At 43.0% G+C, this 72,089-nt stretch overlaps 1 long non-coding RNA gene across 5 annotated transcripts; it reads left to right on the plus strand.

Moving 5' to 3' along the window:
- The first annotated feature begins 12,873 nt into the window (after positions 1-12,873).
- On the plus strand, positions 12,874-50,664 carry LOC129125633 (uncharacterized). 5 transcript variants are annotated; one of them, XR_013184301.1, is made up of 6 exons: positions 12,874-15,122; positions 27,778-27,878; positions 36,577-36,699; positions 42,751-42,846; positions 47,226-47,330; positions 49,185-50,664. It is a non-coding gene; the product is annotated as an uncharacterized LOC129125633 (long non-coding RNA). The 5 variants fall into 5 exon arrangements; XR_013184300.1 differs by lacking the exon at positions 12,874-15,122 and adding an exon at positions 26,463-26,869; XR_013184302.1 differs by lacking the exon at positions 27,778-27,878 and having other exon boundaries at positions 13,951-15,122.
- The last annotated feature ends 21,425 nt before the right edge of the window (positions 50,665-72,089 follow it).

Below are 72,089 nucleotides of genomic sequence, written 5' to 3' on the forward strand. Positions count from 1 at the left end.
GTCAACAGTAATAAATGATTATGTAAGGATTATTAAATCTTAATTTAGTATTCATACAGCCCACATTCACAAATTTTTTTTATCTAATTGGCCAGTGTTCTGTGACTGTGAGGCAAAAATGATGATCCAAACTCATAGCTGCTCTGATAAATGGAGATATCATTAGCAATATGAAGTAGGTGATCATGACTTCTCTCTTTTTCATAAATTACACTAAATAACCATAATGCTGCAATTTAGCGGTCCAAAGTTCATCCTATTCAGCAGGCCATCCATAGTCAACAGTTTAAAGAAAGGGGACCTGCTGAGAAAATGGTGGTCTAATCAGATGCCATAAAATCTGGCTGATCAGATGAGCCCCATTTTCTTTTTTTGTAAGGAGATCCTAATGAAGCAGAGCATTGAGGGGATTCACAACTTTTGTTCCTCCATTTGATTATTCAGGTTGGCTGCACCAAGTTCTAAACTAAGCAAGCGGGGTCTAATCCTCTGGGCTGTTTGCATACACGCTGTGTTTTACAGGAGACTTATTAAATCCCACTTTGCCAGCCCCCAAATTGTGTGGGACTTATCTCCAGTGCAAATGATCAAAACACCCAGAGATGCAGCAAATCAAACCCAGCAATCGAAGAGGAATCTGCTATTATTGTCTGCTCCCTGCCTGCTGGCTAATTTACCAAGCATGGCAAAAATGAAAAGTACTTCACACTGCACTTCATGAATATCTAAAGTGGTGCAGAGGAGAGGGGATGCTGGCTGCCTGCTCAGCCAGAGGTTAAACTTCTAAAGTTTGGGCCTGTCCTTGGTTATGACTAAACCCTGCAATGTCATTTGAAGGAATAAAAGTTCAGCAGTGCACCCCTTTCTGTCTCATTGTGGCAGCTTTGATTTGGCTGCCTAAAATACACTTTTTTTTTTAGAAAAATACGTGGTGCTTTCACTTTTACTTGCATTGAAATGGGGAAATCCCTTCATTTTTTCCTTCCCTTTGGATACTGTGTATTCTTGGTATCTTTGTGTGCTGCCCATGGCTGGGAACTGCTCCCTCACAGAAAATGTGGGGCAGGATGGCAGCACCTGATGGAGAGCTCAGTGCAGTCAATTTTTTGTTAAAGTCTGAGTCTGCCAGGCCTGATTTGAGAAGTGGTGAGTGAGCTCCTGCTCTCCCCAGTGATGGAACGAGCCACAGAGCCCCCATTTACTGTCACAGTGAGTCAGAAAATTGGAAAATTGCTGCAAGAAGCCTCCCAGATGTGGTTTCTCATCCTCTTTTCAGATCATTGCTGCAAGACTTACAGAGGACTGTTTGTCAGAAGAGCTAAACACAAACAAGCCCTGGTTTTGTTCTGTAAACAGGGCAAAGGAACCAAATATGCTCCTGGGAGGGATGGCCTCTGCTGAGGGGTTTTTTTTCTGATTACAGATGCAGCAGGTTCCCTTTGCAGCCTATGACAAGCAGGGAATTCCTGCAGCAATCACAACTCAGAGCTGTGCTAAACAAAAGGAGTGTGTGCTGCCTGCCATGCTGCTGCTCCAAATAAATCCCCACTGCTGATAACTGGCCAAGGAAAGCTCAAGCTGCTGTTTCAATTGGCACCACTTTTCCTGTGCCTTGGTTTGGTTTGTCCCATTGAGGAAGTTTGTTTCTATCAAATATCTCTCAAATCTATCAAATATCTGTTTATTGCTGCCTCCTGACACCTGTAAGCACTTTTGATATGAGCACATTAATTCACTCCGAGCTCTCTGCCAAACTGAGCTCGCTGCCTTGGATATTGCAAGCCCTTCAGAGTACTCATTGGCTTTTTGTTTTTTCACCTTCTTCAGCATTTCTTTCTGTTTCAGAGCCTTGGAGAGCAGTTTCTGTTCGTGCTTTCACCCTGTAGCAAGCCTTGCTTTAATTTTCTGCACTGGTTGTTGGGAAGTCAAAATTCTTGTCTCAGTTTTTTAACCATTATTTTATCAGAGCCTTTTCCAGATTCCTGGACATTCTCCCCTGTAAGCAGTTGTCCCCCTGCCTTTTCTCACCCCCTGCAAGCTCAGCTTGTCCCCAAGCTCTGCTGCTGTCTTTGACAGGACCTTGGGTGTGCAATGCCCTCCCCACAGCTGCAGAACCATCTCTGTGCTCACCTGTCCTGCCCTGATGGCTCCAAAACTGCCACAAGAAAATGGAGGGAAACAATGGGAATGGCTGATGTTTGCCTGCCTTGGTTTCCCACAGCCTCACCTGCAGGTATCTGAGTTTTACACCCACATCTCTCTGGCTTTTCTCAGGGTTCAGTGTCTCCAGTACAAGGTGCTCCCAGGCATTTAGGACTTTGCAGAGATCACCACTGTGGCATTCATGTTTTCTGGAAAAACTCCTTCACCCAGGATTTTTCTCCTGGGAAGCTGAGAAGCCTCAGAGAAAAGGGAAACAATAATTATTTGATTTGCTTCTCCTGTGTTGTGCTCATGTGGAATGTGTTTGGAGATTGTTTACCCACAGGTGATTGTTCCATTGGTTTCTGCTGTGAGTTGTTTTGAATCTTTGGCCAATCAGTGCCAAGCTGGGACTCTGGAGAGAGTCAGGAGTTTTCATTATTATGTTTTAAGCCTTCTGTAAGTATCCTTTCTGTATTCTTTAGTATAGTGTAATATTCTTTAATATAATATAGTATCATAAAATAATAAATTAGCCTTCTGAGAACATGGATGCATCATTCACATGCATCATTCCCTCCTTTGTTGGGACACCCCACAAATACAACACACCACTGCCCTGGCTCAGCAGCAGAGCTGCTCTCAGGAGTAACCCCAGGTTAGCTTCAGGTTAACCAAGCTGGGAGTGTTTAAACCCTTCCAGGGATCCTGGTTTGTTCTGGCTGGAGCATCTTTGGAGGCAAACGTGTGAGTGGTGCTGCTGGGGCTGAGGGGTGCTGACCTTTGGCAGATGGTGTTGCAGAGATGCTCGGGGGCAGGCTGATGAGCAGGAGCCTTTTCCATAAAATTGTCATGTAGAGCATGATTTTCTGCCTGGATATGTTTTCACCACAGAAAGAATATATATATTTTTTTTTAATTTTCCACTATAGTTTGCCACTGCTGCGTAAATGATTGTGTCCTCACCACAAAAATCAGTATAATTTGTATGGCAAAATTCTACTTTTAAAATTCCCTCTGCAAATGACAGCACAAATTGCCAGTCTCTTGAGGCAGAAGCTGTTTTCTACTTTACACACGCTGATTAGATCTGTAAACTTTCTGAGGGCTGTAGATATTGAGGTCATAAAAATAATTAATAATGTTGACTAATCTACTCTTTAGCTGTGCAGGAGAAGTAAATCCCCAACAAATAATATTCTTAACATCACCTAAGAGCCAGGCTGTGTGTATGTACAACAGAAAGAGAAACTGTTAATTCTCAGTAGTGTGATTTTTTTGTGGGGAAGGAGGGGAGCTAAATGAAAGCAAATGATCAACAGCTGTATTTGGAGGGCAGGAGATTGCTCTGATCTGTACTATTCATTTTCTGGAACTCTAGCATAGCAGGGATTTGTTGGCTCACACAGAATTTGGTTGGAAGATGCTCAGTACCTTGTATGTGCCTGATTGCCAAAGCCCTGAGATTGGTGGCTGCTAATCCCAATGACACCACCCCTACACCAGAGCCAAGTATTTTGGAATAAAGCACTTCCTTTGCCACCCTTTCTCATCCCAAAAATGGTGAAATGAACCATTTGTGAGCAGCTGAGTTGCTGCTCCTTCTCCTCTGTTGTACCCAAAGACAGAGCTCAGAGGAAATTCTCATCACATTTCTCTGCCATGGTTGTGGTCACTTGAAATAGTTTCAAGCACCAGGATATCACAGGTGATATTATCAGGGTCTCCAGGGCACTGAGATGTGTTCAGCCACCTGATTTATGTTGCTCAAACACAGCTGTTTAATGGTATTGAAATATTCCTAAATTTTATCAGGTCACATTACAGGTGCTGGGATAAAAAAGCTTGTATCATCCTCTGTTTGCTCAGCACCTCTCCCCTTGAATAAATGAAATATCCCAACGGTTCCCAGTGTCAAACCAATGGCTGATGAATGACTTCCAGGCTCTGGTTACATCAGGGAGTGCTGGATTGCCTGATCTCCCTCCCACTCCTGCTTTTTGCATGTTCTGCCCTTTAAAACGTGAATGTTCAATCTCTAATTTGAACAAACCAGAGCCAGAGCTGTGAGAGGGGGATCAGGGGCTCCCCAGCCTCATCCCTGAGCCCCTGGAAGCTCCAGATAAGGTGTCCTGAGCCTGTCCCAGGGGTCAGGGTTCCCCAGGCTCCCAATTGTCCTTTCCTCAGACCTGGAGTGTTCTAACCCGAGCAGCTGGGCTGGCCCCTGACTGCCTGCCTGCTCTACATCAAACTGAACTAAAGGATATCATGATTTTGAAACTTTTAAAAAATTTTCTTTGCAGGTCAGGTGCTGCTGTGCTGCTTGAGCATCCAGACCTAGCCAGGGAAATTTGTGAGGCTGCTTAAGAGACCTCTGCAGGAGATTCTGCTGTTGATAAGTTGGAAAGAACAGCCCAGGCATTAAGATCATACTTCCAAGGTAAAATATTTTCCTTCCTGTGATGTTACATACTCGGGGTTTTATTTTTATTTTTTTTTTCTCTTTTATAAAAAACAACCCAGCAACACAACACCACAAAAGCGACCCGCACACGCTCAGGCCTCCACAGGTTTAGACTGATGTTTTACTTGAAATAACACTTTATTGATGGTTGGGATCCCCCAATTTCCAAGAAGAAAAGCTGATTATCTTCAGAGGCAGCCTTAGAGAGAGGAGCAGACCCCCACCAGCCTTCCGCTCCAGCCTGGATCAATGCAGAGAAGTGCTCTTTGATGGACTTTCAGGCCCTGTGATCTCCCAGCCCTGGGGCTTTAAAGGATGAGCATATCAATCCAGGAGCACTGAACTGCATTTCCATTGCATCCCGGCTCCTCCTCCTGCCTTTGTCCCGACAAACTCGGCTCCTCCTACTTTTGTCACTATTCTTTCATGCTTTGTTTAGCAAACACAAAAAAAGCTTTGTTTGTTGCTGGGTCTTTTTTAAGCTTTGCATAAAACAGTTTAAAGTGCCGTAATGCTGTGTACCTGTGATCACCTTCAGGGTCAAAATCAGTTTACAACAGATTAACCTATTTCTCTTCCCCCCCACCTCACCCCTGGCTTATGATTTGCACAAATACAAATTGTTGTTGGGATGAGCACAGTCTTCCTACTTTGTTCTGAACTCTGACTTTGCAAGAATCCCTAACTCTGCGGATTTCCCTGGGAGCGGTTTTCTAGAAGGCAGCACATGTGTGCCTGCCTTTCTTTGCTGCCGTTGTCCTGCTGTGTTTCAGCATTCTGAGCAAGAAGAAAACTGGTCACATGGAATTTGTAGGAGTTTGGGTAGCACTGGTGCAATTATTTTGCTTGCCCTAATGGTTAGCATTAAAAATGTGTGTGCTTAATTTAATTTTTTTATTAGGTGAAAGGCTTACAAATACAGTGTTATAGATTCTATTTCTCTGTTATAGATTCCATTCTATTTCTATCTCCCTCTAAAACAAACCAAAAACCTTATTCTCTGTGATATTTCCCCATGTGCCCACTGCTTTGGGGTGGATCATACCTAAGTCTTGAAGTGAGAAATGCTCACTGAGCACTGCACTTCTTTAATAGTGAAGATCAATGAAATAACTCATTAGCAGAACAGATTCTGCATTACCTGCATTCTTTAAACTCACTGCCCGTGGAAAAGGTCACTGTCCATGGGAAAATAAACGTGTATTTATTAATGAATTATTATTTTATTAACCTGGAAGTAGCAGTGCAGGCAATGCAGTGCACACCCAGCCCCCCAGTGAGTGTGAGCACACATTTAACAAACCCAGGAGCTGGGTGTTTCCCCAAAACTGCTGAGGAGGTGTAGGGGAAAGACTGTCTGGTGCTGTCTGGTCACATCACACCCCAAGTCACCCGAGAAGCTCCTGAGAGTCCCATCAGGTGAAATTGTGGAGTAATGCATCACCTGGGAGAATTTGGTGTTTGGGCAGGTGATAACACTACAGGCTCCTTTCTAAACTATTTGTAGGTTTCCCATAAGAGAGTTTTCAAAATCCTAATTGAGCAGATCATACCTGGAATCCTCAGGTGCTGAACTCAAACCAGTTCTTTTCCAAAAAGAAAAAGTTGTCTCCTCTACTCCAGGAGCCCCTTATGAAATTCTTTTGCTAAAAAGGACAGAAGAGCCAGAGTCTTGTGCCAACCTTTTAGTATTTCTGGGCTGTTTTGCTGTAGGACACTGATCCCAAAGCACTGCAAGGTCCCAGGAGCACAGGCTGAGAACTGGTGCTGTGCAGAGCTTGGTGCCAAGAGCTGCCTTTTCTGAGCAGGCCAGGCAGGAGCTGGGGTGGTGCCACGGTCCCTCAGCCAAGCCCCAGGCTACTGCCAGCCCTGGAAAGAGCTCTTTGGGATGGGCTGATCCTAATGGACTCACTGGCTGTTATTGATCCCTGTCCTATTTCCCAGAGCTGCTGAGCCTAAGGGAAACTCCTGAAGTGGGTCAGGCCTCCTTTCTTAGGCTGACAGGGCGAGCCCTTCCCAGCTCTGGCTGATGCTCAGAGTTGAGCCTTTTCTGAGGGCACAGGCCCTGGATGTTGATTTTTATTCTGTGCCTGCAGCTCTGCAGTCCTGGCACTTACTGTCCCAAGGGGGCTGCCTTGGGTACAAAAGTGATGCACCAAAAGGCAGGGGGTGACTGAATTAACTGTGCTCTGAGCATGAGCATAATAACGAGCACAGACGATGGGGGCTGGCTGTGAGAGAGAACAGGAGCAGGGATTTTGGGAGATAGAACCAGCAGGTCTCAGATTGGCTCAGCCATCTTTGGCTGTCTTCTGCACAATCACATTTCTCTCAAGTGTGAAGAGAGTGGGAGAATTGGTGAAACAAATAAAGACAAAGAGCCAGCAGCTCAGAGCTCCATGAATTTACTGCCTCCCCTGTGTCACCCATTAGCAGCAGTATTCCTTGGCTGCCCCTATGCTAAATCCAGTTTGGCAGGGCTGAGGCTGGAGAAAGCTCAGCTGAAGACTTTAGGGAGGAAAATGTGAGGTTAAGGTGGGGAAGGTGTGTGAGAAATGATACTCACTTCCAAAAATTTAAAAGGTTTATTAAAACCTTATGAAAAATACAACAGAAGACTGAATAGAGAAAATATTATGGCACCACTGGGAGCAGAGGATTTTTCCTATCATGAGCTCATCCACACAGTGGAGGTTTTGCCTTTTAACCCTTTAGCTCCTCCAAAGTTCTGTCCATTGACTCCTCCTCCCTGTCCAGTGGTGGAGATCACTGCCTGACACCTTGATTGGAGCTCAGGTGCTGCCATAGTAATGTCCCAAATGTCTCCCAAATGTCCCAAACCCAGGCCACCCCATAATAACGACACAAGGAGGGTACAGCATAACTATAAACCTATAAAACTTCTCTTAACATATATTATACATGATATTTGCCTTTTAATTGTCAAAGTCAGCCATGGCATCCCTCATCTGTCACAGGTGGGACTGGGGCAGGGCACTGTGCTCTGTTTGAACCTCTGGCTGCTGCAGGTGCCCCCAGCCAGGCCAGTGAATTTCCCCCTGCTCCCAGAGGTGCCCATTCCCTCTGGAATGCCAGGGTGAGCTGTGCATTCCTGAGCTCCTGAGCATTCAGCAGGGCCACACAGCCCCAGACCTCCAGCACAAAGGCAGCAATCAGCTCCCCTGCTTAGCAACCATCAGCCCTTCAGCCTGGCCTCCTGCTCTGAGCTCAGAGCTCAGTTCAAGGTCTCTGCCTCACCTCCCCAAGCCCTTGGCTTGGTCGTTCCCCCAGGACAGCTCTGCTGATAAAATGGGATAAATGGTGATAAATACTGATTGGGAATCCTCTGTGGGAATTTCAGGGCTCTGGCAGCAAGGCAGGTTGGGCTCCTGTCTGTGCCATTCACATTCTCTGGAAAAATCCCTTCACCCAGGATTATTCTCCTGGGAAGCTGAGAAACCTCAGAGAAAAGGGAAACAATTCTGATCTCATTTGCTTCTCCTGTGTTGTGCTCACATGTGGAATGTGTTTGGAGATTGTTTACCCACAGGTGATTGTTCCATTGCATTCTGCTGGGAGTTGTTTTGATTCTTTGGCCAATCAGGGCCAAGCTGTGTCAGGACTCTGGAGAGAGCCACGAGTTTTCATTATTATCTTTGTAGCATTCAGTAAGTATCCTTTCTGTATTCTTTAGTATAGTATAGTATTCTTTAATATAAAATAATAAATTAGCCTTCTGAGAACATGGAGTCAGATTCATCATTCCTGCCTTCATCAGGGCACCCTGCAAATACAATACCTGTCCATGTGTAAATTGATTTTCTTGAGCATTTCTTCTTGGGCTCTGTCTTTTGCTCATATACATACAGACACGGTGAAAAAAAATTTAAAATCTGCCCCAGGTATTGCTAGTATTAAAGAAAAAATGGTGTTTTTGTTTCAGTTTGTAGGTGTTTCTAAAGTATTTTAGTGCAACTGGAATAGGGCAATAAAAGCACCCAAGGAGATCTCAAGAAGCCCAAAGTTTAAGGGCTGAATCTAAGTCTGGGAATGATCCATAAATCAAAATGCTCCAACCAGCCCCTTTGGAATAAAATCATCCTGTAAAGCAACATTCAAACCTGCAGACTGTGACAAAGAAATAAAAAAAATATCCAAAATGCCATGTGACTAAGCAAGAGATCATCTGAGACCAAAGCCTGACTTTCAACTGGTCTGAATCCAGTTTTTATTTGGGAATGAGTTCCTAGTTCAGACATTATTATTACCAGTCTTAGGAGGAAAAAAGAAATTTAATACCAAATTGTTCTAGGAGTTCTTGCAGAAGGAAAAGTAACATAACCACAGCAGTGAATTTTGCTGCTTGGTGTCATCTTCTAGAAAAAAAAAATTGGATCCTAGCATTACTGGCTTGAATTTTGTTGGATGAAATGGAAGAGGATATTTCTTAATGATCTAAAATTACCAAAGAGGATAAGATATCGATTAGAGAATTGCACTGGTAGTTTCTAGTTTATGGTAAAGGGCTACAATAATTAAGATATCAGGTGCCATTCACAGATACCATGTTTGAAGCCCTTCAGTCTCATGCTGGTGTCAGTTTTTAACTGTGGCCCACAGCTCAGTGGCTTTTTGCTCTTTGGAGAAGAAAAAGATGAGAGAAATTCACCATCATCTGTGATGAGCTGTGAGAACAGAGCTAAGTAAGTTTTTACAATTGAAATCAGAGGGAAATGTGGTAGAGAGTGACTCTCCTCTCTTTCTTTCAGAAATCTGGTGGAAAATATGATCAATCTCTGCAGCCTCAGAGGGAATCAATTTACCTTACATAATTTCACTGTATTTCACCATTTGTGGACCATGTCTGATGTAGAACTGTCACTAAGTTTTGGGGAATTCTCTGGCACTTTCACATATAATTTCTTCCTTAATATTGTGTTTCAGATTGACCAATTAAGGTCATCTAGAAAAGAAACAAGGTTATGCAGACATGGGTCAAAGAACTGCACTTTCCTCTTTCCAGGAAAAGGTTTGAAAGCCACATCATCCTCTCCCTGTGCTGCTGTCACAATTTTGGCAACTGTGAAGAGCTGCTCCATTATATTTGTGATATAATTTGTGATAGATTATAATTTTTGATAATTTGGGATATATTATATTTGCTCCATAATTTGTGATATAATTCTCTTTGAATAATTATCAGCAGCTTCCTCAAACACCTGACACTGGTGATTTGTAGGGCTCCAGGAATTTGTGTGTGCATTGTGAGCATGAGCTTTATTTTTATCTGGGATTTTGGGTAATTCAGGAAATTTGCCTGAACTGAAAAGCCAGATTTAATTTTTAACATCCATATAATGATTCTTGTTATGCTTTAGGCTGTAATAATGTTCTCAGGCTTTCATTTTGGTAGAAGCAAATACTTTATTCCTGAATTGGTGTGTGGGTCTCATTTATGTCCAGACTGTGATTTGATGACACAATTGGAACTGTGGATTAAGGCTTGCCATTAATTAGGATTCTTAAGGCTTGCCATTAATTAGGATTTTTCCCTACCCATTTTTGCATCGAGGGTGTCCTGAAGAGCTGTGTCCCCTCTTTGAGTACCATGAATTGTCCCCTGTTTATTTTTCATTCACACTCCTCTGTCCTGTGCTGGAAACCAGGAATGAAGTTCCTGCAGTGTGAACTTTTTACTCTGTGTTAGGAGCTTTGGGATTTGTCCAAAAAACTGTGACCAGCTGGCTGAGGGCAGCTTGCAGAGCACTGGATACTGCTGGTGGGAACACAGCAAGGATAAAATTCTGGGGACAGAGTGAATTTCCCCAAAGGGAAGGAAGCAGCAGCCAGCATTGCCATCATTATTAATGTTTCTGAAAACATTGAAAATGGTGAGTTTGACAGTCAAGGGCCCAGTTCAGCTCCTGCCATGCAGTGCCCCAAAATTCACCTTTTTTCCTTGGGTACCTCAGATGTGTTCATCAGAGCTCTGAAAGAGGATTTTCTAAAATCAAGGTGGCATTCTAAAAACTTCTTCTGCAGAAAGCAAATTTTCACATGGTTATTGCAGGTTGGGTTGGGGTTTTCTGCCCCACCACAAACTGCTGCTGGTTCAGTTTATTTCAAAAGTATTTCATTTCTGGCAAATTATTTGCAGAGAGCAGCTCATTGCTTCAGCTTTCTAAGTGGAATTTTTCATTCATTTTGTCTCACTCTCTTGAATTTACAGGAGGTTATATTGTTAAAATTATTTTCTCTTCTTAAGCCGTCATTGCCCCTTTCCTTCAAAGGTTTATCTTGTGAAATACAAGTTTCCATGGAGATTTTATTTAAATATCTCCTAGCTACTGTTTAGTTCATAAATCAGGAATGTATAAACTACACTTCTTTCTTCTTTAAATGTGCAAGGAAATATTTTTTTTGGAAGAGGATGCTGTTCATTGGCTTGTCAGTCAAATGTGTATTTGCAAACACTGGGGCTGGGGTCTGGCAGAGAACAAACTCCTGGTTTGAACAGATTTAGTTTATTCATCAAAAAAGTTGGAAGTTTCTGACTGACAACACCATCCTAAACAAAATATAGATCAGGTGATTTCAAACCACCAGAAATGCTTTTTTTTCCCTCCCAAAAAAGCTTTTCCATAGTTGGTTTGTGTGATATATCATGTTTTAAGAAGAAAATCTTCTATTTTAACCTAAATGAATGGAAGTCTCAGGCAGATTTGAAAAACATGAATGTAGCAAACAAAATAATCTCCTGCATATTTCTAATATGGTGAGAATATTTCTAATAATGGATAAGAATCAGCAGGAGAAACCTTTGCTTAATTAATGTCTCTATTAAACACAGGCACTGATAGAAGCCAATTTTATTAAATGATATTTGGCTATTTTATGGCATTTTGCCCCTAGTTTTAGGTCTCTCAGGGAGGAAAGGGAAGCAATGCTGTGTCCAGGTTTTTGACTCTTTGGATCAGCCCTTGCCAGCTCTCTGCCCCAGCTCATTCCACTTTTTCTGCAGTTTCCCAGACTGGCCAAATGTCTAAATTGACAAAACAGGACCAGATAATTTGTCCAAAGCACCCCAGGCTTCCAGTGCTTTCCCAGCAAAGAGGTGGGCAGGGAAGTGAAGGAATTTATGGCAGAAAGGAAAATCTGACCTTAGTGGGGCAGCAGAGGAGCCAGACCTGTGTAACACTCACACAGCGAGGCTTGGGCAAGAAATAAATAACATTTACTCGGGCAGTAAATAAAAAATCAGGTCCATTTTCAGCTGAAAGAAGGGAATAAAGACAAGCAGAGAGAGGATGATGAGGAATTGCTGTAATCTTGGGATCTTGGAGCACGGTGGCAGCACCACCAGGGAAAAGAGGGGAATGCCAGGGGTATTTCATACAGACAGCACAGGTTAGGGCTGGGTTTGGCAGCTCTTTGGGAAAATCCTGCCACTAAAATGATATTTCTGGGCAGCACTGTGCCTTTTGGAGAGAAACATCCTGTGTGAGCCTTGCTGGTGTGTGCTGAGCCACAAACTCCTCTTTGAGAGCATCCTAATCCTGGCTCATCAGAGTGTTCAATATCCTCCCCCAGCAGCACCACAACAAATCTCTGCACAGCTTTTCCCTCCATTTCTGCCATGGGATGAGAGAGGAGAATACAACTGTGTTTTAGCAGTGAGATATTATTGCAGAGGAGTGCTGGGGAGGTAGGAAATGCCAGCTCAGGGCAGGCATTTGCTCCATCAGTTGAACAGTTGTCCCAAATGATGGCTAATCAGAGATAAAGCAGGCACCAGCAGTGCAGTTTCAGTAGTGCAGCTCCAGCAGATTTGCAAGGGAAATTCAGGTCGACAGGTGGTCCTTACCTTTGGCAGAAGGTCAAAAGAACATCACAACTTTCTTATCTCCCTGTTTTATCTGCTGGAGGTGGGGGGAACTGGGGAAGATAGATATAGATAGAAGAGTTTTTCTAACCTTGTCCATTTAAATAGAGACACACCATTGCAAGGACTGAATGACGCTTTCAAGATTTTAAGGATGGCAAAATTAAACTTTTTTTTTTTCCCCACAGTACAGGGCTGCAGTTTAGAAGCTTGTTCTCTCCATGGAAAAGCTATGAATCCTGAGATTCAACTCCATGAATATCTGTTTATATCTGTTTAAAAGTTACTGTGGTATTATTTTTGACAGCTTTTTTTTTTTTTGCAGAAGGAAAAGGGGTTTTAAACTATAAATTTTATTGATTCTCCTCTTCTGTATGATTTTTCCTTTATTGAAACCCTACAAAAATCTTTGTTACATTGAATAACCTCAGTGGCTCAGGTGAGATAATGCTATAATGATTATATGAGATAATTATTGATCCCTCAATGCCAGGTCATTGCTGGATGCCAGGGTCAGGATTTCTCACCCTCCTGCTCCCCAGGGTGGAGATTTGGAGCACCAAAGCAGCCCCTCAGCAACATCCCTGATCACATCAGCTGCAGATTTCTCCATCTGAGCTGTATTTGGTGTATTGCAATATCCAGGTGTCATTCCTGGGGGATCTGTGAGGATGGGAGAAGTTTTGACCTGGTGCCAAAGTATTTGCAGGTATTTTTGCCATCAAACCACATCCACTCAGGTGGATTTCTGTGCTCTGGGGCAGGCTGGCAGTGGGCACAGAAATCTCCAGCTGTTTTTCTGCCACACAGCTGGAGCTGTGTGGGTAATAAAGTGGCTGCACAGCCTCTTAAAAATAATATTTTCAATGTAATTGAAGGGAAAATAATGAGAAAATTCTCAGCTGAAGAGCCAGAAATGAAAAATCATTTTTGTAGAAAAGGATTTGTTGTGTTCAGTGATGAGCCACATAACAGAGCTAAATAAAAATTATAAATGTTCCTTTTCTTTTTGCAAGAGTAAAAAGTTCTGGCTCATTCATAGCATTGTTGCACAGATGGACAAGGGGGACACAAATTCAAGGTGATTAATTAAAAGAAGAGGAAGAAATAGAGGGTCAGGAGAGGCAAATTGATGTGAAAGACAAGAAAATTTGTACTCTCTGTGCTGTGTAATTGTAATAAGTGTTCCAGCTGAATTTGTTATTTGAAATAAATGCCACAATTATTTATCCCATGGCACAGCCACCTTGGGCTGCCAGCTGAATTTCTGAATCTAAGATAAAAACTTGTGTTTGGTCTTCCTAAATGCTGAACATCCCCTGGTCCTGTGAGCTTCAGAGACCCAACAGCCTCATCACTGTCTGCTGCTTCTGCTGGCTGAGTTTAAAGTTGAATTTTCTCCCTCTGATGGTGTTGCTGTTTCTTCCTTGGGAAATTTTGGAATACCTTTAGGTATCTTTGGATCTGCTCCTATGGATAATTCTTTGAAGGCAAATATGGCTTTCAAACCATTGTTTAAAAGAACAGGAAGGTTCATTTTAAGTGTTTGATTTCCTAGTGAAGAGACTCAGCTTTGTTTTTAGAGCAGATCTATGGATCTGTGGGCAGACAAGATACGCTTGAGTTCCAGTTTACCAAGTTGGAGCAGAGCAGGTAAATCTTTGGTTCACATCTCTCACTCTTTTTTGCCTTTTTTTTTTTTTTTTTTAAGGAAACCTAATGAAGGTAATTGACATTTAGCAATCAGGTTTTAGGATCTTGACAGTTCTGCAATGTGGTTTCTGTCACTGCTCTGGGAAAGCAGCACTGAGGAGGAAATGGGAGCTATCATGTCATGGGGATGAGTAACTGGCTCAGACAGAGCTTCCTTTGTGTCAGTGCTTGAAGTCACACTGCTGTCTTATTACAGCCTGTGGCTATTGCAATAAAAAGCAGGTGCAGGGGAGAAATAGGGGGAATGGGAAGGTTTTGAAAAATTCCACTTTTTTAATATATTAACACTCGTTTTTTTAAAAAACTAACTGTAAGTCTTGGGGTATGTTTGAATTCTTCAAATTTCAGTACAAAACTGACAAAATAGATTTTGTCTGCAGTGTAATAATTTACTTTATCAGCAATCTCAGCCTGAAGCAGATTTTTAGCAGTCACTCTTGGCTGTTTGTATCACTTTAATCCCACACAGGTAAATGTTGAGTTCTTAAAAAAATGTATCACTTGTCTTAGGTGCTTGTAGCTAAATATTTATGTTCTTTTAACCAAATAATAAGAAACAATACCCAAGTTAAATGCTTGCCATATTCTACATCATAATTTGCTTTTGAAGAACAGTATTAAAACTAAGTACAGAGAACTGAAATGCATTCACCAATTCTCCCTGCTAATAATTTGGCCAAGTAAAAATCCTTCAGATGCTTGGCTTTCTGTGTTCAGCTTCTCATTCAATTCCTGTTTGCTGTTTGTTTTATTTAAGCTCCTTTATTTCCTTGCTGGGAAGGACTCAGCAGAACAGCCCTGGGAATTAATTACAGGCTCAGGAGTGGTGCCCCTCAGATGTCTGCACAGCTTCTCAGGCACCAGGGGAGTACAAAAGGTTCTTTTGCAGCATCTGCCCTGTCCTGCAGCAGAAAATTTCAGGTAGTTGTGTAAGTTGCTGTTGAGAGTCTGTAATTGCATTTTGCCTGGTTTTTAAATTAATTAATCAATTTGGAGTTGATTAATTAATTTTAAATGAATTAAATTTAAAAAAACCCATCTATTTAGGAGCAGCAGTCTGTGTATCCTCACAGAGAGCAATTCTAACTTCAGGCCAGTGAGCAGAACTGGCTGTGTTTGTTGTGACAGGTGGCTGCTCCATTCCTGTAAAGCTGCTTTAGAGAATTGATCCTCTCAGCCTTCCCTGGGACAGCACCCTGGGTGCAGCAGGGCCAGTAGGGGTGGTGGCAATTCTTTAGGGCCCTCTGACATTGATAAAGATCATTCAGCTTCTCAGCAGCAGCCCCAGGAAAGATTAAAATCAAGATTGAAACTCTCCAGGAGCGCTGGTTTGGGCAAGCATGGCTCAGCTGCTGTGGGGTTATTCCTGCAGGGTGTCATGACCAGGTTGTGGGGGCTGAGTTATCTCAGGCTGGCCAAAACCATCAAGGTGAGTTTTCCCAAGCCCCTGCTGTATCTCCATGCCTGTGTTTGCATTGCCATGCTCTGCTCTGCTGGGCTTTGGGAGCTCTCTGCAGGTGCAGCAGAATTTCCTGCAGCCCTGAGTGCTCCTCCCCATCCCTGGAGTGTCCCAGGCCAGGCTGGACAGGGCTTGGAGCAACCTGGGATGGTGGGAGGGGTCCCTGCCCATGGCAGAGGATGGAACAGGATGAGATTTAAGGTCTCTTCCAGCCCAAACCATTCTGGATCCTGTGCCAGGATGTCAGCTCTGGGCACAGACACCAATGCATTTCTAAAATTCCTAAGCTTTCCTGTGGTAACTGGTGAACAAGCTTAAAATTAGTTAAATAATTATGAAACAAAAGGAATTGCCTGTGGCTTTGAATTGTCTCAGCTGAGCTTAGGTGAAAAAATGTGTCTGTAGTGTTAACCCTGTAAACTGAAAAATCAGGAGTTCCCTTCCCTGTGGGGTATTTAAACCTGTCTCATGCTGGGGAATACAGATGAGAAAGGCAGATATCAGCATATTTGAAATGACTGTACTTGCACCAGCCCTGGTATCAACTCTGCTTTCTATACAAGTAAAAACCTTGGATCTTTTTATGAAATGTTGTTGTTGCTGCTATTATTATTATTATTATTATTATTATTATTATTATTATTATTATTATTATTATTATTATTATTATTATTATTATTATTATTTCATCATTATTATTATATTATCATCATTATTATTACAATGACATTATTATTATTATTATTATTATTATTATTATTATTATTATTATTATTATTATTATTATTATTATTATTATTATTATTATTATTATTATTATGAGTCAATGCTAAAAATGTTTTGAATTGCACTAAGTTTTTCAGGGAAATAGTTTTTCATCTCATTTGCCTCTGGCACTGTTTTGAAAAGGATTACTAACAAAAGTTTATTGCATGTACCTTGTTATCAATCTATATGAAAATGCTTTCATTCTCCCAGATTTTCCCTCTCTGGTACCACTTGTAAGATTTGTTTCTCTCTTATATCGATACCACCTCATTTATATGCCTGGCATTCTGGAACTAATAGAAAGATCACAGTTAAGGTAAAAAAAACCAAACCAAAAAATCAAAGTAAGCCCTGTTTCCTTGTGCTTAAACATGTGCCACAGTCTTGACAGGTGTGAAAATTAGAGGTGTGTTGCCAATAGGTTAAATCATGGAATGAAGATCACTGATTTTAATGTTGAAATAGTCTCAGCACTGCTTGGGAATAGCTGCTATATATCAATTACACACAGAGTAGGAAGTTTGGAGACAACTGGTACTACTAGAAATTCTGCCTGTCAAATTTGTCATAGTTTATTTAATTACAAGTATGAAGAAGAAACAACCTGGTAGCTTTTCCCAGTCTCCCCCCCAAGGGCAGATGGGTATTAAAGCCAATTCAGTCTGTTTCCTGATTGCTCCAGGCTACAGAAAATTGTTCCCCAGGGAGGAGAAGTAAATCAGTTATGATCTTTAGTCTCTCAGAGGGAGATTAGAGCCACCACACTGGTGAAACAGCAGTAGGCTTCCTCTGTGTAACTGATTTCACCTTTAATCCTGCCATTGATTGAATATTGCTAAGAACACTGCCATGCATTTTAAGGTCAAACCCATGATGAACACCCCAGGGAAAGGAAGTTATTTACACAGAAAGGTAAAGACAAGCCTGGAGCTTTACTGTTTCAAAAAAGCAGTAAAACATCTCCTTTGGGAAAAAAAAAAAAGAAGAAATTATTCCAATTTCAGCCATCAACCTTGTCCACGTTTTTGTAGGGCTGCTTATCACAGTGGTATCTGATCATCTTCCAGGTAATGTGGAATAGTGAAGGCTTTTGTGGGCTTCACTGAATGTATCACTCATCTTTCTTTTCCAGGTAAGGGTTCTCCTTAATGTGAGGCTTTTACTCTTTATCTGTGGCTGTTAATTTTCCTCTAGGATTAAGTAGAGTTAGGACAAAAAGCAACATGAAAGTTGCAAGAGTGATTTTATGGCAGAAGGTGCTTTTATTGGGAGAAAAAAGGTTTTCTAAAACCTCCTGAATTTTCTGCTACTGCTGAACCTTCTGTCTTAGTCTGTCACTTCATTTTTCATATCACAGCATGTTTGTTTTTTTCTTTTCCTTGAGCTATTATTTGTTTTTAATCAGTAAAAGAGGATTCTTCTGTCTCTGCTGGACTGGGAAGCACAAAATGCTCCTCACAGGAAAGCTTTGTGAGGTTGTATGCAAAACCTGTGTGCACAGAGCTGTGAGCATTACTGAGTACTGACCATGAAAAATGGGCACAGTGTCCTGATAGGGCTGCAGGTGAGATGTGCCACAGAGAGCTTCTCTCTTGATTTTATATTGCTGCTGGGAAACACTGATTGCTCATTGAGAGACTCATCTGCCTTTTAATGAGGATGCACCTACCCCTGGAAGGACATTGAGGGTAATTTCTTCTGCCCTGGCTGTTCAGGTAGGGCTTGTGGAGCTGTTTCTGTGACATGACACTTGATTAGGTCTGCAGATGTGAGTCTGCTGAGGATCTATAAAGATAAATCTCTTCCTTTTTCTCTGATTCTTTTGTGATTTCATATATCCAGCTGGAGCATGATTTGTTTCCAGTCCTTCACACTTGCAAAGAACCTCCCTGGTTTTCCATCATAGAGGTTTCCCTCTAGAGTGAGAACTTGTACTTACATCTCATCATTATGTGCTCCTGTCTCTGGAATGCAGATCTGATCTCCTGGGTGATCTTGGACTCCTGTTCTATCCAAGTGTGCTTCTTACTGATACTGAACATTGTTGGGGGCAGAAACTTGGAGCCAGCTCTTAAAAGAACTTCAAAACTTTTGGGAATTCTGATAATGATATATTTAAGATCATACAAACCAGAGTGAGACCTAGAAATCCATGCAGGATAGGTACTTGGAGATAAATGACTGGACCGAACCAAAGTTGAGAAAACTTAAATAAAATGAGAGGCAGCCCTCTTTTAAAACTGCTTTATGTTTGGGACAAAATCCTGCCTTCTTCATGTGATCCCAGAATTTCTGAGGAGACTTTGGCTGGCTTAGGCCCCCCTGTGTGTGTTTGTTGCTCCCTGCCCAGGACCCATCCCACGTGATGCTGCTGGGTGCCAAATGTCCTTTATCTGCAGTTTGGGTCTGTGCCCTTTGCTGCCTCTTAATCCCAGCACTGTGGGAACCCTGTCAGGGAATTCTGGCTGTGGGACATGATTCCATCAGTGCCCACAGAGCTCCATGCTGAGCTCTGGCTGTGCCTCCCTGCTGGCTGCCCTGGGCAAGGAGGTGACCCAGCCACCTCCCCGTGGTGTCACCACACCAGGGCCTGGCCACAGCTGCAAACCAGCAGGTGCCTGGCAAGGCTGGGGCTGCTCAGGACCTGCCACCTGTGGCATTCACATTCTCTGAAAAATCCCTTTGTCCAGGATTTTTCTCCTGGGAAGCTGAGAAACCTCAGAGAAAAAGGAAAACAATTCTTATCTCATTTGCTTCTCCTGTGTTGTGCTCACATGTGGAATGTGTTTGGAGATTGTTTACCCACAGGTGATTGTTCCATTGCATTCTGCTGGGAGTTGTTTTGATTCTTTGGCCAGTCAGGGCCAAGCTGTGTTGAGGCTCTGGAAAGAGTCAGGAGTTTTCATTATTTTTTAGCCTTCTGTAAGTATCCTTTCTGTATTCTTTAGTATAGTTTAGTATAGTATTCTTTAATACAATATAGTATCATAAAATAATAAATTAGCCTTCTGAGAGCATGGAGTCAGATGTATCATTCCTCCCTTCATTGGGGCACCACACAAATACAACAGCCACCCCCACCTGGGCTGGTAGGGGAGGCTGAGCCCCAGAGAGAGAGAGACTCCAGCCCATCTCCAGGGGCAGGGGCAGCAGCCATTGGGGTGTCCCCAGCACCATCAGCACTGCAGGGCCTGCAGTGCCTCTGGGAAGGGCTGCAGAGAGGGGGCTGCTCTGCAGGTCAGAGCTTTTCCTGACCACAGACTGACCACTGGGCTCAGGCTGACCTTCTCCTCTGAGGGCAAGGACAGCACCCAGCAAAGCTGGCCATGCTCTCAGGGGCTCTGGATAGCCCAGCAAAGCTGGCCATGCTCTCAGGGACTCTGGATAGCCCAGCAAAGCTGGCCATGCTCTCAGGGGCTCTGGGTACACAGCAAAGCTGGCCATGCTCTCAGGGGCTCTGTGGGTACCCAGCAAAGCTGGCCATGCTCTCAGGGGCTCTGGGTACCCAGCAAAGCTGGCCATGCTCTCAGGGACTCTGGGTACCCAGCAAAGCTGGCCATGCTCTCAGGAACTCTGGATAGCCCAGCAAAGCTGGCCATGCTCTCAGGGCTCTGGGTGGTAACCCAGCAAAGCTGGCCATGCTCTCAGGGACTCTGTGGGTACCCAGCAAAGCTGGCCATGCTCTCAGGGGCTGTGGTAACCCAGCAAAGCTGGCCATGCTCTCAGGGGCTCTGTGGGTACCCAGCAAAGCTGGCCATGCTCTCAGGGACTCTGGGTACCCAGCAAAGCTGGCCATGCTCTCAGGGGCTCTGGGTACACAGCAAAGCTGGCCATGCTCTCAGGGGCTGTGGTAACCCAGCAAAGCTGGCCATGCTCTCAGGGACTCTGTGGGTACCCAGCAAAGCTGGCCATGCTCTCAGGAACTCTGTGGGTACCCAGCAAAGCTGGCCATGCTCTCAGGGGCTCTGGGTACCCAGCAAAGCTGGCCATGCTCTCAGGGACTCTGGATAGCCCAGCAAAGCTGGCCATGCTCTCAGGGACTCTCTGGGTACCCAGCAAAGCTGGCCATGCTCTCAGGGCTCTGTGGGTACCCAGCAAAGCTGGCCATGCTCTCATGAACTCTGGGTACCCAGCAAAGCTGACCATGCTCTCAGGAACTCTGGTAGCAGGTCAAACCTGGCTCCTTCCTGCCCCTCACACAGGGATTTGCCTTTTAGATGGATTTTCCACCCTGTCCCCTTCTCCTGCCTGCTGCTGGGAGGAGGTTTAGGGCCAGGACTCCTGTTTGCATCCCAGGGCTCTCTGAGGGGCTGGGGGCAGCAGGCAGAGGTTGTGCCCTCCTTGGCAAGGAAGGGTCTGCAGAGCTGCACCATTTTTTGCAGCCCTCACTGTGGCAGGAGGGATTTCCTCTCCTTTCCTTGATATTTTCCTGGCTTCCTTCATGCTGGTTGCTATTCCCAAGCACTTCTCTGGCTTAGCCACAAGGTGCCATCAGCAGACACTGCTACACCAGTACTCGGGGGCTGGAGACAGAGAGAGAGCCAGGCAAGAACACCCTGATACTAGAGAGGGAAAAGCTAATTAATAAAAACCATAAGCAGAAGGAGATCAAAACACAAAGGAAAACACAGCAAGGACAGGCAGCTGCACCCCTGTGCCCCTTGCAGGTTTTTTGCTGCTGCACCACCAATCTCAGTTCAGATTTGGGATTTTTTGTTAAACTGGGTTTAATCCTTCTTGCCCCTAATGGCAGTGGCACCAAGCAGGGTCCCTGCAGCCCTGTGGCCCCGGTGCTGGCTGCTGGCAGAGCACAAACCACAGGGTGTGGCCCCTGCCTCCCAGGCTGACCATCTGATCCAAGGCAATGAGCTCATCAAGGGGAAATAATTGGAAAAGGGAGAGCAAGAATAGGCTTGGATACCATTTGTTTGACTTCTTCAAATCCAGAAAAGCCATTCCCAACCTGCTTGGTTGGTTTGCTTATAGACAATTGGCCAATACCACAAAATGTCTCTCCAGATCTTTCATGATTTGGTATCAATCCCACTGAGGAATGTGGTGTCTGGACCAAATTTCTCCCTGAAGCACGCTATGAACTTCAGGAATTGGAAATCCTTGGCTCAGTGAAAATAGATTTTTGCATAATATTTGATTTCCCTGGGTCAAAACAAAATAAAGACAAAATTACAACTGTCACTTCAAATCACGCCTTGTGCAAAAATGTGACATTTTGGTGCAATCCTGAAGAGCATCTTCCTGAATGTGAGAGAGAAAAGAGAATTTCCTGGTGAGATTTTGCAGTGCCCCTCTCAGGTGACAGGCAGAGGTCTGGCAGGGCAGGTGACAGTGAATTTACAGAGCAGCTCTGGAAGGAACAGCAAACAGGAAGGGAAACCCAGGACCTACCTGAGATCCCAGCAGCAGCTCTGGTGGAGACAGGTGTTGTTTACAGAGCAGGGCAAATTGAAGTCTTTTCAAGTGTGTGAAGCCTCTGCAGATTGTACAGTTGTTTTCTGACAGGCTGAATTTTGGAAATTGGGATGGAGGTCCTGGAAAAGCAGGTTATACTCCCTGGGGAAGGAGAGGACACAAAGATTTTCCCAACAGGAATTATTACAGTTCTGCTGGGAGCAAAAATTGGGTGGTAGGGGCTGATTGCCACTGGTCTGGAAAGGAAGAGCCAGGACAGGAGTAGGTGAGAGTGGAAGAAGTGAGGAGGATGAGGATGATTTTGGAGGAACTGCCGTGCCCAAAAGCACAGCACCAGTGCCAGAGCAAGGGGGTGGGTGGGAAAGCTTGGCAGGAATGTGGGGCAAGGAAGGTGAGGCATGTGCTGCCTTCCTGGATGTAAGGAACTTCTCCCTAATTGCATCTCCGAGTGCCTCTGACACAGCCTGGCTTGTTTGCCCAGCTTCCTTTTTGGCTCCTTTTACAAATTGACCCATTTGCTTCACTTTGTGTATTTTTAATTTTCCTTTGCAAAATAGCCACACTTTGGGCTCATTTGGTAAATTAATATTAGTGCTTCAATAAGGCTGCTATCAGTCCTTATTTTACACTAAATCTTTCCTACAAGTTTTTCTTTCTCCCTCCTCCTCTCTATGACTAATAGATATAATTTCAACAGTTTGACTAACTGCCGTGTTATAGAAAAGGCAGTAATTTATACTGATGTAATGGCTGTGATAAAAATCATTTGTGTGCTGATTTTATAAATTAGGTAGGAAATGTGAGTGCCTCTGAAAAATGAAGTGCTACCACATGAATTCCAGTGTTGTTAATGCTTCATACCTTTCTGCTTCATTAAACCAATTTCACGGGGAGATGAGTTAGAGGAGGAAGCTGTGCTGCTTAAGAGAGGCAACAATGGTTTATTGAAAGAAATGGGGATAAGATTAAATTAAGTGCTACTTGAGAAATATGGAAATACAAAAATATTCAAGCTTAGAGATGGTGAATTCAAAAATATGATAAGTTGGCTCTTTCATACCCAAAGAACTGTCTCATCATAATTGCATAGGCTGAATTCACAGGCTACTAATTAATATTGAAGAGTTTCTTGAACCACTCTTATAAATGAATCAGAGTGCCCTAGAACTAATTTATAACTATTTCCTTTTGGAAATCAAGACAACTTAAAATGCTGCTTTCTGTGCATTCCTATCTTAGCTGCTAAATCCTTTGAAATTATTTCTGCCGTATATCTTATATTTATTTATAATTTCACATATTCCATTTATCAGCTGAATTTAAAGGGAAGACTGAAAAAAAAAAGTGTAAGATTAAGAAGCCTTCAGGTCTGGTAAGACCCTTCTAATTTAGGATAGTGATCTGGAGCAGCCTAAAATAACTTTTCTGGCCACTTTTTGATCTGAATTCAGCTGCATTAAAACCAATGTGTTTCCGTTAGATTTATAGCAGAATTTTTTTTTCTGATTGAAAATATGTAATATTTTCAATATTATGTATTGTATATAGAATATGTACCTTAAGAAAGAATATGTTACTTAAGAAAGAATATGTTTATGTCCACAGAAGGCCTTGGAGATCAGGTATGATCTACAACTCAGAGGCTAATTGATTTTTTACCACTTCCATAAAATAGCTGCAGCTATTTTATTCCCCCCCCCCGTCCCTTGAGGACGAGAAGTTTTCATTCTCAAACCACTAAACCCTATTTGTCCTGTGGATGGTGGAACATGTAAATACAAAGGGAGTCATTCATTAAATAAGAGGCTTATGCATACACAAGTTTTAAAAAATGCATAGTTTGAAAGCCCAACTGCGAGGCTGCCATTTTCCCCCAGCTCACAATGAGAACCCTGTGTACAAGTGACCCAAGTGCTGGGATTTGGGCCAGCTCCCAGATTAGCACAGAAAACATGTCCAGGCTCCATCCCCTCCTCCCCCTGATGCTAATGGGGCTCAAACTGTGCCCATGGGGGGATCTCAGGGACAGCAGCACTGCCCTGCTTTCCCTCTGTGCTCTGGGGGTGCTGCCCACAGGATCTGCTTTGAAATAACTGGTGCTAGTTGAGACAGAGACAATGCAAAGCAACTCTCCATTTGCAGGCTTCAAACTGGTTTTTTTACAGCATGCATGCTTTTTATACATTTTAACAAAACTCATCAGTTTACACTTATTGGTGACTAGAAACAAACAAAGTGCTCATTGGAACAGGCAGTTGCAGGTTTCTCTTATTTATCCTTCCTTTTTTCTTGGTTTCTTTGTCAACTGTTGGAGTTCTGGATGCTGAGAATTTCAGACTTTCTCTACAGACAGCCTCTCACTCCCAGGAGAGCACTGCATTTGACCTGAGGCTGTGGAAAAGGTTTCCACAATTGATTGATAGCACTAAGATTACAAGTGTGTAGTTGGTTAGAAGTGTGCAATATCACAAAGTAGAAAACTTAGAGTTTGGGCTTTTAGAATATAGTAATACATATGCAACAAGATGGAAGTTTTAGAGCAGAGGCAGGTTATTCTTCTTTACCCTCTTCTTCATTCTTCTTCATGACCTTGGTAGAAAATTCTTTCAGGGGTAAACGTGGATCCTCTTATCAAACACGGATACTTTTATCAAACTTCTCTCTGGCTGACAGAAATTGCTGTAATTGCAATTAAAAAAGAAATTGCTCTTCCCCAATAACTCACCCCACAAAAGGGGATAATCTGTGCCAGGCAGCTCTGAGGCTGCATCCTGCCAAGTGCTCTCCATTCCCCAGCAGGAGGAACCAGCACTGAGGATGCTCAGCCCTTCCCTGGAGCAGCTCTGGCTGTCACAGCACAGCTCAAGGCTCCTGCCAAGGGTCTGCCCACCAAAGTGCTGGGCACCATCCACTCCTGGTGCTGCTGGATGGCTCCAGTGGGGTCTGGCACTGCCCAGGACTGCCCTGGGAGGTGTAATTCACCATTCAGCTCACCTGCAAGCACAGTGCACAGCACTCACAGCACTCTCTTACTGCTCTTCCTCTCTTTCTTCAAAATCTGTGAAAGGAAGGAGGGAATAGGATAGCAATAAAAATGGATTTCCTGCCAGTGCAAAAATACTGAGAGTCCAAATCCTTTATCACTGCACATAACAAAAAGTTATAATCTTGGCATTCGAAATGATGAGATTTTCTAAAAATAGCCATTTGCTTTTACCTTATAGAAATAGCATGTTTTGACAATTTTTTTCAGAAAAACAAAAGGAACCTGTATGTCCCCATTAGGATTTTTAGTATAGACATCAATTTCTAAGGAAAAAAGTGCTTTGAAGCAGCCATAATTGCACAGGATGCATATGGCTTATCTTTGAATGACTCATTCAGTGAGCTTCTCCCTCCTAACTGTACCAGAATAACATTTTTCATGATCCTGTAGAGATACCAGGACATTTTCTCTGCACTTTGGTGAGTTGTCAGAGGTTGGACTATGGCATTCCTTTCTCTGTGTAAGGTTGTTCCTGCCCATTTGCAGCCAACCCTTCCTTATCCTGCCTGGATGCTGAGGATGGAGCCCAGACTGGTGTGGGTGTGCTGAGTTCCTGCCTGTGGCACTGGTGTCACTGCTGGTGGTTGTCACCCAGGCTGCCAGAGATCAGCTCCTGGTCCCTCTGAGCAGTCATGGGAGCTCTGCTTGCTCCTGGCAGCCTGTCACAAGTCTGAGTTTATTTTTACAAATTCAGTTTCTTTCTCTCTTTGATCACGTATTTGATTTTCTCCTTCTTTCTCTTTTGAATAGTGTTTTTATCCCCTCTAAGTTTGTTTTCTTTTTTTGGTCTCTTATTTTTTCCTTACTCTTTCCCTGCCCCTTTACTTTTTCATCTCTGTACTCTGCCTTTTATCCTGCCTAAGTGAATGCAGCTTGTTTTGAGTCCAGGAATAGAAATGCTTGCCACTTTCCCTTTGCTCTGCTCCAGGCATGTGTAAAGCAGCAGATAAATGTTGACAGCATTTTGTCTTTGTACAAGTTGGGCTTACTGCAGGCATTGAGTGCAAATTGCAGGATAAATTCACGTGCTGAATGCTGGAGAAGAATTACTTCAAAGATCTAATAATGGGCAACTGAAGCTGCCCACAGTTGCTAAAGCATTTAGCTTAGTGAGACACTTATAAAAGGTAAACATAAGCACAGAAAAGAGCTCTGTAGTTTGCCTGTATAGATTCTTGAACTCCATTCTTTTTTGTATCAATGTGCATTTTGAATCAGTTCATTAGAAGAGAATGCAAGATAGAGGTTGGTTTACAGTGGCCACAAGATTTTGGCACATCGTGAGATATCTCACTCTTTTAAACACTGAGTTGTACAAGAAAATCTCATTTTTTCTACCCCAATTGTATTATTACCCTGGTTGGTTTTAATTTGGAGGCTTTCTAGCCTCCATATGGAAGAACTGCTTGCTTGCTTTTATTAGAAACTGCTTGTGCATCTTGGGACCAGCTTTGCTGTTTAAATTAGAAATGTTATGGGTTTTGTTTCTATATTTTAGATAATCTGAATTAATTTTAGAGATGTCATGGTAATGGGTCACTATATCCAGAAGCAGAGCTTTGTAACAAAAGTGTGAAATTCCCAGGATTGAAGCTCTTGACCTGCACAGTTTGGGTCAGTTTTCCACAAGTCTTGCTGCTGCTGCTGCTTCCAAATTTCCTTCTCATTGAAACCATGGCCAGACAGGGGAAGGGGCTGAAATATTCTTTATCTTGTCATAAATTAGTTCTTCTCTGTCCTTCCCAGCTGCTCTCATCTCTACCAAGTGAATGGTTTGTGCAAAGGTGTGAGATTTAAATTCTCCTCTCTTATTCCCACTGTCACATCGATGATTTCCCACCCTCAGAACTGCTGGTGCCAACACCAGGGATTGATTTGTTTTGCACAGTGGAAATGGCAGGGCTTGGTATGCTCAGCCCATGGAAAATGTGGACACAATGAAATGCTTTACTGGCTCATCTCTAGGTGAGTCTCATGCACATCTCTTGCAGGGTTATGAAACCAAACTCTGAATAGTTCTGTGGCCCTGCTCATCAGCTGGCCAAAAATCATCAGCTCACTGGGGCTGGATGCCTCATGCTGTACATGGCACTTTCTGGAATGTTTTATTCACTCACTGAGCATTTTGAGCCGTGGAAGTGACTCATGAGCACAAATCCCAGTACATTTAGCCTTTTTCACTTTAGGATGTGTGTTCCCAGAATCAATCATTAGTTGGATTTTCCTGTCAGAATAGCACCCTCCAAATGTGTAAACTTGGTGCCAGCATCAGAACAGACTGGTAGAAAATCCTGTCTGATATCAGAATGGGGAAAATACCAAATACCTTTATTTTCTATCCCCCAATAAGATGCAAGTTGAGACTTTTGAAAACAGCATTTAAACTTTTATATATTGTTTGATTTCATAGCCAAGACACCAGTCAGAAACTTTTGGGGGCTTTTAGTGCAGCTTTTCTCCTTTAATGAAGTTGAGCCCAGCTTGTTCACCACCAGCTTTAATTAGTTCCTCACCACCCCTGTGCTTACCAAGCTGATGATGCCACTGGTAAAGTAGATATAAAATTTACTCACCAAAGTTTTTTACTCATTAAAGTCTAAGCATCAATCATTTTTAAACAGCAGTGACAATCCTTGGTTAGCAGAAATGTCAAGGAGTGGGTGGAACATTCAGAACGAGGAGCTATCGTGATAGCTGGGATGGAATGGGAGGGAAAACATGATCACAGCAGGGATCAGTGATCAGTGATCAATGATCAATACCATTTGCAGGCAGAAAGAGGCCTCCCATTGACTCCCCCAGCCATGGGCCTGGGCTTTTCATGCTTTCTTATCTGTTGACATCAATGTTTCTCTCACGTTATTGACCTGCAGGATGGCGCTGAGAGGAAATTCTGGAGCTGGCAATAAAGTGCACAGCTCCAGAAAGGTGAGAGGAGACATGAAACTGGGATCTCAGCAGTGAGGAGGAAGAGGTGAGTGAGCAGAGCTGCCCTGACAAACAGAGCAAAGCAGTGCCATAGGAAGCAGGGCCTCTTTTGAGGGGTTTTTTCAGGAGGTTGATGCTCTTTGGCTGTAGAAGTCCTTTTACTGTTGTTGCAAACTGCAAAAGTAATATTTCTTGATGTTCTTTGGGTAGAATGATAAGTGCTTGTCTAATTCTTGCATATAAATTGGAAGACTTTTTCCTGTGTTTCCAAGGTCAATATTTTTCTGCCACAGAACTTGTTCCTTTTATAGTGTATTAGGCACATATATTGTTTCTTGGCTGTTTCCCCTAATGGAGATCTATCTTGAAGCAAAATTTGTATCTTTTCAAATCATGTGGTTTTTGAAACAGGTGTGTGGCTCCCAATCTTTCTTGCATGAGGTTCTTTTTATAGTTAATATGAGGGCCTATACAATCATGGTTGTTGCCATCATGAGTCTGGTTTGCCTCTGTGGCTGTAACTCAAACGTGTGTGTTTGCCTTTCTCTGAAGGTGCTGCTCTTATTTTCCCTAAATGTGCCATAGTAAAAAAAAAACAAACAAACAACATGACATGGAACAATGATGACTTGTCCTGCCTTTATCCCTGTGTTTCCTTTCTGCTAGGAGAAATGCTGCACTTGAAAGTCTTGTGGTTGATGACTTAACAGAGTTTGGCATCTTCTGGCACAGCTAAATATAATTTAATGCCAGGAAAACATTTCATAGAACAATGGGCCTTCAACCCTCTATTGGAACATTAAAAGAAAGTGTTATAAGTTTATTTTAATATTCAGCTTCTCTGTCTGTTGTGGAACTATGAATCTCCTTCCCTCCTTAAGAATTTCTAAATCAAATTATGACCTTTGTAGCCTATTATACAGACCTCATAAATGGAAATAGAGCCAAAATAGGCCATCAGGAAGGTGCTGCTATAATTAGTGCTCTTGCAGAGGAAGAGAGAAAAGTATTCTGAGGTTTCTTCTTCTTTCTATGGATAAGAAATATAATAATATATTGCCTGATGATAGCATGATTCCCATGCAAATGGCAGGGGCTGGTGGCTTATTTAACAGGCCTGGCCTGTAGCAAGCCTCCCTTCCCCGCTTCAGTTCAAAATTGATTATTTTAATACAGAATTCCTGAATGAAAGAGGTTCTTGGCCTTTTCCTGGGCTGTTGAATAATGTATGTGGGAGAAAGCAAATAGAAGCAGAGGGTCTCAGCTGCTGGAACAATGGGCTGAGCACAGAGCTGAGGGGGCACATTAGTTTATCATTGCCTTGTCAATCCTCATAGGCTGGGAATCGTGGGATAGCCTGGAAAGAAGCAGCTGCTGAACGTGTGGTAAACTGACCGGGGCACTTTGGAGAGACCACTGCATTTACACATCTGAAAACAAGATATTGATTTTCCCCACAAAGCTGGGCAGAAATAGCCATCCTGGAAAAAAAAATAAATATATATATCTGGATCGTGGCTCGTTTGCAAAGCCCTGGTGCTTTCCTGGCTGTGCCCAGGGCTGGGAGCTTCCTCGTGATGGGGCTTGCAAATCTAAAAATAGTCTCTGCATAAACTTTGCTTTTCCTCCTCGGTGATTGACTGTCCTCCTAATCCTTTTAGTGATTCAGTACAAGTAAAATGTAAATGCAAGCGAGCTTTGTGAATGTTCACAAAAATATTTTCCCTCGATTCGTGGATTTCTCTTTTTTTTTTTTTATTTTTAAAGTTACATATTCCCTTTTGTGGAAGCATTTGATTGATCTTGAAGATGCCTTTGTGTGATATGCCTGATATCACAGCTCTGCCCTTTCTAGTGGCAGTGGGATTCACTTCTGAACACCAGTTTGGGTTTAGGACACATCCTCAGGCACAAGAGTTTCTTTCAGAAGCGACAAAAATAAGAAAGTGAAGCGATGCTTGACACGGGCAGAGTGGGATGATTAATTGCTTTAAACGAGGAAAGGTTTAAGGCAGAGATGAGCACACATTTCCTGGTGATTAATATTCAGTAAGATGCTGATGTCTTGCTCTAGGCCCAGTTATCAGGATGCTTTTATGTGGCTTTATTGCCACATGTTGATGATGATTACTTTAGCTCTCAGAAATCCTGTTTATGACTCAGGATTTTCTCTGCTGGGTGCACACAAGAACATGCTCACAGTGTGAATCACAACAGGTTAAGAAGTTTCCAGTGAAAATAAGTGGCCTGTCAGAGGGGACACATTTTTTGTCTGTGTAGGTCTAATTGTGGATCCAGATTCACCACAGGGGCAATGAGCTGGTTTGTCCTCATCTCTGCAGCTTGAAGGACACAGCAAATGTGAAAAACTCTGGGGTTTATGAGCTGCTCTTATGATTCTGTCTGTCAAAAAGCAGCTGCCTCATCACTCAGCTGGTGTAAACATTGCATTTTAGCAAATGTGGTAAAAGAAATGAATATTTTGATATGGGATATCATCGTCCATAGGCAAAAGGAGTCCCAAAAGCAGGACAAAATGAAGGCATGAATTTGTGCAGGGAATTTCCAGATTGTTACAAGGTTTTCCATCTGCACAGATATAGGAAATCAGGATCCTCATTGCCTTCTGGTCTGATATTGTGATGAGAGCAAGAGAAGAACTAGAACAGGATAAAAAGGTTTTTCTGCACCTTTTTAAAGTCAAGGAGTGTTTAACACCTTTAGTGTGGTTGGATTCCTCTATCAGTGAGCTGTATCACAAAATATGATCACTTCAAATCAGGGTTCTAAGTCTGCATCTGATAAAGGAATAAATGCTCAGTCTTCCTGGTGCTCAGAGAAGCCAGATCCTCCTGCTGATTGTAATGAGAACTCAGTGATTTTAAAAACAGTTAATTTCATTCAGATCTGGACTCAGCACTCTGGGTATAGGCAAGTATTGTCTTAATTCATTATTTCTGAGTAGGGAATCAAGGCAGATTTTGCTCTCAGATGTGATCAAGCTTAACCTATTAGGAATTCACAGATTGTGCTGTGTGGTTTCCTGACATCTCTGGGCTCTGGTTTGAGCTGGTCCCTGTGAATACCCTCCCAGCAATAACCACATCCAGAAAATGTGAGGGGAGACACTTAAATTCTGTGGTGAGAATCTCCTGACTAAGCAGCAAGGAGAAAAGGCTGAATGACATCAGCCAAAGACCAAATTTATCATTTACTGGAACTCCACATTCTATTTGCTTCAGAGATCTTCTTTTGAACAATAACAAGCTCAAAGTGCCTGATCTTTCATCCCTTTCCCTGTGACTTTAATTTTGCACTGGGTGAGCCAGAAAGGATCCTCTTAAACTGAAACAGAGGAAGGGTTGTTTCTCCTATACATTAATATAATCCTACAAAATGTACTTGAATTAATTGCACAGGCAGAAAGCAGTAACAGAACAAGATGAAATCTTGATCAAAAAGCTGCAGTTTCAGTGTCCTTCCTTGGTGAAACAAATGCCAATAATTTATAAGTCAAGAAAGCATTGGTGGAGTTTTACTGAGCACTTTTAAGACCAGCCACAGACTCTAGATTCATTAAAATCCATTAAAATTCATGACTTATAGAGTGATGTGCCTGTCAGCTCGGCTCAGTTTCCATTCTGGTGGCACAATCATGCCACTTATCCATGGGATAATCTCAGCAACATGTCCCAGGTTATATATATTTGAATGCCTTAAATTCAAAGCAAGAACTACCCTAGAAGTGAGTATAATGAGGGAATATACAAATATAGGCAAGTGGGGTTGTAGATCCCAGACAAACCTAAAAAATCCCAGTGGAAATGATGAGTTACAACACCCTCAAATAAAAAACCCTTGCAGAATTCCTTGTAGCTGCCACCTTACTCCTCTCCCAGCTGGACAAGCCCTCGGTTCCTCTCCTGCCCTCCCTCCCTGGCCATGCCAAACCCTGCTGTGCTGGCTGTGCTACCCCACAATCTCCTTTCCCCTCTTCCCACTGCAGCTCAGGGAATTTTGTGCCTCATTTTCTGCCAGCCTGGCCCTGGATTGCCAAGCTCCTGCAGCACCCCTTGCTCCTGGCTGCTCCCATCCCAGCCCAGCACCTTTCCCTGTGATGCCCAGCAATGTCCTTTCCTTGTTTTGGTTCCCATTTCCCCTGCCCCAGTTTACAAAGCACTCTGCAAAGTTAAACATCAATCTGCCCTCAGCTCCCAGCCCCAGAAAAGTGCCACCCTGCTCTGAGTCCTGCCTTGCTAACAAGGCCTCTATTACAAGAAGAATAGCAATATTAAAGTAATTTTCCCAAAACATTTTCTTCTGTGCCTGTGTGGTGTGGGGGAGAAGCAAGAAGGAATACCTGCATTTTCTTCCAGAGTAAATGCTTTTCAAATTACTTATTCTGCACAGCAGCTAAATGCCTTTCATATTCCCCTAAAATTTCCTGTTAAAATAGAGGCTGATGGGTATTCTTCCATTTCAAAAGATTTTTGAAATATATGAAAAGTTTTGTTAGAGAATAATTAGTCTTGCTTTGTTTACACTGATGTTACAAAAACATTTAGCTATTTTCCCAGAACAAGGATGCTTTACAGAATAAAGTTTTAAAAAATGTAATCCATGTGTTTTGTTTCAGAGGACAAAAATAAGATTAATCAGAGCTATCTGTAGTGTTAAAGTAGTTAAATTTAACTTTAAACAGTGAGGAAGCACAGAAAGACTTTTAATGTGCTCATTCCTTCTTGCCCACAGTGTTTTGCACTGGATGCAGTCTTTCACATCAAATTTTTTAATAAAACTGGCTCAAGACATCCTGTCTTTGAAAGTGTTGGTGAAAGTGCAGGGAGTGAAACATTTGATTGAGAATCTGAGTTGAGCATCCTTTTCTTTGATTTGTGTCAAATCTGTTGCTTCTGTGCCCTTCCTGCTGTGTTCACCTGCAGGCAGAGGAACCCTGGGGCCTTGTGCTCCTCCTCTCCCTGGTCCTGGCTCTAAACCAGGGATCTCCTTCACCTGGGTCCCTTTGTCTGCTCACAGATAAGGCTTGGTCAGAAGTTCAACTTCTCTCTTCCAACTGGCTCACTGTGGTTTATCCCCTTTTATTGTTCAGAGAATTGTCCCAAGTGGGTGCAATGTCACAGAGCAGCCTTTGCTCCCAGAGTGCCTCTTGGCTGGTTCTTTTTAGTCCACTGCATTTTCTTGGTTGGTTCTTTTCAGTCCATTGCATTTTCTTACTGTTCCACCGTGAGTTCATTTGCCAGCTGGTGATTTCCACTCCACCTCTCTTCCCTGGAGAAGTTTCTTTCCCTTGCTGGCAGCTGCAGGATGCTGGCTGTGGAAACAGGACTGTCTTCCACTCCTGGAAAGGTCACCTCACACTGGGAGGGTGAGGAGGGGCATTTGTGAGTGCTGTCCCTCTGCATTCAGAGCTGTAAATGTGTCACTTTTCCCTCGGACTGAAAATGGAGCTGGTGAAATAGAAATCCATTTTAATGTCATCTGATGGAGCAGGATCTGCATTTCTCTGGGATATCTGCCAATGCATCTTGTTGCCACACCTGAGGGCTTCATCTCAACAAGGCATTCATCAAATTCACCAATTCTTTTCATGCAGGATCAAGTATCTCCAGATGTGGCTGCAGGTCCTCTCTGCACTCAGACAGGCCCACAGGGAAGAGGCTCCTTGACCTCACCTGCGGGGTGGGAGTTAAGAAATACAAACCATTTCCAGGTAATCTGGAAATTCCTCTGTTACATTCTGCACTTTTTGCTAGTTATTTTCCTGTATGAGCCAGGATGAAATCAAAGGCAGCTGCAGTTGAAGGTAATCAGGGGTAACTTTCTGTCAAACCTTGCTGCAGGATGTACAGCCAGAAATCAGCCTGTTCTCCTCAACCCCAGCCCTGCCACACTGTCAGGGACAAACACATCCCTGGAAGCACTCACTGCAGCTTTTCCTTCATAGGGAAGGCAAACAACCTCTCTGATGGGTGAGACCTTTATACAGGTGCCCATACAAAAGTGTGGCATTCACATTCTCTGAACCTGAGAGAAGCAGAGAAAAGAATGATCAGAACAATTCTTATCTCATTTGCTGCTGCTGTGTTGTGCCAAAGCAGAATGCAACATGGAGATTGTTTACCCCCAGTGATGGGGTTTTGTTTCCTTGGCCTGGCAGGGCCCAGTATGTGCAGAGTGTGGGTCAGCAGACAGACACAAGATTTGTTCAGTCAGTTGAGTGCTTGTGCAGTTTCAGTTTAGATGTAGTGTAATATAGTATAGAATAATATAGTGTAATAAAGCAATTAATGAACCTTCTGATATCAGTGGAGTCTTCCTCATAATTTTTTCCTGCACACTGGGTGCCCTGCTTTACAATCCAAAATTTCACAGCAGCTGATCTATTTAGTGAGATGACATCCCCCCCAAAATAATGCTGCAGAGGCTGTGGGTGTGCAAAAGGTGTCTGTGGTCATTTGGCCAGTGAAAATGTATTTATGTGCTTGGCAGATATTTAATGTCATCTGTCTTCAGATAAATCTGAACATCAGTAAGAGAAGATTCAGGCAGGAACATTGTCTTCCTCCATTCTCCAAAGATCTTCAGAGGTTTTGAAGGCCTGTTTGACTTTCCTTAGTTTAAGGTTCTAATGAGAAGCGACTTTTTCTACCTCCACAGCTCAGGAAATGCCTGTCCCTTGTGGTGGACAGGGGCCTAAATCAGAAAGTTCATCTGGAGGCTCAGCCCTGTTCTGGTGCTGGTGCCACTCCCAGGTAAGAACCATCTGCAGGAGAGCAGAACTCTCCAGGTAACCCTTTCATAATTTTATCCTGCACAATCCAGGGGCTGCAGAACCATTTCTGCTGTCCCTGGGGAGAGTGAGCTCCTGCTCTGCTGCTGCAGCACAGACCTGAACGTGCTCAGTGTGGGGAGCCCAGAATGGGACTGTGTGCTCTGGCCTAAAAGAGTATTTATTAATGCATTAATGTGCATTAAAATAGTAATGCATCTCAACTTCTCCTGGTCAAAAAGCATAGTCTGATATGGCACTAGAAGAGGAGAGGTGAAAGGAAAACTCAGTCCCCATGAGGGAAAGAATTTTTACATTGACAAAGCAAAGAAAATCTCAAGAACACAAATGTTTCATCTTGTTTATTGCTTCACTGATTGCTAAACTATGGAAAGAAAATTCCTGACCATTTTCTTAGAGGTCACTCCAGTTTCCCCAGTTAAGCTTTAGATTGCCTAAAATGCTAACGTTTTCAATTTAATCCCTGAAATAAATACAGATTGAAAATATTCAATTAATGGGAAAAAAAAGAGTTTAAAGCAAATTGTGGGCAACTTCTATGTAAGCTCATCTTCTGAAGGATCTCTTTATCCCAAATCTCCCTTACATTTTTTAAACTCACAGCCTAAAGCATATTTTCTTTTCCCAGCACTGCTAGAATTCAAGCTGCATCTTTAGCTGGTTTAATGGAGCCACAAGGCATCACATTAGACAGCTTTTTCCTAGTTCACAGAGGTCATATTGACATGTAACTCGTGGCATTTCCTTGTTTCCAAGATAAGATAAAGCAGAAGGGAAGTGTTCAGTTCCAGGTGAGTGGGAGAGGGCACAAGGAATGGGAAGAAGATAAGAGTGTTTGATGCAGGTGGGAATTTATCATGCAGGGTCTTTTTCCTCTCAGGTTGCACTTGCAGAGGAGGCAACAGCACCTCAGTCCTGCCTGAGGAATGCAAGCAAATAAAGGAATGATCCAGTGGAGGGATGAACTGTTGGTCACTCAGTGTCTCCTTTCAAATCTCATAAGGCTGCAGCAGGTTTTACCTGAGATGGGATAACTTCTGCTATTCTCTCATGCCAGAATAGCAAAATAAATGCAAGTAAAGCCTTTTAGTGGGTGGTTTTCAATCCTGTCCTCCCAGCAGAACCCAATAAATTCCACAGCTATAAAAAACTGGATTGGACTTTATCAACAGAATGCAACTTCTTTTCAGCAAAGAGATTTCTAAATCTTCTCCTTTTCTCTGTAAAGAGTTTTCTGCTCTCTTCTACACCAGTGCAGCCTCGATGGGCAGTGATGGCAGTGCAGTGTTTGCTGCTGTCTTTGCTGAGTGCAGCTGATCAATGGCACAAGGCTGGCAGATTCCCTGGCTCCAGGATCCCCCTTCCCACTGGGAACAACTGCTCTGAGCCTTTTGTGCAGCTCTTGTAGAGGTGAAGATGTTCTCTCAGTCTTTTCCTTAGGATTTTTGTAGCATTTCTTGGGCACCAGGAGGAATTTCCTCACAGAAAGTGCTGTTAAACTTTGGGACAGGCTGCCCATGGAAGTTTGGGGTCCCCATCCCTGGAGGTGTCCAAGGAACCCCTGGATGTGTCCATGAATCCCTGGAGGTGTCCAAGGAACCCCTGGATGTGTCCATGAATCCCTGGAGGTGTCCAAGGAACCCCTGGATGTGTCCAAGGTGTCCATGAATCCCTGGAGGTGTCCAAGGAACCCCTGAATGTGGCACTCAGTGCCCTGGGCTGGGTGACAAAGGTGGTGGCTGGTCACAGGTTGGGCTTGATGATCTTGAAGGTCTTTGCCAACCCAAATTATTCTGTTATTTTGGGATTTTTTGCCAGCTTGTGGCTGTAAGGGACAAACTGAAGTTCATGATCAATAGATTGCACACAGATTGTTCTAATAGTGGGGTTTTTGTGCAGTTATCTTGAATATGAGCATTATTTGTTCTTCCAGACTTGGGGCCCACTCTTCAGTGGATGCCATGGATTTGAAAAGCACTGGGGACAATTGTGGGCATCAAACTTCATTTCCTGAATGGCCTAAGCAGTGCACTCCCCTGTGAACTGCTGCTGCAAGGTCAGTATATCAGTAGAATATCATTAAAAATGCCTTTTACTCATTCATGTGCCTTTTCTCTCGACCCTTGGATCCTCTGGTATCATTTTTTTCTGTAAATGTCAGATTTTAGGAACAGTAGCAGCAGTTCTGGGGGTAAGGGTGAAACTCCTGCTGTTCCTGTAGCTCCTGCTGCTTGTGTGCCCCAAGCTCTCATGGCCCCTTGCTCCTTTATTGTGCAGGACACTGATTTTCATCCACAACCCCACAGATTTTTTTCCAAAGCTTCCAGTCCCCCAGGCAGCTTCCTCAGCCTGCTCTTGTGGCCTGCACACTTCATTTCCAGGTTTGTGATTTTTACGTTTGGCCCTCCTGACACGTGGATTTGCTCATATCTGTGCATAATTTACCAAGCCATCCAACTCACCTTGCATTGCTGGTCCAGCCTTTTTTAGTTAACATTTCCCCACTCTCTGTTCTTTATCAGTGATGTTTTTATGTTTGCTTTTTCCCTGAGTCATTGATAGAAATATGAAGGAGCAGAGAACAGACCCTTAGGGACTGCACTTGAACCAGATGCTAAACATAATTTCTATTTAGCAGCATGTAGAAATGCATTATTTAACCAGAATTTAATCCACCCAGTGACACAATTTCAGGGTTTGTTGGTCTGGTTTATTAATCAAGATGTCTCCTATAAACATCACAGACATACAAACACTTTTCATCAACATCTGGCCATAAAACTGTTGGTTTTGGTTGGTCTGACTGTGCAAGTTGTAGAGAACCTTTGCTGATCAGCTTTGGGCTGATGCCTTCCTTGTTCTCCTGTCTGTCTTTAGTTGGGGATGTGTTGTTTCATTCTCCTGGGATAATTTCCTACTCATTTTTTTAGACACCTCCTGATTTCACATATCCAGACATAGCTAATGAAACTCTAAAAATAATATCATTACAACCAAGAAAATAGCCATTCTCTGTACTGATGGATTACTTTCAAATAGGTAAAACAGCTGAAATGAAGATTGTCCAGATAAACAGTGTGTGGTTTGGGGTTTTTTTTTGAGATCTAATCATCATGCAAAGCAAGAAGATAATATTACTTTATGATATGGTCACAGGTAATGTTGAAATGTGTTAATGACTATGGGTAAAACATTGCATTAGAGTAATGCAGCACAATTATTTCTGTGTTGTTAGGTTGTATCTAAGTAGGTATCTGGAGCAGCCTTTGTTCAAGAAAGCAGAAATCTGTGAGGAATAATACCATGTGTATATTGCCTGAATATAATAAGCAGTAAATTATCCTAAAAATCTGCTGGGAGAAGTTTCTCCTCAAAAAGCACATCTCAGAGCAGCTCTGTCTCATCAATGTGCTCAAATAAAAGGGGGAAATAACCCTAATATGGCCTGCTCCCAAGTTTTTCATCATCCAGTTAATATTTTACTAAACCATCATATTTAGGCAGAAAAAATGCTTTGGTAAAACCATAGTAAGTTGTTTTTGCATGAACTGCCTGCTGCTGTTTCAGTTATACATCCTCAGTAGCTGCAGATGCAAATGAGCATTGCCAGTAACTCCTCAACAGAAAATGCAATGTATGACCTGGATACTCAATGGAAAACTGGATAAATGATACAAATAATCCTATCTGTTCCATGGGAATTTAGATCAAAATATTTATATTTAAAATTTATATTTAAAAATTCATAGATAATATAATATATGTAACTTATCTATAATTTTAAATAATTTAAAATATGAATTAAATATAGTTCTTCTAATTATATATTAATTTATATATGATATAAATATATTATAATTATAATACTATATAATATAGATATATTATAAAACATGATCGTACAATTATAATATCTATATAATATATATAGTTGAAATATAATTTTAATATTTTAATATAAAAATTCTATTTAAATAAATAAATAAAATATTTATATATAAACATTATATAAAAATATAATGTATATTTATATATTTATATAATTTTTAAATTATTACTTTAAATTAATTTGTTATATAATAATTTTAATTATTAAATTATTATATAACAAAGTATTAACACATTAATATATTAATAATATATTATAATTTATATTATATGCAGTATATTAATAATATATTGTATATAATGTAATATAATATAATTTATATTATACAATATATTAATATAATGATATTATATTAATATAATAACAAATTATTATATTAATAATTTGTTATATATAATTAAAATTAAATTATTAGTTATATAATTTTAATGTATTATTTAAAATATTATATATATTTATATCTGTATTATATAGATTTATATAAATATTTTATATATATATATATGTAATTTATAGAAAAATGAAGACTTTAACGGGTTTTTATAATGGGTGTTGAGCCACTGTTTTCTGTGTTAATACCAAGTTAAAAACTCACTTCTGTAAAGCCAGTGCTGATTTTTCTGCCCTTGGGGTGGGTGGTGACCCTGTAGTCACCCAGCAAAGTGCAGCAGGACAAAACCCATATTTTTCTGAAAATCTCTGGTTAAAGTGGCTGCATTTCCCCAGTTTGGTTTTACATCCTGTGCTTGATAATGGGCAGGGGGAGGCAGAACACATGTGGGCACAGTAAAACTCGGGCAGAGAGTGGGTTTTGCAGCCTTTTCACTGGGGAAGCCCTTGGGAAGATGATTTCTGTTGGGTGTGAGGAGCTGAAGGCACATCAAGGATGCTTTTGTGATGTAAGAACAAGCACACATTGCACACAGGAGGGCTTCAGATAGGAGCCACAAAAGAAATCACACACCTGTGTATCTTTGTATCTGTTTGAAAGTACAGATCTGGCCAAAAAAACCCTGAAAAATGCAAACCCCTGGGTTTCACACACCTGAGGAGAAAGGCTCCTCTCACAGCAGAGTTGTTCCCTCTACTTCTGGCTCAGTGCCACGCTCAGGACATGAGACACAACATTTCCACAGGGATTCCAAAGCTGTTCTCAGGCTGAACCCCAGCCTTCTTCCATGCCTGAGCATCCACACACAAGGATTGCAGCAAAAACTCCTTGTAAATCTTGATACACCTGCTTGGAGTAGGGATGTGTTTCACTTTCCTTGGAGTGCTGGATAATTAGAAATGTCCAACAAGTTTATGCAGAGAAGAGTTCAGCTGCAGCTGCTTTTGCAAGGCTATTTTCTCTTTTTTTTTTCTTTTAAAATAATTGATGGCTTTATTTAAAAATATATTTATATATGTAGTTTGGACATTATGACAGTCCTGTAGGAAAAATGATTGAAAGAGGTCTTTGAGAATTCAAACAAGGCAAGATATAATAGTAAAAAATAGCTGAAGAATATTCCAGTCTTAAGCAAATTATCCCATAATTAAGTTCTCTATGTTTTTCTGTTTAGCCATCTTATTCTTGGAGCCTTTTCTCATTCTTTCTCAGTGCAGTTAAGCAGGCAACATCTTATATGCAGGAAAATAAAAAGAAGTAATGTATACGTACATATAATGGTATAAAGTTCAGGATTTTACAGCCAGGCAATGAGAAATCAACATTTAAAAAATGAAGGCATTTGCTTTTTTTTTTGTTGTTGTTGCATGAATATGGATTTAGGAGTTTAATTGTAAGTCCCTGAGTTGGTGTTTTGTGCCATGCAACAACCAGATCCATGCTGTGATAAAGTGGCTTCTCAAGAAGCAAGAAACTGAGGTTATCAGCTTTCAAGAAGCTGCCTTTTCTCTTACTTCTGCAGTATTTATCCCCTAAGCCTCTTGCCAAGCACAGGAGGAGAAGCAGCTGTTTAAAATTAGAGCAGTACACATGTTAACAAGTGCCTGTACATCCCCTGGCAGAGGCATGGGAATACACTGGAAAATAGCAGGCTTTTAAAGCTGCTTTACTGCACTGAGAGCTCCAGGTTTCTAGGTGTGCCCTGTTTTCCAAGCAGGGCTCCTCAGCTGCCTGCACATTTTCTGTAAACCTGCCAGGGAATAGGCAAAATTGGCAGAATATCCCAATTTTTTGGGTAGGGATTGGCACAGAGCATTCTGCTTTAGAGGAGTTTCTGTGATGGAAGCGTTGCTCCCATGAATGTAACATTGGGAACCTCCAATTTCCTACACAGAGGAGTTTTTATATTCAGCCAAGCACAAATGAGGGTGCTGAGCTGGTGCATGGAATACACTGGAAAATAGCAGGCTTTTAAAGCTGCTTTACTGCACTGAGAGCTGGTGGTGTCTGAGAGCTCCAGGTTTCTAGGTGTGCCCTGTTTTCCAGGCAGAGCTCCTCAGCTGCCTGCACATTTTCTGTAAACCTGCCAGGGAATAGGCAAAATTGGCAGAATATCCCAATTTTTTGGGTAGGGATTGGCACAGAGCTTTCTGCTCTAGAGGGGTTTCTGTGATGGAAGCGTTGTTCCCATGAATGTAACATTGGGAACCTCCAATTTCTTACACAGAGGAGTTTTTCTATTCAACCAAGCACAAATGAGGGTGCTGAGCTGGTGCATGGGAACACACTGGAAAATAGCAGGCTTTTAAAGCTGCTTTACTGCACTGAGAGCTCCAGGTTTCTAGGTGTGGCCTTTTTTCCAGGCAGGGCTCCTCAGCTGCCTGCACATTTTCTGTAAACCTGCCAGGGAATAGGCAAAATTGGCAGAATATCCCAATTTTTTGGGTAGGATTCTGCTCTAGAGGAGTTTCTGTGATGGAAGCGTTGCTCCCATGAATGTAACATTGGGAACCTCCAATTTTCTACACAGAGGAGTTTTTATATTCAACCAAGCACAAATGAGGGTGCTGAGCTGGTGCCTGTGAGTGTCAGGTTCTTCTCACTGGTAGTGAGTGGCAATGTAGGAGGAAACAGCCCCAGGTTGTGCCAGGGGAGGTTTCAGTTGAAAATTAGGAAAAATTTCATTGTGCAAAGGGTTGAACAGGGAGTTCAGTGGAGTCACCATCCCTGGAAGTGTCCAAAGAACGTGTGGAGGTGGCACCTGAGGACAGTGCTGCTGCTGGGCTGATGGTTGGACTTGGTCATTTCAGAGCTCATTCCCAGCCTGAGCAATTCCAGGTTTCCACACCTGTGATTAGGAGCTCAGTGGGGGCAGCTTGGCCCAGTGCTCCTTCATTTTGGGCTGATTTTGCTCTCACTGAGAGCAGGGAGAGCATCACTCACCCTTCCCCTTGCCTGCCCCAGATGAGTTTGGGCAGCTCCACACCCACCTCTGCTGCCCCTTCCCAGCTCCCAGGGCTGCCTTGTCCTCAGCAAGGCCCTCTGAGCCTCCTGTCCCCCAGGGGACTGGAAACCTGAGCCTGTGAGGCTGCAGCTCCCCGGGGAAGAGCACCACATTAGCCTGGAATGATGACCTGGCCAGCACTGTTTCCCCTGGGGTCTCTCACAAGATATTATTTCAAACCTGGGATCACCTTCCCAGAGCCTCAGGACTCAGTGTCAGTAACATCCCCTCTGTGTTTCCACACCTCTTCCACTCTAATCCTTCTGTTCTCCTGTTCTTTCCTCCCTGCTCTCCTTTTCCCTTCTCAGCAGCTCTGTGTCTGGGTGAATATCTGGATATTCTTGGGCTAAATTGGTTACTGTTTGTATTCTGTAAACCCCACTCTTCCAAAAAACATGGATTATTGAGGTTCTTAAATACAGGTACATTGCACTTCCCAACTGATGGTTAAGGTTTTAAAAAGTTAAAAGTTTTTAAACATTTTGCATGTTTAAAAACTTCATCCTTTTCCAAGTCCACCTAAATAAAAATCAAACAAAACACTGTAAGGTGGAAGTAATCGAGTTTTTGAAGGTGACAATTGAAACCCATCTGTGAGAATGAATCTGTTTTACTCTTGGTTAAATCACATGGAAATTAAGGTTTTATTTTAGGCAAGTCCTTGGCTACTCCTAAGAAGAACTGTAGTATCAAAAGGAGTCTTTCCAAAGTGCTTTGGTTATGTTGCTTGTTACTCTGACAAGAGATTGCAGAAAAAATTTAGGTTAAATTTTATGTTGCTCTCCCAGTTTCCTTAAAATTCTGTTTTTCATGTGTGATACAGCCATTAACATCTGGATGAACAAATCCATCTTGCAGAAGTGCTTCTGAATATTTAAATCCCAGCTTAATATATTGAAGGAGGAAACTTAATTATGCTGTAAGTATGCAAAAATAATTATTTCTGCTCTCAAAAAAATAGATCTTTCTGAAACAATTTGTATATAAACCTTTTTTCAGAGGGGATTGTTTAATTCCTGTTTACAAGTGTTTGGCTTTTGTAACTATGGTTTTGCTCTAAGTTTCCCCCCCTTTTCCCCCCTATTTTTCTCATTAGAAAGCCATGCTGCAACCTATTTGTTCAAACAAAGATGTTTCCTCTCAATAAATCATCAGATGAGCTATTGGCTTCATAATCTTTACTTAAACCCAAAAATATCCACATGGGTGCACAGCATTTGGCTAATTAATTTCTGATAATTTGCAGTGTTCACAGCCAGCTGCCAGGGGCTCCTGTGAGTGTTAATCTGTTAGCCATGGTGAAATGATTGGAGATCTGCTCCTGCTGGTTGCCAGATAAATTCTTCCTATGACAATGTCACTAGGTTAATTAATTCAATTAATGACTCCCAGTGCAATGTTTTTCTTTGTCTTCTTCATTTGCCACAGGCTGCTGAACAGGTACTCCCAGGGATGGGTTCTGAAGTTGTGTCTCAGATAATGAATTATGTACCATTTCCATGTCTGGTTCTGAAGTGTCTTAATTTTTTTTAAATGAAGTTCAGTAGCAGTTAATTCCATCAGAAATTAGCTTGTTTTCTGTTTTCTCTTAAATGTAAGCAGTTAATTACCCATCAGCTTATTATTTCCAGGTACAATCATGAGTTTAGGTAACTTTACTGTTAGATAATTGTTACTCACTGAGTAACTTCGCTCTACACAAACTGTAAATTTGCTTTCACCCTTCAAAAGAGGAACTTCCAAGCTGGATCAGCCCTCAGGTGTATCTGCCTTATCACTCCAGATCCAATATAAGATCTGTTCTCTGGTTAGAAGTTTAAGAAGTAGAAAAATGCATTTTATATATAGCTGATGGTTTTTTTTGTTAAGGAAAAAGGAAGGATGTTTCCAAAGGGGACATGTGGAAAGGATCTCAGAGGCAGCCCCAAGATTCTCTGTCTTGAATGCCACCTCATTTTGCTGGGCAAAACTGGGAGGCTTTGGAGAGAGCAGCCCTCACTTTTTAGATCAGCTCATCTAAAAATGGGAGTAAAGCACAGAGCAAGCAGTAAAATGTGAATGAAAGTCAATTTTTCTTCTCTTCAGCTAAGGAGCAAAGCAGGGGCATCATGACCTGCATCCCAGTCATGGTCTCTGTTGATCTGGCTGTGCACCACCACTCCTGGGCCTTCCTGCAGATCCCTGTGGATTTACATTATAAATTGATATTTGTACTGAGGCCACCCTGTATTCTCCCTACTGTGTTTCCTTTCATGGCTTTGTTTTTATTCCTTTTCTTGAATTCAAGGTGAAAGCATTTGAATGTAAATTCTGGGTTTGGAAAAGAGCTGAAACAAGCTGTAGATCCAAATCCCACCACCACTGAGATCCTGCCCTGTGGCAGCTGTTTTGGCTTAGCCTCCATTTGGTAGGTGACTAAACCAGGCTTAGAATCAATTTGATCATCTGGAGGACTGGTTTAAACCCAGTGAGGGCTCTAAAAGGCTTCCAGCAAAAGCTGTGTCTTGTCCTGGGGCAACCTGGAGGAAAAATGCAGAGAGGAACAGTTGAGCTGTTAGCAGGAGATCCAGGCTGGCTCTCAGCATCCCCCAAAAGCTGAGGAGCAGCTCTCAGCTGTGCCAGCTCTGCAGCAAAGGTGTGAACGTGGAAAACCCTCTCTCTGAAGGACCAGAGGGAGCTGCCTGTTTCATTTGCCCCACAGAGGAATATGTGGCATTTGGGGCTGGATTTTCAGAGATTCTCAGCTGGCTCCCAGTGCTTTTCTCCTGTGCCATATTCACCTCTCTGAATTGTGGACTCCAGGTCTTAAAAAAGAATTATAATGTCTGTGGTGGAGGGAAAAGGGATGGTTTCACACCAAGGGAGGAAGAAGGAAGATCTCAGCCGCTTTTTTCTAATAATTATTTTTCTATTAGTCAGCAAGCTGAAGGGTTTTGGTACAAAGCCTCACATGTGTCAAAGGCAGGACCAGGACATGAATTGTGGATGGAGGGTGAGGTGTCCCTGCTGGTTTGGGAGGTGTCTGCTCTCCCCACACCAGGTGCACACCCTTGGCTCTGTTTCCAGGCACAGCAAGAAGCATTTTCCTGAGTAAAGGCAAGGAGGATCAGGCTCTACAGTGCAATTTCATAAGAAAATGAAGTGGATGTGATCCTTCTCTCCAGCCCATGCAGGAAGGGAGGGAAGGGACACCTCAAGTTCACTGCTGAGCTCTGCCAGCCTCAAACAAAGCCTGCCCTGGAGTTTATGGCATGTTCTGCCACTTGTCATCTCATGAAAAGCCTATTATCCCCCCGAGGGGGAAATCACCACGTGCTTTTCTTCAAGTCCAGCCCAAACACATCGTTTTTAAATAGAAACCCTCTGGTGCTTGGTGCCTTCAGCAGGAGCAGCTGGCCAGGAGCAGCATTTCCCTGGAGCTGCTGCTCCCTGCAGCAAAGGCTGGCCTTTGTCTCTGGAGCTGAGTGAGAGAAACCAGGATATGCAAATTGGGGCATTGGATCTTAATTATGAGCAGCAGGTGCCTGTGCAAGAGAGCTCAGGTGAGGGGGCACCCAGCTCCCTGCCCTGTACAAAGGGAGGGCTGCAAAGTTCTAATTAATTATCCACCTTAATGAGGGCCTTGTCTGCTGCTCCAGCTTGGTTTCCTCCACAAACAGCAGTTTAAAAAGCAGTGATGCAGCTCAGCCTCTGAAGAGCAGCAAGGGACAGCAGCAAGGATGAAATTACCACGATGAACCACAAGAAATCAATTTGTGGCAGTGCAGACTGTGATGGATCATCCTGCTGGAGAAATGAATTGTCTGAGGAACATTTCTTCAGGATGCCTTGACCAGAGGAGCATCTTGCCAGTGTGTTGGTAAACCTAAATCTTTGGGGAGATAACTCTGTTTACCTTTTACTGATTTAAAAATGGGTAATTATGATGGTTCTTTTCGAATTTTTGTCAGCACACCACTAATCACACTGCAAGCATTAAGGTCAGGCAAGTTGGGGGCATAATTCATGGCTAAAATAATGTGTAATTAGTGTTGGGCTGGTATGGCTCTGCCTCAAGTCTGACAGGCACAGGTAAGGGAGGCCACACAGGGATGGTGCCTCCAGACCAGGTAAAATCCACATTTTGTCCAGTCTGAACCCTCATCTGAATGGAAAATTCAGTTTCTACGTCCATTCAATGATGATTTTTGTAGAAGGGTGTAAATATTGTACCATTTATTGAAAAATTAACCATTACTTTTCCTTTTTGTTCAAGTTACCAATCTGTTTTGTAATGGAATGAATAAAAGCCAAGGTAGACACTGTGGTTTCAGCTGATTTAAGGTCATGCTGCTGTGTGAGAGAGAGAATCTCAGGGCCTGGTTGTGTGATGCTGCCCTGGTCCTGGCTTTGACACATGTGAGGCTTTGTACCAAAACCCTTCAGCTTGCTGACTAATAGAAAAATAACCCAGAAAAAAGTGGCTGAGATCTTCCTTCTTCCTCCCTTGGTGTGAAACCCTCCCTTGGTGTGAAACCCTCCCTTTTCCCCCACCACAGACATCATAATTCTATTTTAATTAGGGAAGTTTAAGTAGTAGCAGACAGGAACCCCCCATGTGGACAGTAGGGAATAAGCTGGAAAATATATTTTAATGGAGTGTAGTCTTTTGGGTGGAGACCTTGGGCCATTTCTGGCACAACCCAATTTTTTTATTACACAGCTCTTGGACTGGAGCAGGTTCTGTTTGCAGCCTTTCAGTCCTTCCTCTTCCCAAGCTCCTTTTTAGTTTTCTTTCCTCCTTCTTTCCCCTCCAACTGTGGCAATATCCAAGCAGACATCTGGGCCCTGATTATGCACACCTTGTGTGGCCACTGGGGCTGCTGCAAAGTGGGTGTTAAACAGCAGCATTCTTATGTGGCAGAGCTTTACACCCCTGGGTAAATGATTACCTGAGCTCCAGAGAAATGAACTGCCAGCCTCAGTGCAGCTCTGCCACAAATCTGGAGCCGTGAAGTTTGAAGGAATCAAATCCTTTCCTCCTTTGGAAAACAAAATCAGACCCCAAAGAAATAAAAAATCCCTACATGCTGTCCCCATGTGGAGGAAAGGCATTTGGCTGGTTTACAGCAGGATAGCTGAATGGGTGACAGTCTACAGAAACAAATAATCATTAAACAAAACCACTTTACTTCTCTAGCCCTGCTGCTTCTTGCACAGCAACAATCCCTGATTTGTTTTGCAGTAGCAAACTTTGGGATATGGGTGCAAGTTTAAAATTGTGACATCCTATTCATTTGTAATTCTTTCCATGGCCAGGAATATTCCTGAGTGAGAACTGAAGCATCTCTGCTTGTTTGGAGGAAACACAGGACAAACCATTTCGAGCCACTTTGAACAGGATAAATGGATGAAGGCTTCAAGGTAGGATCATCTGTTTATTTACACCCATTGTCTCCTTGTTTCCCACACAAATATATTCTGTGTTTAAAATGTATAAAGCTGGGCAAGCCCTTCTCACGCTGTTCCCAGTAAAATATTGCTCACTGCATCTCTCCTGACAAATAGGGCTCTTGTTGTCCAACTTTCCCTCTGCTGAGGTTAATGATTAAGTGGTTCAGGAGGTTAATTCCTGCAGATAGTGTTGTCTTTGCCTTGAACAGATGTTGGTAGTGCTTTAATGTGGTTATCAAACTCCGCTGCCCTTCATCCTTTGCTCTGTGCAGCCCTGGGCTTTGTTCCCCGTGCATTCCTGGCCCCCTCTATGGAGATCCAGCAGAGCTGAACATCCCATGGCCTCGGGGCTGCCTCCCCCGGGGTCAGCCGGGCAATGCCCAGATCTGCCCCACAAACCCAGAACAGCCACAGCTGGAAATGTTCGGCAGTGCAGGATGCCCGGTGGGGCTCACCTGCAAAGCCACTCACAGCTTTGACATCATCCCAAGCCCCCACAGGGCAGAGCTTCACCCCAAAATCTGCCCTCCTCCTCCTCCTCCTCAGCACCTCCTGTCTTGCCAGGAAATGAATTTCAAGCGTGTCTGAAGAGTTCTGTGCTGTAACCAGCACCCTCAGCAGCCTGGTGAAACCCCAGGGCTGGACCAATATCTGCAGCCTGGAGCTGCTGGATGTGTGCAGGAGTCCTTTATTCCCACAGCCACTGCCTCATAACCAGCCAGCAGCAGCTAAAAGATTTAAAAAACCCAACCAAACCAGAAAATCCAAACAACAACAACAAAAAACCCCACAAAATCAAACAAACAAACAAACAACAAAGCCCCAAAAAACCCCAAAAAAACCCCAAAAAACCCCACCTCCCCCAAAAAACCAAACCAACAAATAAAAAAAACCACCCAAAAAACCCACCAAAAAAAAACCCCAACCAAACAAAAAAAACTCCAAAATAAAAGAAAAAAAACCCACCCAAGAACCCCCCCAAAAATTTATGATTTCTATAAACAGACCTTGAAAGGGTTAATTTTAGGCTGGCTTCAAGCTGGGATTGATATATTTGAATTTGATATATTTGATATATTTGAATTATATTTGAATTTGATATATTTGATTGATATATTTGAATGTCTGCCAATGCCATAAATGAAACATCATCTTGGATTTTACCTGGTTGTCATTCTTTGTGAAATTGCCTCCTGTCCTCTCCCTGCACAGCTCCAGACCTGCTGGCAGGAATCCTGTTGGGGTTAAGATCATCTAACCTCACTCAATCTGAATATGACAGTATAATTTTAATGATGGCACTGGTTTTCTTGTTATGTGCATTTTGGTATCACTAACTGACAAATTGTATCCAGATCAAATACAATATAAAAGACTGGATTTTAATTTGGGGAAAAATACTGTTAATTTGAAGGACTTCACTGGTTTATGGAATCACAAGACTCTTGTGTTTCTGTACTATGGAGATTTAAAGAAAATTAATTCACAGCTTCAAAGAGAAGCAGGGTCCTGTGACCAAAATACACACTGGTATTTTAAATAAGAAGATGCAAAAAAAAAAAAAAAAGAATACAAACATTATGATTTCTACAAATAATCCTTGAAATGATTAATTTTAGGCTGGGATTAGTTATATTTGAACGTCAATCCTTCCAGTGCCACAAGTGAAACATCATCTTAGACTTTACCAATTTATCATTATTTGTGAAACTGTAAATGGAGAGGAATTGTGGCTTTTTGCTTCTGTTTCCTTCCAAGCTGGGATGAAACTCATTGACCTGTCCTTGATTAAAAACTCCTTCCTTGTCTTTCCTTCTCTTCCAGCTGAGCATCTTGCTCTCTCTACTGATGCCTTAAGGAGCTGGAGCAGAGGCTAAATGGAGTTTAGGGGAATAAAGAGGAGATTTATTGAAGATATAAAGAGGATATTTACTGAAGAACCTTCAAAAGGCCACACCCTGGCAGTAACAGAGCTGTGGCTGTGCCTGGATGGCTCCAAGATGGAAGCAGAAGAGGCCTTGGTCACCAGATCCCACACTTTGATCAGTTCTGCTCCATTTGCATATTGGAGTTCATTGTCCAGTTACAGCTTTAGGTTATGAAGCCCCATCCTTGTTGTTTTTCTCTCTTCAGCCCACGGTGTTTGTGCTCTTGGGCTGAGATTTGGATCATTTGTCCTTGGTCCCCAGCTGGAGCAGGAATTGTTTTGTGTCCCTGCTCTGTGCACAGAGCTCACCATCCCCTCATATGAAACCCAGACCCACATCTTACTGTCCCTTACATGAAACCCAGACCCACACACCAAAGCAGCAAAAAATAAAGAAAAAAAGCAAAAAAATAAAGCTACACCCCGAGGTATCACTGCCTTTGCTCCTTGCTTCTTGGGGCTCACTCCCTGTGTTTGCTGTTGGTGCTACAGGAGACCCAGCTCTGATTTAAATGATGAGAGCCAGAGTAGCTCAGCCCTGAGGAGTTCCCAGGGCCAGACAGGAGCCAGGTGGGCATGGAGCAGCAAGGGTCTGGCTGGGGACATTGGTCAGTGACACTGAACTGGGCACAGGTTTCCCAAAGTGCTCCTCTTCACCCTGCTGGAGCTGGGATTCCCAGAGGTTTCCACAACAACGGAGTTAAAAAGCTCCTTTCCCTATGGATGACTTATGTTTAGCCAAGAGTCTGGATTGGGGTAAAGCTCTCTGTGCTGCTTGTGTCAAACCTGGGACTTAGAGAATCACAGAATGGTTTGGGTTGCAAGGGACCTTAAAAGTCATCTCATTCCATCCCTGCCATGGCAGGGACACCTTCCACTGTCCCAGGTTGCTCCAAGCCCCATCCAGCCTGGTCTTGGGCATTTCCAGGGATCCAGGGGCAGCCACAGCTGCTCTGGGCACCCTGTGCCAGGGCCTCACATCCTCACAGGGGAGACCTTGCTCCTAACATCTTCTCTAAACCTTTCTTCCTTTACTTTAAATCCATTCCCATTTGTTACTCCATGCTCTTCTAGAAAGTCTCCATCTTTCCTGCAGGCTCCATTCAGCCCTGGAAGGCCACAATGAGGTCACCCCAAACCCTTCTCTTTTCCAGGCTGAGCAATCCCAGCTCTCTCAGCCTTTCCCTGCTCAAGAGCTGCTCCTTCCCTCTGACCATCTTGGTGACCTCCTCTGGACTCGTCTACGCCTGATGTGAGATGAAACTTGTAGTGATTTTCTAAAGCACTGGAGGAGCAGCCCCTCAAATGTTTCTGTGGAGGAGCACAGGCACAGAAAGATGGGATAGCAGGGAATGGAAGGGACAGGGCTGGGGACAGGAGCAGGGGGGAGCCAGGGGACAGGAGCAGAGACAGGAGCAGGAGGAAGAGAGGAGACAGGAGTGAGGAGCAGAGGACAGGGGCAGGGGCAGGGACAGGAGCACTGACAGGAGAGGGGACAGGAGTGGGGATAGGAGAAGTGACAGGAGGGTGGACAGGGGCAGGGACAGGGGATAGGGACAGGGGACGGGGGAGGAACAGGGGATAGGGACAGGGGATAGGGGCAGAGGACGGGGGACGGGGCAGGGACAGGGGACAGGAACGGGGACAGGGGATGGGGCAGGGGACAGGAGCGGGGACAGGGGATTGGGCAGGGACAGGGGACAGGAGCAGGCACAGGGGACAGGATTGGGGCCAGGAGTGGGGATAGGAGAAGTGACAGGAGGGTGGACAGAAGCGGGGACAGGGGATGGGGCAGGGACAGGGGACAGGAGCGGGGACAGGGGATGGGGCAGGGACAGGGGACAGGAGCGGGGACAGGGGATGGGGCAGGGGCAGGGACAGGGGATGGGGCAGGGACAGGGGACAGGAGCGAGGACAGGGGACGGAGCGGGGACAGGGGATGGGGCAGGGACAGGGGACAGGGGCAGGGACAGGGGACAGGAGCGGGGACAGGGGATGGGGCAGGGACAGGGGATGGGGCAGGGACAGGGGGCAGGGGCAGGGGCAGGGGACAGGAGCGGGGACAGACCGTGCAATTCCTCCCCTCGAACAGCAGAGGGCGCAGCAGGGCCCAGCCCGTCGGAGCCTCGAGGCGAGCAAAAATGATGGAAAACGGGGAAAATGCGGAAATTAACGCTTTTATCTGCTTTATACAGTGCCTGACACATAAGGAGAACGCAGTAACCACACAGAGCTGGCTGCACTACGATCAAAAGAGCGGCTGTGTTTCAAACTCACAGAAAATCGCTGTACCCCACAACATAATCCCTTCCACTCTATCCCTGCCTCTTTGGGGCCACTGTCCCTGGGAATGAACTGGAATGACTGGGACACTGCCCATCCTCAGCAGAAGCAGGGACATGTCACAGGGAGCGGGTCTGGCTTTCCCTGGGGCTGTGTTTCTCCCCTGGTGAGGGTGGTGCCCCTGTGTGTGCCCTGCACTGGGATGTGAATTCCCATTTCTCCATGTCTACACAGGGCAGGGACTCCAGAGGATGGGCACGCTCTGATTTGGGTGTGGATGGGTTCAGATTTCTCCTGTGGTGGATCTGTGTGTCCATGATATTTTCTGAAAAATCCCTTTGCCCAGGATTTTCTCCTGGGAAGCTGAGAAGCCTCAGAGAGGAATGAAAACAATAATTATCTGATTGCTGCTCCTGTGTTTGCTGCTTTGGAAGGTGGTCTGGAGATGGTTTACCAACAGGTGAATGTTTGATTGGTTTCATGTGAATTGTTTTAATTGTTTTAACTTAATGGCCAATCCCACCCAGCTGTGTTGGACTCTCTGAGTCAGGAGTTTTTATTATTCATTCTTGTTAAGGCTTCTGATGTATCCTTTCTCTTTCTTTAGTATAGTTTTAGTATGGCATAATATAATATAATATAATATAATATAATATAATATAATATAATATAATATAATATAATATAATATAATATAATATAATATAATATAATATAATATAATATAATATAATATAATATAATATAATATAATATAATATAATATATCAGCCTTCTGAGAACATGGAGTCAGATTCTCATCTCTCACCTCGTCCTGGGGACCCTCACAAACACCACAGATCTGTTGTGCTGTAATTGGTGTTGCTGAGCTCTGGGAGCAGATGAAGGCTGTGATGAGTGTGGCTCCCTCTGAGGATGCCTGGCTGGCCCTGATCCTTCAGGAATGTCTCCTTTACCAGGACATGTGTTTAACAAAGCCTGGATGTGGCACTGGGCACCAGGGTTTAGTTGAGGTGTCAGGGAACGGGTTGGATTCAATGATCTTGAAGGTCTCTTCCAACCTTGTCTCTTCCATAAAACAATGTATGTTTTATGTGCATCTTTTTGGGAAAATGACAAGTTATTTCCTGCAGCAGATTCTGTGATTCTGTGACTCAGGGGTGATCCTTGTAGAAAAGCAGCCCCTTGTCCCTGCTGCTGATTTCCAGCTTCCAAAACACATCATCAACCTCAGCTGGCTGAAAAGTCGCCCAGCAAAGTTAAGGAAATGATCCTTTTTCAGCTGGAACAATTTCCCACCTTGGCTCACCACAGAACTGCACAGTTGCCTGTGCTGTTGTGGCACAGGAGGAACAGGATGGATTCTTAGCCCTGGTGCTGAGCAAAGCTTGTTCTGAATTAGAATTTATGCCAAAAAGAAAAAAAAAATTTGGTTCTCATCCCTGGAAGTATAAAATCCATGTTCAGCAGTTTCCCACAATGGGGGAGAAATGGATTTCAGAAAGAACAGTTTTTGTTTTGGAATCTTCCAAGGGGAATTGAGCCCAGACCTCCACTGACAGGGCTGGGGGATGTGATTACTTGGCCAGAGCTGCAGGGCCAAGCCCTCTCACACCACAGGAGCCTGGAGAAGCTGGGAGGAGAGTTAATTAACCATCCAGCACAGAGGAATGATCTCGGTGCTGGGAAAAGAAAGCTGCTAAATAAAGGGAGCTGGTGCAGAGGAATGAGGGAATTAGGCTGGTCAGTGGAGCAGAGCAGGCAGCTCTGAAGAGGAAAAGCACCAGGAGCTGCAAGGGGCAGGAGGAGTTTCCCAAAGTCCTTGTGAAGGGTTTGGTGGAGGTGTTCCAGCGTTTGGGATGTGTCACCAAGGATGAGGAATGGAAATGCTTCCTGAAATGAGATAATTTATACTAATCCCTATCTTCACAATTTCTCCTCAGGAAGTTTTGGATGAGTTTTGCTATAGAAAAGTGAGCTTCTCTGGTTTTCCTGAAAGGATTAAGCACTTTCAGTAAAAATCTCCATCATCTCTAAAGGTCATTCTTAATAAAGTCACAAGGAGCAAGGAGGAAATAGGTCCCAGTTGACAGGCCCCTGGAAATAGAAACCTGGAAAACTGGATTAATTTTCAGTATGGTATTGACTCCCTGAGTGCCTGAGCAAATAATTTCCATTCCTCATGCCTTGGTTTCCCCAAGGTCCTTGTGAGGGGTTTGGTGGAGGTGTTCCAGTGTTTGGGATGTGTCACCAAGGTTCTGCTGGGGGTGACAGAGAGCAGTGACACCGAGTTTAGGCCTTGCCTTAACTCAGATCACTCACAGGACGGTTTGGGTGGGAAGGGACCTTAAAGATCATCTCATTCCAACCCCCTCCAACACCTTCCCCAAGGCTACAGTGAAGAAATTCAAGTCATGTTCTAAAGGAATTGTACAAAGCTCAGTGGAAAGGAGAAAAGTGAACTACAGGTAAGCGATCTGGTGGAGTTTGAGAATGGAGATCAGTAATTTCTCTTTAGCTGAGGTGCCACAATGGAGCAGAAAATCTGGAAGTATTTTTTGTCATGACTGTCAAGGCATGAGAAAAACTCCAGGTTCATTTTTGTCCCCTTGATTGCAGGTGGGAATTTTCAAAGTCAGCTGAGACAGTGGGGCACAAAGATTACAGTAAGATTGAAAACCAGCTGAATTCTTACAGGCATCATCAGGTCCCTTTGGAAAGCCTTGTTGGCCCACCAATGGATGTTTTATGTGTATCTTTTTGGAGAAATGATGAGTTATTTCCTGCAGCAGAACATGGCAGGTCTCAGGTTCTGTGCAAGGCCTTTTCAGATCCCTGTTTACTTGTGGTGCCCCTGTTATTTAAAGTCTGCTGCACTCTAGAGGATGAAAATATTTGTGGGGCAAAGACATGCCTTGGATCCCCTTTTCTTTGCCCACATCCCTGGGTGAGGCATTTCTGCACTTTGAAACGAGGAAAGTTCCCAACAGAAATGTTCAATTAACTGTTAAACACTCTCATCAATTCAGGGATCATTTCCAAATCTGATGGATGAGTTCAAAATCTCCAATTCATTCTAACCATCAGGCGGAAAAACAGTTGAACTCCTGAGGAGAAAAGAGCAGATAAATGCTGGAATGAACTTGCATATCTTTGAGAGGTGCAGTGCTCTGCAGACAGTGAGTTATGAACAGGAAAACTTCCCAAGTGTGTACTGTAAGCAGAATAATAATGGGCAATGGCTCAAGCTAAAGGTTTTTTCCCCTCTGGATTCATTTAGATCCCAGTTTAAAAGGCATGGAGTTTGTTTTTGTGTACACACAGGGAGAGTCTCACACCATGTACAATTAAATTATTTTCCATGACAGTAAAAAAAAAAAAAAAAAAGGAAAATTCTATTAAAACCAGGAATCTAAAAAGTATGCAAATATTCAAGTGGAAGAGCAGAAGCTGAAAGAGGACTTTATGAATTCTTGGCCAAGTGAGTAATTTATTGAACTCTCAAAATTAATGCCAATTTTAAGTTATTTGGACAGTTAGGATATGGTGTGAATTTTTAATCAGGTCTGTTTCTCACAGGTGCATCCAAAGGATTCACACTGCAGGAACTTCTGACAGAGTTTTTAATTAATGCAACCTGTAAGGCAGGGAAAAGTGAGTGGAAAAAAATGCAATTCCCTGCTCCATAATGGTGGGGTTCTGTTTTGTGTCAGCAGTGCTCTTAAACTCACTGATTCTATATTTTATTAAAAATAGGTTATGTAACATGAAAAAAACATAGTGGAGTATATTTTTCTGAATCCCATCACAGTTTCCTGTAATTCTGCATTATGAATGAACAGACTCAATTATATTTCTATGAGATTTTTAGACTCTGGCTCCTCTGGTTTCCATTCAGACCTGCATTTTGAATATGCTGAGCTATGAATTAAAAACCCAAATGCAAACAAAACCAGCAGTAGGTGCACTGATAGCAGTGGAAAATCTTTTTTTTCCTGCTAATATCCATCCTGTTACTTTTCAGAGTATCCAGATTCCAGCCATTTCAGCTCTTATGGAGTGATGTGACCTAGCATAAGTGAGCTATTCAACACAGAATAGAGGTCAGTGTGTTTGCTTAAACAATCATTTAAACAGTAATAATTTTAATACAAAAATGTATCCCAGCTGCTCAATGCATTCCCAGGAGCACAGTGTCCATTCTGTGCTTAGGGGAGTATGGAAAAGGCCAGGAAGCTGGAAAGGAAGGAAGAGTTCTGCCTCCCATTTTGCAAGCAGAAAATTCTGTCACTGAGGGATCAAGAGACAAATCCAGGCTGATTCAGGGAGCTGCTAAATGACCTAAACTGAGCCTGCCATGAGTGAGACTCAGGTGCTGCTCCATGGTGCAGCTGAGCTGCTAAAGCTGCAGGTCCTGCTGGAGAAGGAGATTCACTGAAAAAGGAGATTCACTGAGCCAGGGCAGGAGCCCAACCAGCCAAAACCCCAACCCACCCCTCTGCTGGGAGTGGGAGGAAGGAGGAGGACACAGGGCTCCCCTCCCTGTGCCCTGCTGTGTCTGTCTGGGGATGCTTTGTGAGCCCCAGCACCAGTCCCAGGGCAGCAGAGGTTTGAGGATGCAAAGGGATCCTGCCCTGCTTCCCACCACCACCACCCCTCCTCTGGATCTGCTCTGCCAGCCCCAGCACAGCTGCTTGGATTTCACCCTTAGATCTGTGTGCATTGATTTCACATCAGCACTGAAATCAATTCCACTGGGAGAGAAATACACTGTGGGCACAGGGAAATAAGTTCAGCTGGCAGAAAATGGCATTTATGGTATGAGTGTATCACCTCCTATAGCTTTGAAATAATCAACTCTTTGAAATAATAAACTTCACTAATTGACCCAAATGTAAGTACTAAAAATAAACAGATCAGCACCACTTTGCTTGGTTTTTACAGAATAAAAGGCTCCTGTTATTTTCAGAGCCTGATTTTTCCATTTCCCTTAATGCCCTGACCTCTCTTTACTGGCCCACTTATTAGTAACACTCACTTTTGGGAGATTGTAACATTGCTGAAAGCACAGAAAATACAATTCCTGCAGCCATTAATCCTTGTCTTGATGCTACCTCCACAGCACAATGCCTCTCTCTTTTACTCCTGCCTTTTTTCCTCCCTCTTTTTCTTCCCCTTTTTTATCCCCTCTGTTTACCCCGGTGGAGCCACTCCACGAGGTAATTCCCTTTGTGACCAGCTTGCTGCAAACTACCTCCTATTTACACTGGCTGCAATTTTCAATTAAAGACAAGAACTTAACTTTAGTGGAGGGTCCTATAGAGTCCAGCATTTGGGACTTATGATTTGCTTTCCCAGCTTGAGACTTTGAAGTTGGGAAGCTGGAGAGAGAGGCTGGATGAGGTGGCAAAGTGTCTTTCACAGAAGAGCTTTAAGGCAGAAAACATGTTAACCCCCAGGCTCTGGGGCTGGGCAAAAACAAAAGGGAGGGAAACAAATCTCAGGCAGAAATGAGGTACAGGCCTGGTAGTCAGAAACATGATTTAAGTGGCCGAGTTAGCCTTTGTACAGTATGGTAATGTCAGCACATAAAAACTGGGCTGCTTTTAACGAATATCCTGAGGTGTCCAGTCTAAACCGATTAGGCTTGAAGCAGAGGACTGTGAAATGCCACTTAACATGCTGGTTTAAGCTTATAAAAACCAACTGTAGGCTGAAGGAACTGTAAGCTTTTTGTTTGCTAAATAAGCAGGACACACGAGAAATTATGGTCAGACAAGGAGAAGAATTTTAATGTACAAAATTCCCTTTACAGTTTCTCCTTTAACTCTGTGTACATTGGGATAGCTTAGGAGATTGCAAATTATTTTTTTTTTTAATTTAAAAGATGGCAGGCGCCATTTATTTTGTCTGTACCTATCACAGAGTAGATCATGTAAATTGGGAGATTTTCTGGCTACATGAAATTATATATTATATCTGTATCTCTTATAGTAGACAGGAAACAGTCCTGACTATTTTTGATCCTCTCAGCCCCCAGCTGAAGAAAAACCATATCTAAACCAACCTTTTTTCTTCAATTTCTGTCAGCTCATCAAGCTTTAAACCCCTTACATGCTGTCTGCTAATAAGAATTAAATCATGTAATAGCCAGTGGATAAATTAGCTGAGCACAAACCCAATGCTTTATTTAACAATTTTTATCATTATTTCGAAGCATCCAAGAAGAACAGGGTCTGAAAAGTTTTAAATCTGAATTAGCTTAACTACTTGTGACAAGTTTACACATGAGAGACATCGAGACTGTGTTCTACTTGCTACTTTGAGTTTCATCCTGGCTTTCTGTTTGAAAGATCCCAGCCAAAGTTAAATCAACCCACCCTTTGCTGATTTCCAACATTAGACATGTCCCCAGCTCTTTTTTTTTTTTTTTTTTTAACCTTGCTTTCAGGCTGACTTTCTCCCAATTGAAATTCAGTTCCTGAATGGTCGGTTTTTCCCTTGCTTCTAAACGTTGATAAAAAAGGGTTTTCTTCACTCCCTCAATTTGATGTGACAGGGCCCTGACATGAATAATGGACGTGTTTCTTTCACAGGCAAATCAACTTAATTTAGCATGCTTTTATACTTTCAATAGCAAAGCCACAAGCCTGTAAATTCCATGAGATCCTTTAGGTTTGCAGAAATCTTTAGAATTAGCAGAAAATGTATAAAGTAAACAGCACTTATTTTGTCAAAATACTTGAATAACTTTTATACAGGAGCTGGAGATGAATATATCACTGCCTAATCAGATTGTGATTTACATGCAGTTGAGGATGGGCTGCCTGGGTTCAGCCTGCCCTTTTGCTCAGGGAGAAAAGAGGGATAGGAGAGCTGAATGGTCACAAATATTAAATAGAATTAAAATCCCAAACTTTCTTCTGAAGGTGAAGGAGAAAAGTGGAATTTGAAGAAGAGGTTTATGCAATAGAGGCTCTGTCAGAGCTCCATTCTCTGCCCATCTCCCTGGAGAAGTTGCTGCTTTGCAGCTCAAGAAATGAGGAGAGAAAAAAAAGAATATTATTTATTATTTACAGAGGAGGGTGAGACACCAAAACAATCCACCAGCTTTGGAAAACAAGCTGCCTGTGTGCACTGACAGGTACTGTCTGGGAGGGGTCACACCCCTGGAGCCCCAATGTCACAGTTTCACCTGTGGCAGCTCCATCTCTGCCTCACTTTGCTGCTCAAGGTGTGCTAAAGCAGTGCTGGAACATTTCCTTTGTGCTGAACAACAGCAAAACTCCTCTTTGAAGCTTCAGAGAGCAACTTTGGGCTCCTCCTCAGCCATGTGGTTCCAGCATGTACCAGGACTCCTGGTTCCTCCCTCCTGACCCTCCATAAATCTCCTGTGAAGCCAACAAATGCAAGGGGGAGCTCTGCTCTCTTCTCCCACAGAAAGCCAAGGAGTGGAAATGAGGGGAACTCTCTCAGCTTGCCCTTTTCACCTTTAGGGCTCATCTCCCACCACTGCTGCTGGTAGAGAGCAGCCTGGTGACACTATCAAAGGAAAATAGAGGTTAATTCTATTGTCATTACTTATTATTGGAACATCAGGCAACTGTAACAGCTCATTCATTAAAATACCCTGATAGTGCTGATAGTGGATCAGTGAGTAGGAAATAGGTTGGTTTGGGGCTGTTAAATGCTAAAAACCATTCTGTTTGCATAACAGAGTGTTAAAAAAGAAATCCTTTCTTTGTACTATTACATAAATAAAAGAGAAACTAGTTTAGAAAAGGGTCTTCTCCAAGGAAATGCTGCTGGACTGGAAGGCACCAGGCTGGGTAGGGAAAGCCAGCCCACAGAGATGCTCTGCTGCATTCAGCCTTGCTTGCCTTGATGCAATCAGTGTGGCTAAGGGGAGCCCACATACCTCCAGGTCTGTCTGTAATAAGTAGTTAATCAGCCAATTAGGGGAACCAACAATTACAAATTGGGAAGAGGAGAACAAGGGAAGAAGAAAGGGAGTGAGTCAAGGTAGGCTGCAATCCCTTTGAGAAGGTTTCTAACGTTAACTCCCAGAGAATTACGTTCTACCCTACCTTGAGTGATTTGTTTCCCCCCTTCCTCCCCCTTCTCCTTTTCCTACTGGTTGGGTCAGTTAATTGGCTGATTAACCAGCAATTACCTCTGGGACCAGCTCTATATAGGGTCTCTTTTAATCGAGAATTTTATTGACAAAGGCACCAGAGCAAATTCATCTCTGGTGTGAGCTTGCTGCAGTGAATGGCCTGACACCCAGGACAGAGTTGATCCATTGTACCACAGGCACTGTGTGTTTAAAGCATTTGATTAACTTGGAACTTTTAAAATGACATTCCTTTTCTGCAAGACCTGTTCCTTTTGGGCAGGAGCAGGAACAGGAGCTCGGGAGGGAAGTCAGTCAGACAGGAGATGTCTGGAGCAGCAGTATCCTGCTCTGGGTGATGGCAGAACAGCTACACAGGGTGACACCTCCCTTGTTCTCAGGCTGGCTGGCATGGGATTTTACCTCAGCATGTGCCCAGTGAGTCATTGGCAGCCCAGGAGGGTGGGAGACATCCCTTATCATTGGTCTGGTGTGCCAAGCCAGGGGAGGGTGCTCCTGACACTATTTGGGGACTCAGCATAGAGAGTAAAGCAGCTCGGCTGTCCCTGGTGCCTCTTCAGGCCCTGTTTAGACCATTTTTTACATCACTCTCAATCTCCTTGTTGCTGGCACTCTGCTGGATTCCTGCAGCCCTATCCAGCCCTGTGTCTGTGCAGCAGGAACCAAACCCAGTGCATTTATTGCAGCAGAAAGCTTTGGTGGGACACTGCAATTAGGAATCCTCCATTCTTGCATGTGCCTGTGCTGCCTGGAGCTGCTGCCTCAGCTGCTCTGCTGGGAGGGGAATGCTGAGCTGGGCTGGAGCCCCCAGATGGTTACCAGGCAGTGGGGAAAGCACGATGCAGGAGGGGATGGAGATCCTGCTCTGGGAGAGCTCAGACCAAAGGGCCAGCTCTGAGCACTGCAGCCAAAAGGCAGAGGATCAGATTGTTGAGGGATCTGGCAAATTCCCTAGAACACTGGGGCCTGGCAGGAACACATCCCTCCCTGCATGAAAGGGGCTCTGTGTTTCACAGTTTCAAACAGCTCACGGGTTAAAAATGGGCTGGAACAGGAATGTGGGATCTCTGTGGGGAGGGAAATGGGAGAGGGAATGGCTCTTTCCCTTGCTATGCAAGGACCAAAAGAATTCCTGCTGCAGATGAGGCAGTGGCAGGTTTAGCAGCAGATCTGTGTCTGCCATCCTGATTGTGCAGCTCCAGGTGCTGCGAGGAGCAGCACAGGTGAGGCAAAGCAGTTTTGCAAATGTAGACACAAAAGGCAGAGGTAGAAGTCACTAAAGTGACAGTGGATGTTTTATAGAGGTAGAGGAAAAGAGATGGGGCACAGAATTGCATCTTGTCCCTCTGCAGCTGTCCAGAATCAGGGATGGCACCTTCTGTAGCCAGCAATGCCAGCTGGAAATGTCCCTGTTTCTACCTGGAGGTCACCTCTGTGTGGGTGCTCACTCTCAGCCCTGTGGGGATTTACATCATGTGAACGTTTTCTTGCTACAGACCAAACTTTCCTGGCTAATCCAAGCTGTCTTGCTAAAAATGTTTATGATACAGGTCCCTATAATATGGGGATAATATATAAATGTTATATCATATATAAATGTTATATAATATATAAATAATATAATAAATCTTTATGATATAAGTCCCTATATAACAAAAAATGATGGTATTTTTAATAAAGCCTAGTTAATCCTTTCTCTTTCAAACTTTTGCACTTGGAATGAAAGGAGATTTGGGCTGGAAAAAGCAGAGAAAAAGAGAGGGAAATCACTTTTTTTTCCTAATGAAAACATGCTATCTGGTTCAGGGAGCAGCTGAACAAAATCAGTGGAAGAAAAGCCTTATCATAATTGGTCTCCTTACAAAAGATATTTGCTTGCTGAAAAAACTCTGTTATCCTCAGAGTGATAAGAAACTTGTAATGGAATTCCCAGGATCTGAGGGATGTGGTTATCAGAGGGAGAGAGCAGCTTTGCCTATCTTTGAAGTAAATTCAATCCCACAAGGTATTTTTGGGTCTGAGAACACCTGATACCCAGTTTACATGTGAACTAGAGAACAATACATTTGAATTATCATCAAAGTGATAAAATGTGTTCCTCAGATCCAGACAAAGCTTGTCACTTTGGTGGGCACAGCTCTGGATTTCCCTGGAATACAGCTCATCCTAAAGCTGGGTATTTATCTGTGTGGTGGAGGGACTTAGGGCAGAGCTCACCCAGAAACATTGTGGATTACCAAAAAACATTCCTGTCTTTAATGCTAAAGGCTTCAGAAGCCTCAGATTAAGGACAGATATTCCTCAGATGCCAGATGGGCTGCACTGAGGCAGGAGGCCAGACAAAATTCTCTTTATAACCTTTCAATAGCAGTATATTTGCCTTATAAATTAAGATCCAAATTTACAGGCAGGAGCAATAACTCTGTTGCTGGCCATGGAGGGAGGAAGGAAGTGCAGGCAGAGGGTCAGGAGTGCAGCAGTGCCTCTGATCCAGCTCTGTGTGAGAGCTGGTGCTTCTTTACTCCTCCTTCCTTCACCTCTGCTCTTTCCACAAACCATTAGAAGAGGTTTTCAGCCATGGCAGAGTATGAAGGGAATGGGTGGCATTTCCAGGAACACATCCCAGGACCAGCTAAAATCAGGGTTTTCTATAGCCTAGAAAAGTTCTTTCCACCCTGAGCCAGTGGAGATCTCTTAGCCAAGAGGTGGGTGCTGTGCTGGGCATAAACACGTAAACGTTCCAGGTCTTTTGTCCTTGCAAAGGGAATGGGGGAAAAGGGATTTTGTGTCAATTGCTGGGTGGAAGATGATCTGGAGAAGGCACAGCTGGCCCTCTGCAGCAAAAGACACCAGTTAGGGGCTTCCTCTGTCTAGGAGAATGCACAACCTGCTAGAAATGAGAAATAAAAATGATTTCTCACAGCTTTTGAAACTCTGCTTGTCCTGAGCTGGACAACTGTCAGAGTGATGGTGGAAAGGTGTGGTTAGTGTGGTTTTGGGGCTTGCTAGAGAAACAAGGACCTGGATGCACTATGTAAAAACCAAAGGAGTATTTTAAGTGTATAATATAAGTGTATCTTATTCTTGTATTTATGGCTTCTCGTGTATTATTTATTATATAAGAGTATCTTGTTCTTATCCCCTACTAATTTGATGTCTCTTAATGTTGTGCTGCCTCCAACATTATATTCTGGTGGGGTGGAGGGACGGGGGGCCTTTAATGGGTGCTAATTTGTACCTCCATGGTGTGATCAACTCACCAGGAGTGAAAGTGGCCTCTTCTCAAAGGTGTGGCATGGCAGATCCTCTCCCAGCTGCAGCCTGGGGCTCAGGCAGCTTTTATTCACTGCTAAGCATGGGTTACATCTACAAGGAGTGACAGCTTAGGCAGCCCATCATAACAGCAGGAAAGACATCACAGAGCAGGACAAGAGGAAGAGAACTGCTTGGTTTTCAGTTAATCAGTCACTTCTGCCCTTGGGATGGGCTGTGCCTCTGCCCTGCAGCTCTCCTGGCCAGCAGCTGCTCCTTCCCACCTGTGCCAGGAGTGACCACCATAGCACAAACGAGCTGGCAGCAATGATAGATAGTCCCCTTCATAAAAAACCAGAAATGCAGGAGTCCAGTGCTCCTGTTTCCCTTCTCCTGCCCCCATGCATCCCTGCAGAGGCCCAGAACAGACAAGCCCACTATTACAATGTTGTCAGGGCCCTGCTAGTTCTCTAGTTCATATCCTTGTTCATGCTGTTTGCTAAGTACTTGTTCACTGTGACAGCTTTCAGCAAAACAGAACACACTGAATGCTTCTTTCCAAACAGCTCTGTCCTGCTGGGCTTCAAGTGAAACAAGCCCTTCAGACTCCATCATGTGAACTTTTCATAAGGAACAATCTCCTTTAGACAATTCCTTTCAGAGATACTATCCGTGAAACTGGGACTTGGGGATGAGGTGACATCACAGCCTTCTTCCTCTGGCCAGGGTCATGGCCACCAAAGTTGTATTTGTTAGGAGGCCTCCACATGGCATGGTGCATGATTTCTTTAATTGCCTAATGTTTCTCCATTAAAAAAAAAAATTAAAAAATCTGCAACCACTTGAAAGTGTATTTTAGTATGTTTTCTGTTGGAAGAAAAGGCTTTTGTGCAGACAGTCAGATCCTGGCTTGTGAAAATCAGAGCTGATTAATGAAAACATAACTAGCCTGCAGTTAAATCTAAAAGGCAGATGTGCCAGAGCTGGTGGACCAAGGCAGGCAGATCTTTGCTGTTTCCCTGGTTGGTATCTGCTCCTTGTGCCATCCCCTGTGGGCTCAACTGTGCCAAGTGTGCAAAAAAAGCAGGAGGTTTGAAGAGCAAGGCAAGGTGTGCATGTCCTTACCACTGAATTAGCACAAAAATGAGGTGGAAAAGGCTGGGTTAGAGAATCTGGGAGCGTGCAAAACGTTCATGTGCACTTCAGCACAAAGAACTTGGCCCTGTGGGTCTCCTCCTGCCTCACTGCTGAGGGGAGACCTTAAAAAAGTCCCACCACTTTTCCAAGAGGTGGAATTGGACCTGCTGATCCATGAAAGGTGTCCCAACCCAAATATCTGCCATGCCTGGGGAGGGGAGGAAAAGGAATGTAGTAAAAAAGAAGCACTCACATGGAGGAAACTGGGGGGAAAGAAAAGTGTCAGGGTTAGGGTTGGATGCAGAAAATGGTCCTTTGGGTCCATTAAATTATATTACATATATAAAAATACACTTTCAATGGTGTGTCCCATTGGTATAGGAATGGAGATTTAGATGGCTTTGTGCTTTTAAGTATTCCTGGTTTGTTCAGTTAAATATGAAAGAAGATATCTAATGAGCAGTTTGATGTTTTATTCTGGTATTTCTCTTTTATACTGTGTCAAAGAATTGTTCTTCTGAACTGCATTACAAATAAAGAAAACTCCAAAGTGCATTACGAAGGCATTGCCCTTAAATAACTTAAAATGCTAATTGGAAAACAAATCTAAGAAAAATGTCCTGCAGCCCAAGCAGTGTTTGGTCCCTCATGAGAATGTGTTAATAGTGTGTCAGCTGCCCAGTGGTGACATTTGGAGCTGGAAGCTCTTTGTTTATCCAACTTCCATGATGAAATGGATGAGAATTATGAGCTCCAAAATGTGTCTTTCCCTTAACACTGTTGTAAAAGATGTTGTTTTTTAAGTCAGATGGTGGTTTTTTTCCCCCCTCTGTGCTTCTCTAAATGTTATTTTCTGAGCCAGGTTTGATTTGTGTGGCTGAGTCGATCTGCTGGCCAAATTTAAAAGGCAACTGATTTATATGAAATGAGTACATATGTTATTGTCTATAACATATATACTCTTTAAGATACTTTTTGTACCATCTTTGGATTAAATTAATTGTATAGACTGAAAATTTTACTTGGTTATGTCCAGGAGTAGCAATTTAATTTTTCCAACTTCCTATAAATCTTCATTCATTTTCAGTCAGACCAGGGAATTCCATCACTCTTTTTTTGTCTGGCCAATAATTCAGGACTAAGCACGTGCAACACCAAAGCAGTAGCTCTCTCCTTTTATTCCACATACTTCTAATGAGAAATATTCATTCACAATTGCAAAAAGTTGTGCATTTTGCCTGCAGGGTTGGAGATGAAGTCAGTAAAATTGGGGCAAGCTTGGGGCATAAGTTGCTCATGATCCTGTGGGAATTTATGCACACATGGAGTTGTCCTTGCTGCTGCTGTCGTGGAAGGAATTCCTCTTCCCAGCTGCATCCCACCTTAATGAGAAACCACTTCCATGTGCAATTTCACAGGTATTTCTGTGCCCAAATAAAGAAGGAAAGTTTGAGGACAAATATTAAAGATATTGAACAGTCAGTAGCTCTGCTAGATTTTGGTTGGAGCATTTACAAATGCTCTGTACTTGTAATTCCCTCACTGGTATGGAAAAGGGAGACCATCCTCAAACTCAAGTGTTTATGTCTGTTTCTTTTCCTTTTCACAGCTCAGTGCTGTGCAATTCCCACTGAGGACACTGGGGGTTTTTTAACACCTAATCTAAGATATCAAAATAATTTAAGCAACAATTAGTGACTAATAATTAATCCTGCTAAAGAAGAAGAAGAAGAAAAAAAAGAACAACAGAAGGAAAAGACCTCTGAAGAGTCTCAGAATGTTTACAAATCAATTTGCCTTAATGTCTATTCTAAACGTAACCATAATGAATTCATACCTGGCATTAATAATATTGCTCTGGAGTGGTTTGCCTTAAAATGTTCATTGTATCCTAAGCTGTCCAGGTCACATTCAGCAGGGACAGGCAGTGATAACCAACCAATTTCAGGGTCAGCCAGGTGTGGGAGCTGGTCACAGAGCTTGGGCTGTGTAGTACAGGACCTCATAAATAACAATTTGCTTCTGTTTTGTGTCCATTAAACTGATATCAGAAGGAAAGGAGAGCAGGAAGAGAAATGTCTGCATGTGGAGAACTCCAACACTGAGTTATCTGCAATCACCTATTGCATTTGTTTGTGCTGTGCAGAGAAGAATAACTCCTGTGCTCGGCAATTTCTCTTTAAAAGCAGAGAGGAGTAACTCCTGTGCTCAACTATTTCCCTATAAAACAGAGAAGAGTAACTCCTCTGCTGGACTATTTCCCTCAAAAAGCAAAGAGTAACTCCTGTGCTCGGCTATTTCCCTATAAAACAGAGAAGAGTAACTCCTGTACTTGGCTATTTTCCTCTAAAAACTGAGAAGAGTAACTCCTGTGCTCGGCTATTTCCCTATAAAGCAGAGAGGAGCAACTCCTGTGCTCCACTATTTCCCTCGAAAACCACAGAGGAATAACTGCTGTGCTCAACTATTTCCCTCTAAAAGCAAAGAGTAATTCCTGTGCTCGGCTATTTTCCTCTAAAAATTAAGAGTAACTCCTGTGCTCAACTATTTCCCTCAAAAAGCAGACAAGAGTAACTACTGAGAAGAGTAACTCCTGTGCTCGATTATTTCCCTTTAGAAGCAGACAAGAGTAACTCCTGTGCTCCACTATTTCCCTTTAGAAGCAGACAAGAGTAACTCCTGTGCTCCACTATTTCCCTTTAGAAGCAGAAGAACAACTCCTGTGCTCGGCTATTTCCCTATAAAGCAGACAAGAGTAACTCCTGTGCTCCACTATTTCCCTATAAAGCAGAGGAGTAACTCCTGTGCTCGATTATTTCCCTTTAGAAGCAGACAAGAGTAACTCCTGTGCTCCACTATTTCCCTATAAAGCAGACAAGAGTAACTCCTGTGCTCGGCTATTTCCCTTTAAAACTCATCGCAGGTTTCAAGTGCAGCCTGGAATAAACACAAACAAACGTGGTATTCATTCAGCCGGGGGTTTCTCGCATTCTCTCACCCCTCTCCAAACTGCGGAACGCACGTTTCCAAGGGGGGGATGAGGGGGCGCTGGGATTGGGTTTTTTTTTTTTTTTTTTTCTAAGCAACCCTTGCTTTTTCACGATTCATTAAACCCTTTCTCCCTCGCGTGTAATTGGACCCCTCTCATTTACATGCATGAGGGATGCAGAACTCTGCGAGAGGTGCTGTGGTCAGGACGGGGGGGAAAAAATAAACCAGAGAAGAGAGGAGGCGGGCCAGGGTGAAGGAGACACGGGAAAAGTTGGGCAGGGAGAGGCGAGCAGAGCCCGGGGGCAGTGCCAGGGCTGGGGAAGGGAGGGATGCGGGCGATGCTGGGCGATGCTGCCTCGCCTGACCCCGGCGCTGGCTCTGCCCAAACCCGTCCGTGCAGCGAGCTGAGACAGTGATATAATATAATATAATATAATATGATATGATATGATATGATATGATACGATACGATACGATACGATACGATACGATATAATATAATATAATATAATACAATACAATATAATATAATATAATACAATACAATACAATATAATATAATATAATATAACATCATATAACATAACATAATTAATATAAGACATATTATAATATTGGATTTTTACAAGTATTTAAATAGATTTTATATGTATGGTATTAAAGTAGCTTTGCTATGAAGATATGGTTTTTATTTCTGTTGTTAATTAAGTTTAGACCTAGTAGGGAAATAGCTGATATAAATATGCTTGTGTTAAAATGCCTGTTTAGATGACATAACATCTACTCAATATATAATAGACACTTACTACAGAAGTGCCAACTATCAACATTCACTGTCTAAAAAGAGTATAGATCAAAGCCCAAAACTAAAAAAAAAAAACATAAACAAAATCATAAGTAAATAAAAATATTAAGATTCCATAAAAATAATAAATAGACAAATAAATAAGAAAATATAAATAAATAAGAAAATATACTAATAAATAATAAAAGATATAAAGAAACAATAAAATATATAAATAATATAAACAACAATATATAATAAAATGAATATATTAAAATTAAATAAATAAATATTTTTATTTTAATCTTATAATAATAAATAAAATATGAATATGTAATAAAATATATATAAAAATAAAAATAAAACTATATATAAAATATATAAAATAAAAATGATAAAAATCAACTAAAACCACAACCAAAGAATATACATACTCGAAAATAGCACACCTGAAAAAGAATAATACAAAACAGTTCTTAGAACATGTAAACTAGTTTTAAGAAAAGTTTACTGTACATAATTTTTTGTGAATATGTAACAAAGTAATACAATAGAAATAGTATAGAAAAGGTGTTTCCAAAATACCAGCTGTGCTCTTGGCTGAGTGCTAAGACACACCCAGCCAAAACACCTTTACTCTATAGTCTCTATCTCCTACTGTCCTTTATTAAACTTTTACATTTTCACAGGAGAGTAGATGTGTTTTTCACAGGCAGCAAACAGTGAGTCTGCCTGGGAGACTCTGCACCTGATTAATTAATTAATAAATAAATAATTATGGCTGGTAGAGTGTTCAGGTGCAGGCTCCATGGCTCACACCCCACCTGCCAAGGCTGAACCAGCAGTTTTGGGATGCTGGAAGGGACCAGACCCCATTCCTCCCTTCCTTTGCACTACAAAAAATAACTCCTCACACCCAATGGATTTTTTCCTTGCAAGACAATGTCAGAATTTCAGTAAGCTTGTTCGTGGTGGGGAAAAGCCTCCAGCCAGAGGGTGAAATATTTAGCTGGTGTTTTATATTGCGAAATTTCTACTTAGGAAACTGCACCTTGCTCTTAGGAGAAACTGCTCCTCTCCTTCTCTGCACAGGCTCTGTGCTTTTCATCTCTGCCCAGCTCTTAAAGTTGCTGTGGCAATGCTGAGCTGTGCTTACAAAAAGCTCTAACATCATGTCTCCCACTGGCACTCCTGATTTATCAGTAAGGTGCAGATATAATCAAGCTTGTTAAGACATAGATACTGAATAGCAAAGCTTATTTTTAAGCTGTGTTTTTGGCTATATAATGCATGGGACAGACTGCCTGGATATGTCAGACAAAAAAGGAGGGTCTGGTGTCTCTCCTGAAGGAGAAGAACCATTCCCTCCCCAGGAATACTTGCTCTCCCTGCCAGCCCTGCCCAGGGCTGCTCTTTCCAGCCCTCCCTCAGGGGAAGAAGCAGGAATGATGCTTTTCCTGGTAGAAAGAACACGAGAAGCTGACTGATGCTGTGGGCAGAGTGTAAATATCTTTACTTTCCAGAGGAATTTGTGAGAAGGGACTCTGCATGGCATGGAGCCCTGGTAATTCACCTCTAGAGACAGCAGTTGGCTTTACATGTCTTAAGAGATGCTGCTTTATGGTGGTAATAATTTGGTAATTTTTAAACCCTTAAGAGAAAACAAGGAATGTGATATGACCCCCTAGTGTAGCACTTAGAACTGCGTCTTTTGTTAAGATTTTTTTTTTAGCTTTTATTTTTCTAATGATTTTTTTTAACAAGTTGATTACTTTTGATGGAAGAAAATATTGAAACACTATCAGGGCTAATATTTTTTTGTCAATGGGAAAAGTTTTGAAGGAATGAAATAAAAAGAGTACATAGATATATTAATGAGCGTTTCTTCTAAGCTCTTACTTTATATGCTCAAGCCCATCTTTTAGCTTAACTTTTATTTAAAAAGTTGAAAGAAACGAGGAAATCCCCGCAGAGAACAGCCAGCCACACTTCTGAATTTCAATGTGTCCTTCTAGACAAGCGCCTTTTATTTTAAATGGTAAAGTTGTTGCTTTAATCAGGAGACAATCCTTATATATTAGTTGTACTGCCTTATAATTGTAGGAGCTAAATGATACACAAAACTGGATACACATCTTTGCAGGCCGATTAATGGGGAGGACTGAAAGCAAAAGTAAACACTAACCTTGCAAAATGAAAGAAGTTAAAAGATAAGTGTTAAGGACCTTTTCCTTTTTTTTTTCTTTTTTTTTTTCTCTTTTTGAGAATAAAACAAGATTTAGTAGCTTTCCACTTAATTTAAATGAAAAGAATCGCTACCTTACATATTGCACTGATAATGTGGGGGAGAGCGAAAACAAAACCTCCTTTGTGGCACTGACACCTCCTTTAGTTGTTGTGAAGAAACTTTTCCCCTCGGTATCTGCTAACCAATTCTAATTAATGCTGCACATTCCTCCACTGAAATCATTTAATGCATAACAAGGGGGTGGAAAAGGAAAAAAAAAAAAAAAAAAGAGAGAGAGAGAGAGGGAGAAAGAGAGAGAGGGAAGAGATTCTCAATGCTGATGATTGCCCTGTTCGAATTATGGGAGTGAAAGCCCGGGCCCCCCTAACCTACTGTCTATAAAGCAGAGCTTTGAAAGAGAGCTGCGCCCTACAAAAGCTGTCAATCTCCCCTGCCCCGAAAGGCTGGGTTCACATGGATTCCAGTGACAGCCCTCCTCCCCCACACACAATACATCAATCTGTCTGTCCCCCGAGCACCCAGGGCCCATTGTCCGCCCGCAGGTGCCTCATACAGCACCCATGGCCGCCCTGGGAACGGCCCCACAAAGGCCAGGCCGGGCAGATGGGCCGGGGGGAACGGGGCAGCCCACGCCTGCTCGGGGGTTTGGCTTTTTTGGGGTGTCTCTGCTGCACATTGGCACCTTCCATCCCCCTTGGCAAGGGGGTTTGGTGCTTGGCTGCTGGTGTAGGAGCATCAGGGGGTAGGACAGTGGGGATGGATGGAGACAGAGATCTCTCCAGCCAGGTCTGGAATTTGGGGTTCATTGCAAAGGGCCTGGGTGCAGGGCCCTGCTGGGAGCTGCCAAACAGCTCAGAGTAGGACTGAGAGGGGGAGAGAGGATGAGAGGGTAAGAGAGTAAAAGGGCAAGAGAGTAAAAGCATAAGATAGCAAGGTTCCCATTACAATACCATAAATCTTCTTCTGTGCTGAATATTCTAATTCTCACTAACCAATCTAGTACAAGATACAAATCCTATAGCATTTCCATACAGCCTATAAGAATCATTACATTACCATACTGTGTTACATTTTAAACCCTACAAACTCCTCTTTGGGCCCCTTCTGCCAAGCTGGCAGGGTCTGCTCTGCCCCTTGGGCCTGTCTGCAAGCAGAGGGTGTTGTTCCATCAAAAGGGGATCACCTTCAGCTGGCCATGCCATTGTTTTCCAGTTGTTCAGTAACTGAGGGATCTCAAAGCTTGCTTTCATTTCAATCTCACTTCTAGTTTCTATATTCTCAAAATCTCTTGCCAGGCAATCATATTTATAAGGCTTTCCTGCTTCATCTTCCCCAGCATGCTGGTATCTGGAAAAACGGGAGGTAAGATGGATGGTGGCGCTTCTGAGGGGTCAGGAAATACAGAGAGAGAGGCTGCTCCTGCCCAGGGAGCTGGGAGGGAGCTCCAACTCTCTTCCCAACATCTTCCTGGGCAAACAAGCCTTGGGGAGCTGTCTGTCCTGAATTACCTGTGTCTGTCTGTCTGGAACTAGGGTAAGTGGGCACCCATCTGTCCAGTCCTGGTGGCCCTGGGAGGAGCTGACTGCTCACTTGGCCTTGGGCAGTGAAGGTCTGGCCCAGAATAGCTTCCCAGGTTTTCTGTAGACCTGGAATAAACTGCTTTGTCACTTGGTGTCTCAGCTGGCCTCCATGTGAAGTGGAGTGAAGGTTTTTCTCTCCATTCCTTGTTGATAGGAACTATGAATGTTGGGAGATGGGGATGTGTCTGTGTGATTGTACAGGAGGAAATTCCTGCCTTAAATCAGTGGCAGCAGTAATGTGGATGAGACAGAAAAGCTGCTGAGGCACAGTGATAAAGGTGACACTGTTTCTCCTGCTGCTGGCCATGTTCCTGCCCTGTCCCCCTTTAGATCTGCAGGATTGGGTCAGGTGTGGAGAATCCAGAGGACAGCCATGGAGCCTGGTGTGACAGG

Source organism: Agelaius phoeniceus, chromosome 14 (assembly GCF_051311805.1).
Source record: "Agelaius phoeniceus isolate bAgePho1 chromosome 14, bAgePho1.hap1, whole genome shotgun sequence".
Taxonomy (NCBI): Eukaryota; Metazoa; Chordata; class Aves; order Passeriformes; family Icteridae; genus Agelaius; species Agelaius phoeniceus.